Genomic DNA, 72,089 nt, shown 5'->3' on the forward strand with positions numbered 1-72,089 from the left:
AATTATAATGATAAAATAATAAAAGTAATGAGAAATTAGAAGATAAATAATAAATAATCACTTAATATAATAAAATGTTGTATATTTTTCTAAATATTTTAAACAACTTTGTATTTAAACTCCAGAATGTTAATATATCAAGTGCATTTAACACTAACATCTTTTAAACAAATAGACTCGGGAGCTAACGAGTTTAGTCAGGAAATTTTCAGTCCAGCTAGCTCGTGAATTCTTCGAGCTCGACTCACGAATCATTTATCAACCCGAGCTCGACCTGGCTCACGAGCCGACTTACCCCATGCACTTGCACCCCTAGCTGAGACTCATCGCTGGTAAGGTGGCTATCTTCTTATTAAAGAGCTTAACAAGGCAATAGAATTAAGAAAAGCCCCTATATAAAATTATAAATGCCTACTCTAACTATTTTATTTGCAATTGTAGAATAAAGTTGCGATGGGAAGAGGCAAACTTGACTTGAAAGAAACTACAACGAATATCCTCTCAAAGCTAGAAATCATAAAGGAATCATTTGGGCGCTCGCAATACACAATTATAATATAGTTTCAGGGATTCATGAAACTAACAATTACAGGTACTTTAGAAGATGCTTCAGGTCTATTACAAGCTTTTCTTCAAAGGAACCACTTGGAATTCTGAATGGTTGGAATTGGAACAAGACCGAAATCTTTTTCAAAGAGACAAATTCAACTGTCACGACCCAACCCGACCGGAACGAATCCCTTCGTGTTGGGTCGCGATGGATTAATCCAGGATGTAGCTTTGGAATTTGCTTTCAGACTTTCTTCCAATAAATAGACATATAGAAAACATAGAGCTGCTAAAACGTCCAAATATACAGAAATTCATCTAAAATTTTCTTCTTCTTTTCTTCAAAATAATCATGTACAATACAGTGCATGGCTACAGACAGAAAAAATAGAATAGAAAAGTCATGGCTGTACAAAAATCAAAAGTACAAAATACCTAATCTCAGATCAGACACTGAACGGCTAGTCCAAGACCTCCTTCCCTTTCCAAGAACTTGAAAATCACGCAGATAACAAAAATGAGCTAACAGCTCAACAAGACTACACCAGCCAATCAAAATCTCCAAAAACTCACATCCAAAATACATCAGAAAGTAGTCGTACAGACTTCAGATAATTTTACAGAAAATCGTATAATCAGACATGATACAGATATTTGATTACCATAATATTCAAATCACTAATACAGAAGAATTCATTTCGTATAACAGAATATTCAAATCAGATTTCAAAACTGAATTATCTTCAAATCACAGAACAGCCAGAATCGTACAAATCATAAAGCACATTGTCAAAACAGATCAGATCACATATCACATATCAGATCAGATTCCCGGACCCTGACAGAATCTCAACAGATTCTGGCCTCTTATGCCTCCCTTTCCTAACACAGAGAGAATCTCAACGGATTCGGGCCCCTTATGCCTTCCTTGTGCTTACAGCACCAGAACATATTAGAGATATAGAATTATCAAATCAGAACTTGTTTTCAGATTCTCAGACCCTAACAGAATCTCAAGGATTCTGTGCCCTTATAACTCCCTTGATAGCATACAAACACATCAAATCATCACATTTAGAAATCAGATTTCGTCAGAAAAATTGTCAGCGGCAAAACGGCAGTATACGGAAATTCCACAGAATTCACAATTTCAGAAATTTATCAAATTACCACAGATAGCAGAAAACATTATTTCAAGACTTTCATTGTACTGAAGCAAATATTTTCAACATCAAGATAATTCGCTATTCGATAAAAATTCTGCATAATTCAAAATACCCGATGAAAATCTTCCAGAAATACTAAAAACATGAAAAAACATCATCTTAGAAACATACCAAAAGTTACGCGGTAAAACATTTATCAGTATGAAATGAAACCAGATATTCGCTAACGGAAACAAAATTCTGAACAGAAAAATCGTCAAAATCCACATTTCTGAAAATTGAGAAAGGCGGAATGTGTCTTACCTCGAGTTGATCAATGTTTCCAACTACGACGACGGACGAAAACGGATTGAAGTCGCCCAAAATCCACTTTTCTTCCTTTTTCCTTCGTTTTTCTCTCTCCTCATATTTTTTTCTCTCTTCAAATTGACCATTTGGATATATACAAACATGGATCGTACGGGAAGATTCCTATTCGTCCCGGGATGATTTCTCCTCTGGACAAAATTCGTTCAAACGAATTTGTTATAGTACCTGGACGACTTGCTCTCTGGACAAATTTTGTACGGACGAATTTGACTTCGTCCTAGGACGAACCTTCTCTGCCCGCAAATTTTGAACTGATCGTCCCGGACGATCTCATCTTCGTCCGGACGAACCTGGAAGGAAAATCGGGTTTCACACCAACGACACCAAAATCAATATAATATGAACTCAAATGAATCAAAATCAATTGGATAACCAAATGATTGTTGAATATGACATGCTTATAGTCGGATTGAGCGGCTCGACAAGATGAATTAATCCAACGAGTCCAAGATTGCTGAATTTTGACATCATTAAGGCACACAAATGCTTAATCAATAATCTACGATCGAAGGAATCGCTATTGGTCATCCATTATAACACTCCAAACTTGATATTGATATTCTCCGTATTTACAAGTCATATCACTCCTAAAAATTATAAATAAGTTCTCATTCTTTATATAAGGGGGGAGGAGAAAAAAAGGAAGGAAGGAGGGAAGAAATTTGAGAGCTTTTTTGCCGACGACCACTGCCGGAGTTTCTCCCGACTACCATCAAAGTTCTTTCCAACCGCCGTCGAGGTTCTTCTCGACCACAGTCGGAGTTCTTCTCAACCACCACCGAAGTTATTCCTAATCGCCAAGTTATTCCTGACCGCCACCGAAGTTCTTCTTAACCACCAATCGTGGTCGAACTTCCGCCCATTCTCTGACTATCACCGACTTTCCACTTGTTTGATGACTACCACTGGATTGCTTTCCAACAATCAATCATCGCCAGATCTTTGCACCAAGAATACCCATTTGAATATCGACAAAAGAATATAATATATTATATTCTCCCAGTAGCTGGGATAATGGATGTATTTCTATTCAAATTACTAGTGAAGCCATTTCAGCTAGGCAAAGCCCCGTGGTTTTTTCTTTCTCAGGATTTTCCATGTAAAAATGTTGGCGTCTCTTGTGAATTACATACAACTTTTTTCTATCTGTTTGTATGTTGGATTTTTGTTTAGAGTTACGACATTACATATACATCTCTCTACTACCATGAATATTCCATGATGCAACTAGGATATATATATATATATATATATGTGTGTGTGTGTGTGATGTGAATTCCTTATAACTATTTATTATTTAATTTTGAAGCCGTAATTATTACTTGTAGTGTTTGGCCAAGCATGATGGCGTGCTAATATGTTCGAAGGAAATATTCCATTATTATTAGGTGGACAAATAAAGACATGATAGATAACAAGCTTACATGAATCAATATTTGTTTAATATATTTATTTAATATGTTACTTATTATCTTATGAAAATCATAAAAAACCAGATTCAACATATAGCATAAAAATTGTGCTAAAAATAAGGATTAGAAGCTATGACCATCTTAAATATTCATTCATTTATATAACACTTATTTATTTTAACTATTTTTCTTTTATATAATTGAACAAGCTTATACAAAATTTTAAAAGCTTATTCATTTAAGTTTGTAAACATATCTATTTATTGTTTAAAAAATAGCTCATTAAGAACACAATAAAATTATCTTTAATGATGGTTAAATTTTTTATTTAATGATTTATTCTATATTAATGTATTAATTTTGATATATTTTTTATACTTTAAAAATTATGTATATTAATAGATGTACGTATATTATATAAATAGCTAGATTGATAAATTTAAATAATTTATTATTAATATTAATCTTCACCAAAAAATATAAATAAAATCAAATTAATTATGCTAATTTTTATTAAAATCTAAAATTTACATAATTGTAACAACAATTACACAAGTTTAATAAGGAGAAATATCTGTGGTAGGTGCCATCTAATTTAATTAACAAATATTTTCAAAATTATTGTCTCGGTCGGCACTCAAATTGAATTTTTTTAATTCCTTAAGCTGTGACTTCCTATTCATTTATAAAACTTTTAGGAAACTTAGGGGGAATAGTAAATTTGATATAGAAAAAATAATTTTTAAAACGGCTATATTAAATAATTTTTAAACAATAATAAATAGTAGATAAATAAAAATAATGATAAAAGTATGAAAAATTAAATAATAACAAAATTGTCTCAAAACCTAAATATAAAAGTAATTTATGAGAATTTCTGTCACATAATATTGATAATAATTTCTAAAAAAATTTGCTTACGACACCTCATAATTTCAAGTAATCACGAAACCAACACTTAAGCCTGGTTTCTAATTAATCAATTTGCAGATTTCAATACCTATCGATCAACTTAAAATTTATTCCAATTGAAAGGGACCATTAAGGAAAACTAAGATCTATCTATCTCTAGAAGATTATTATAGGTAATTAATAATTTATCAATCCATGACTTTTATCAATTGTGCATTCATACACAATCACATATTCATAATATCTAAGAGATTATAATTTTATAACCAGTGAACTAAGTCAAAGTAATTAACTTCAAAATATATAATACAATTAAAATAATTTGTACTGATTTAATTAATATAACTTCTCATTAGTCCAAGAAAGCTTTAGACCATATTCAATAAAAATCGCATGACTAAAATGTTTTTTAATAGAAAATATAACATAAGAGGGCCTTTATTGTGCTTTCGCTTGCCTACCAATACTTATTATCCTCTCAAACATTGGAACTTTTATTACGTCCTCTAACCAGACTAGCTCTACGTTCGGTCAGAGGATTGTTACTCGATTTTTGCTCGACATTTGGTCGGTATTGCTATCTCATTAGTCCAAGAAAGCTTTAGACCATATTCAATAAAAATCGCATGACTAAAATGTTTTTTAATAGAAAATATAACATAAGAGGGCCTTTATTGTGCTTTCGCTTGCCTACCAATACTTATTATCCTCTCAAACATTGGAACTTTTATTACGTCCTCTAACCAGACGTAGCTCTACGTTCGGTCAGAGGATTGTTACTCGATTTTTGCTCGACATTTGATCGGTATTGCTAGGTATTATTTGATAATAACGAGGAAGACCGCTCTGTGAAAATCAATATCGAGTAATACCGAGTAATACCGAGTAATCCCAAAAAATACCGAGTTTTTTCTAAAAAAAACTCATTATTTTTTGGGATTACTCGGTATTGGTCGGTATTACTCGGTATTTTGACTTCACATAATAGTATTTCTCGTTATTGTTGGTATTGCTCGGTATTTGCTCGGTATTTCCCGTTTTGTGCCTGCGATCTTAATGCCGGCCGAACGTAGCTCTACATACGTTCACCGGACGTAATAAATACGCCAAACATTGGCAGCTGCATAAGAACATAATAATGGAGAATATTATGAATAATTAATATTTAATTTTAGACGTATAAGAATGCAATTAATTTCAAGATACAATACCTTTCCAATATATTATTAATTATTAGTATAATGTAGTAATCAACTAGACTTCATTTGAGACAATTTTTTTATTGCTTTTCAAAACAGTTTTTAAGTACAAAACAGATGTTTTACTGCTTACTAAAATAACTTTTTTGTACAAAAAATTTACACTAAAAAAATACTTTAAAAAATAATAAAAAAACTATCCAAACAAAACCTTAGACTAGCTTAAGTATGCGTTTGATCAATTTCATACTCTTTATTTACAAATTGGCTGAATCAATTGATATCAAACCTAAAATTCAAAAGCTCGAACTGATCAAACTACTTTTTAAATCAGATCACATTTTATTTAGATCAATTCGATTCTATTCAAATACAATTAATTTCTCTCCTAATTTCTTCGTGCATGAAGGAAGGATTTACAATTAATTTATTTCCCCTAATTTCATTAAACTGTGTTCTTATACTATTCACTTTTTGCTAATCTCAGACTCTCTACTGTAGTAACAAGTACAGAATCAATTGCAACAGAGAGGAACAAATAAATGTTCAGGATAAACTAGCCACAGGTCGATGGAGACCTGGCTTTAGGAAAATCAAACAGCAATGGGGATGGCATAAATAACAAATACATCATTCCAAAATGCTTAAGATACCTAAATTGTCATATATTATAACAAATACCAGAACTAAACATGATTAATCAACATTAATAGATTTTAAACATAGATAATTGTGGAAGTAAACCTCTTAAAAATATACACTAAGCATAATGATGCAGAGGGGCAGCTTATAAATGGTTCAATGATTTGAATATGAGCAATACAAAAATAAAAGACACATCGATAAATAAGGAGACGAAACGAACACAAATGGAGCCGAAATTCAGTAATCCGGATGCAAGTACTTGGGATAAGATCTAGGCTTCGTTTGAGACAGCTTTTTAACTGCTTCTTAAAGCAGCTTTCTAGTACAAAAATTTTAATTTTTCTACTAAAAATCTGCTTTAAGAATCAATAAGAAAGCCGTCTCAAACGAAGCTCTAGTTGGACATTAGCATATTTCATTATTTATCAAAAGAGCTATGATAAGTAACAAGGTCAGCCAAACAAGCCAACTTCAGCCTAGACTTGATATCTATACATTTTGTATTAGTCAAGTTGCATAAGTTCTCTCTAAAAAAATTGTGTTAGTAGAAGTATTAAGAGAGAATGATTGCCCCAACACACGCACCCTTCTTTCTACTTCCACCACTATTTTTTTTCCTTTGGACTTTCCTTTCATGATAAGCTCGCTCTCAATCCATTCTGACTCGCTCCAGAGCCAACCCATTCTCGTAATCACACTCAGAATACTATTGAGTCTCTTGACCTCCTGTACAAGCCCACCTGCTCACCCTCTTTATTAGAGATGCATTCTAACTCCACCTAAATGACTCAAAATTATGTCACTAATTCTCTATGCAATAAAAGAAAAGATGAGACCAAATGAGTAATAAATAAGGGACTCATAAGTTATCTTTTGGTGATGTTAGAGACATTAAAGCTGTAAAAGACTTTAGAAATGAAACCATTGTGAGACATACAAAAGCGGCAGAAAGATGTAGCCATCAATAAGGTGAATAAATATGAATAGTATTTATGGGTTTTATGTTTTAATCTTCTTTCTATTTTATTTAATCTCGCTGATTGGAGTTAGGCCTCACCCAATTCCCAACATAACCATGCTTAGATTCCAAAATCCCTAGCATCTCTACTTAGGATCGCTCGCCCTCTCCTGATCTTACTGGCGCACCCTGTCATCCCTTTCAACAGCTCCACTTAAGCTGAATGGCTCACATTGCTAATTTTGGTTTGATTGAGTTATCATTGAAGAGTTGATGATCTTTTTGATCCTGCTAAATCGAAGACCTCACATTATCGATCTTCGGTCCAATCGAGTTTTCAAAATTGTCCCTCCATTAATTTTCCTTGGTTTGTCATATCGTCTCTCCTTCCTCCATTGATCTTTGGTTCAATTACAAAGAGAGATCTCTTCCTCTCCAATAAGTGTGTCAAGATAAAACTTATTGATAGGTTTTGGCTATCATCAAGAGAAGACTGATGCAATCATTACCGAATTCAATGTCATGGGGATGCTTAAGATGGTCTTTCGATTATCAAAGAATAACATAATACCTCCGGCAAGATGAAATAAATATGGTCTACAAGCACGTCATTGACTTGTAAAATAGATTAACAATGACATTGATGATTATATGGAAAAATTCATCTAAATGTAATTTTGCCTCAGAATAACATCTAGGTGTGGCATAAAGAAAAATTATTAAATTTAACCTATATGGCACATTCTAAAAACAAGTAGGATATAATAATGGTCACTTAACAATCTTAGGTTTGCAGCAATTGGTTTTTCAATGTTTTGACTTAATAAGAATGTCAAAGATGAATAACTCAGCGCATATAAATAACAAGAGAAATAAATTCAAGTGAGCCACTATAACCAATCCACCATGTAGGCCAACCTATCTATAGTACATAAATAATTAAATTTTATAAAATTATCATTCACTTTCAATAGAGTAGCTCTAGTGGTTGGATTAGCTCCTATGGCAAATAAGATTAGAGAGAGTCTTCTTAGATGGTTTGGCACATAAAATATTGGTCTTTTGATGACCTGGTTAGGAGAGTAGAAATATTAGATTTTGCCTATATCAAGAAAGATTGAGGTAGACCTAAAAAGATTTGGTTAGAAAATATTAGAAATGATATTTTTTTTATTAGATTCAAATGGGATTTTCACACTTTACTGGATGCAATAGAGAAAAATGATTAATGCAGCCGACCACATGTTGTGGGATAAAGGCTTGATATTGTTATAGTTGTTGAATAGACTCACCAAAGCATCCCGTAAAACATGCTAAGTATTTTCAACACTTGAACCTGTTTTTAGAAATACACCAATATGTGAAAACAGCCCTACAAATGTTCAGGATGTTCATAAATATCACATGGTAACTTTCAATCAGGTTAATGCATCAATGTTTACGTCAAATTCATCAATATGTGCAAAGCATAACAACTATTGAACTTCAACTCAAATGCATATAATGTTGACCAAGCTGACTAGACACATATGCTAATAACTTAAATTAAACCATATTGATTCTTGGATAATTTAAGAGTCCTTGTGAATCACTATGACGCAGGTCATCTTGTCTAAAACGCAAGGTCATACGACCCGCAATATGGGTCATCTTCTCTATGAGCTAAATTCATACTACTGTTCCTCAGAAGTCATTCCACATTCAAAATAACAAAACCTATGCAAATTGTCTTAAAACTAAGGTTATAAGTCTAGATCTATTATGCATTTTTAACAAAAATAGAAGTCCTAATACTCTTACCAAAGTTCATAATAACAAATCAAAATAAAATTTCTATTTGGGCTTTACAGTGGTAAGCTTTACCCCAACTAATTCAACAAACACAAAGCTATCAAAAACATCAAATTAAACTAAACAAGTCACCTAATTTATAGGGGAAAATCATAAGACCCACAATTGGGCTTTCCTAATCATCGATGGAGTGGAGTAAGCCACATCTTGATTAATTTGAGAGGCACAAAACTAACAAACTCATTAAATCAAATATTCACCTTACAATGAATGTAGGCCAACCTAAATCTAAACTAAAGCCAACTTCCATGCTACAAGCCCACTAATCTAAATAATAATAATAAATAAATAAACAAATAACAAGCCCATCAAACAAAATATCACATGCACCAAAATTTTGACATATCTTATATACATTTCTTCAAGTCAGGCTAAAACTTATGAATACTGAATGTTCATGTCATGTCTCTAAGCTCTTATCAATTATATTTAGTACCTCTGAATTGCAAGCAGTCGTGTTTTGTGCCTCTAAACTATTTAATGAAACTAGTCAGACCAAACCTCTACCAATAAATGTGTTGACGTCAACCTCACAAGAATGTCTTTGGCATATACATATATTTTTCATCCTAGCTTGCTTAGAATGCTTGAGAGGAGATTACCATGAGAGTTAATCAGGCTCCCTACACATTAAGGCTTAAAACTCTTTAACATTGCTATAGAACTAATGGCATTATTGGCATACTTTGGGTGACAAAGTCCTAGAATCTTGATCAAGTCTATATCCATCCCATCATTCCTCATTAATTCAACTCAAACAAAAACATTAAGTCTAAGCCTAAAATTTGAGCCTAAGCAACATTATTAATCAAGATTGCTCTTTCATGAGCAGGAAAAATAATTAATTATGAGGGCTTCCAACCATAAAATTCTCTCCCCATTGGATGTAATCCCTCATCAAAATTAGTTGGACTAGCATAAATCAAACTAGCTTGTCTAATTAAACCAAATAGGCCTACTTACTTGTAAGTTAAGGGACCCATTATTGGGTTTTCTTTGTCCACAAGGATCTAAGCTCATTTTGACTTTTTTGGGTCGATATAAAACCAACAAACCCATTTATCAAACACTGGGCCTTCTAACGAATACCTTTGAGCTTTTGTAATCATCTCAAGTACCTATGAATTGCAAGCAATCATGATTTGTGCCATTGAACTATTTATTGAACCTAGTAAAAGTGTAGAATCAACCCTCCACATTATATGGGTTGACACAATCTCAAAAGCACATCTTCAGTACACTATATATTTACACCTCAATACATTTGAGATACCTGAGAGGTAATGTTTGATTGTTGATCAGGCTCCACCGATGATGGCTCATAACCCTCTAACATATCTAGATTGGGTTCCATTAGTATGTCTAGTACGATAAAATTATTGGATCTTGATCAAATCTACCTCCATCCCACCAATCGTTCCTAATAAATTCAATTCAGACATAAACATTCAATTCAAGCTTATATTTTGGGCTCAAGCAACCTTCTTAATCGAGATTATGCTCCCAAGAGTAGGAGGGGACAATGGGAGCTTATGTCAAGCTTAGGCCAATATCTAAATAAGCAATTTTTTTTTTTAGAAAAATGTAGTAAAACAAAACCTAATCTAGCTAAAGAAAAATTACATACTAGTTCCTTACCTTACAAATCCAAGAGGCTCGAATGGATGGTGCTAGGGGTGTAAATGAGTCGAGCCGGATCGAACTCGACTCGCTAACGAGCTCATGAGTCAAGCATATCTAGCCACAAGCTCAAATATTAAATGAGCTCGAGTTTGACTAAACTCGGTTCATCAACTCGCAAGCCGGTTTAAATAAATTAAATATTAAATATTTTTCTAGTGCAATAAATATTTAAAAGTGTTATTTAAATTTTAAATATTCAATAATAATATTTAAAAGTATTGTATGATACTAAAAAAAAATGTCCAAGCGCATTAACTTTGTTATGCTTATTACCCAAAAAAACTTGTTGTCAGCTTTTTCAAGGAAAAAAAAAAAGTTGTATCAGCTTCCTTTTTCTTCTTGAAAACTGATATACAATATATTCAGCAAAGCATGCTCTAGCTGCGATTAGTGAGTTCGTTCGACTCCACCGCGGTTCGTGAGCTTGTTTGGCAAAGCAAAAATCTGGCTGTTGTGTATTGAGTCGAGCTCACGAGCCTGAGTACATACGCTTGAGCTAAGTTTGAGCTCGTTTCATGAGGTCGACTCGAGCTCCAGTTCAAGTTGTTAATTTCAGTGATGAGTCAAGCTCGAGCTTGCTGAGACTCGAACTTGGCGCAACTCATTTACACCCCTAGACAATGCCCAAAGGTCTCAATCCCAAATCTAAATAAACCATAACACAACATTAAGGGGAAAAAAAAGTTAAAATAAAATTAATCTACATTTAGGATAACTACTCCCAAATCACCCCTCTCATACACATTGAGGAAGCCTCGATGGAAGGGATTGGCTTATCCAAATAAATCACAATAATTTTAATATTATAATCCTAGCAAAGGCGTTAAAATGGTGCGGGAGAAGCAAAACAAAATTTTAAGACATTCAGCAATTACATAAACATGTAATCAAGCAATTAAAATATGTTAATAAGAACCCCACTGAAAAGTGAAGTGCTCAGGAAATATGGCCGAAAATGAAAATTAAACCTCACAGTTATGCAGTAAAATTCAAACAGTCTGCATTACTTAGATGGCATACCATCCTATAGAATGGCTCTAATTCGAACTATCCAATTCTATGTTGCTGAATATATATAATCTCAAAAACAAAAGCTCTTCTGTGCTTTACACAGCAGACAAACTACAAGTTTTACCCAGCAATCTGGACTGACAAGCTATGTCAAGAAATCAATTCATATAATCTAGCAATAAATTTCAAACATGAAGGAACTTTTGTGGTGATATATATTTGTACCATTATTATTGAAAGGAATTCAAAATCATTCTTTCATAGAAGGCTTAGTTATTGCAAGTAAACATTGTTTGTGATCAATGGAGTCAGTCAGGATGTGAACCCTCTGCCAAGAGAATTTTTATTGCGTCCTCCCACCTGACGTAGAGATACGTCCTCCCAGAGCTAAATTCACGCTAAAAAACGAGAAATACCGAGCAAATACCGAGCAATACCAAACAATAACGAGGAATATCATCATGTGAAGACCAATACCGAGTTATACCGAGCAATACCGAGCAATACAAAAAAATACCTAGTTTTTCCTAGAAAGAACTCGGTATTTTTTTGTATTGCTCGGTACAGCTCGGTATAACTCGGTATTGGTCTTCACATGATGATATTCCTCGTTATTATCAAATAATACCTAGCAATACCGAGCAAAAACCGAGTTTTTTAGCGGTGGGAGGAAGTATCTCTACGTCAGGTGGGAGGACGCAATAAAAATTCCTGCCAAGAAGGTGTATGAAACTGTAGAAACAAAAATGTTTTTGGAGGTGTAGAGTACGTAACTGCAGAAAAAAAAATTAACAGGATTGTAGACGAGATCAATGGAACTGAAGATGGAAAAAAAATTCCAAAATCAGTACAGACGGTGAAAAACAAGAATGCGAACATTCTGGCAAAAATACTTCAGAAGAGGCTACCTGGGCATGTAAAGATTTTCATCGTTCTACATTACTTAAAATTGTAGGTGTTATAGACGCAGCAAAAGAAAAAAAAAGGATAAATTTTGTATGATTCCACATTGAGCGGCATTGAATAACAAATTTTTAAAACAGGAAAAAAAAAACAGAAGGTGAACGGCTATAGAAGCAGTGTCATTAAGTTAGATGTGATATTTTTCATATCACTTCCTTAGTACTAATGAATGTGCAATGCAAGATTTCCTCTTGAACCATATAAAACAGAAGCAATCAATTATTGATTAGCTGCATCCACATTTCTAGTTCAATTAGCCAATCCATCAAAATGAGATATTGAAAAGTCACTACAACAGTTGAGTTTAACATACCTGCAAAAATTATGAAAATAAGCAGAAGATTTTGGCATCCATACTGAGACAAGAATGCGTGGGCAGCACTTGAGAAGATAGACTACCATTTAACTAAAAAAATTGCTAAATCCTCCATCGGCAGGAAATATTCCGATATTCCATCTTCAGATTTTATACACTTCATTCAGCATTTCCACTACATCACTATATCCATATAAAAAAGCATAAGATACAAAACTGCCGCCTTCCCTTCCTACACCTTACTAATCTCAAAAGCTAAGAGAGAGAGATTTGAATTCTTCCTCTTAGACAAAGGGAAGATCATGCAGATTACTCAGAAGATCCTCCGTAGCTTCCAGGTCAATATCAAAGTTAGTAATGCCTTCCCCCTCTGAAGCAGGAGCCACAGTGCCGCTTCCCACACCCCCAGTCTCCAGCCCTTCGGCCTCTGAATCAGTTTCTCCGAAAAGATCAATCTTTTTCTCATAATTACCTACTCTCTTCTTCGCAACCACCTTCTTATTTCTCATCGGCAAGCCTCTCTTATTAGGCTTCACGATACTACCCATCCTCCCACTATTCCCCGCATCAGCATTAGGATTTCCCATGGCAACATTAACCGGCACAGCATTCAAAGGTTTCTCCTTATTCCCCTCCTTTTGGTCCCCCCATCTCGGGCTCACCGGATAGAACGGCTTCCACCCCTCTCCGAACTGCGGCACATTAAAGTTAGGAAAGCCACTCCCAGGAAACCCTACTGGAAAAAAACCCCACGAGCAATAATACATGTCAGTCCCCGGCACAATAGGCGGCGCCGCCGCCATTTCGGCGGAATGAAAAGGCCGCATGCAAATCCGGCACCGAAGCGTACGATCAATGTAAACGCGATCGTACTCAAACACGTGGAAGCAAGAAGGGCATGAAGTCCAGAACGAACGATCCGGCGGCTGAGCGGCAGCCACCGGGGGGCTGTTTGATCCGAGCTGGGAATCGAAAAGGGATTTCTTAGCGGGGTCGGAAAGAAAGGCGTAAGCGTCGAATACGATGCGTAGAGCTGAGTCAGCATAGAGAAACTTGTTGAGATTAGGGCTCAGTAAAAGAGCAAGATGGCGGAAGCTGCGCTTGATGTCGAGTCGATTGTCCCCGGAAGCGGAAGAGGAAGAAGAAGGGTGAGGGAGTTGGAGAATGGAGTACCAGTCCGGTTGGTTGTTGACGCGTCTCTGTGAGGCGAGAAGTACATCAACGACGGCGAGGATCTGGTCGACGCCTTCGAGGAGAGGATCAGACTCAAGAGCTCGCTCAGCGAAGCGCTTGCTTCCGACAAGATCACGCGATAGTAGGAGTTTGTCGGCGATTTCTAGCAGACGCTGAGCTTCAACTCGGCCGCCATAACCGGCGTCCATGGCTTTCGGGTCCTTGCGCCGGATTTGGGGGAAAAAAATGGAGGAGAGGAAGTGGAGGAACGGGTGTGAGACAACGCCTGAAATAGGGTAGGGTTTTGTTATTATTTACATTTGCTTGTGGATGGTTCATTGTCTTTTAGTGGATGTTGAGGGGTAGATTCGGGTTTTGTTATGGGGTGAATATACCGGCATGCCACGTGGCTGCTCGTTGTGAAGACCGGAGTGTTCAATTGCACCGAAGATTGCACCCAAAAATGACCCCAGCACACGGAGAAAAGGATGATAAAATATGTCTTATGATTCGTGCAATTATGACGATGAAGTGAGTTGGCGTGTGTAAAAAAATCTCGCACATGTATATTGTATAGGCAATCAGGTAAAACTTAGCGCTGTGCTTCGAGAAAAAATGTGTAGTCGATTATAGGCCGTTTTTTTTTTTTTTTGGGAAAAATGGGGGCAAAGTCTTTATATTAATCACCAAAGGTTGCAATTAAAGAACTTACATGTAAAAGAAAAGAAAACTATACCACCCCAAAAGAAAAGAAAAGCTTGCAGATAAAACAGACTTAGGAAAATTGATTTACATCAAAAGGCATCAAAGCCTCAATCAAAACAGCCAAAACCCGAAGCCCACATAGACACTGGTTGCCTACACAACGAATAGAAAGACCATCACAGTGTCCAAAAAACGCATCCTGGTTGCCGAATGACTGTCCAAGGATGCATATAAGATGTAAATCAGACACATCATTGTCCAAATCTGCAAGCCACCCTTCGAAGCCACAGTGAGTCGAGACTGAAAGAAAAACCACCAGTCCACCAGAAAATGATAAGCAGCAGAAAGGTGCCAAAATCCACATAATGATCCTCCCAGAAAAATCGGAATGAAGAGGAATAGGATCCAAAATCTTCAAAAGTAGTAAAAACCAATCAGGCTTAATGAAAAACGTCAGCCAAACAGACGGACAAAGCAATCCGTCAACCCAGTAAATCCTTAAACTTATCTTTGAGCCTATCATAATGTCTCCAGCTCCTGGCTTTAGCAGCAATAGCCAATTTAATAACTCTCTTGAGCTCATCAGGACTTCTCCAGGCATCAGAAAATCTCCTATTGTTTCTTTCTCTCCACAAGTGATACACCAAAACCGCCACAGTGAGATAACAAAAATTTTTATCAGCTCTAGAGTAATTGCGGTAGCTTTCAAAAAAATCATAAATTTGTATCAGATTCGACCTCAAATAAAATTTAACCATATCAGGAAAAAGAGCAATGAGTAGTGAGAAGGAGTAATCACATTCGAAATAGACATGTGAATGAGTTTCTAAATTGCCAAGACATAAAGAGCAATTTGGATTTGCAGGAATACCCCTAATATTCAAAATGTCAGCCATTTTAAGTTTCTGTTTGATCGCCATCTACGAGTAAGAGGCATACCGTAAAGCAAAGCCTTTATGCCAAATATATTTAAATCAGTTGACATCTTCAAGATTAAAATGAAAATATTCAGAAAAGACCTTGTTAGAAGGCTTAGCAGCAGAGACCGAATCCCAGGTTAACACAGGCCCATTTTCAACAATCACAGAATTACAAATACTGGCCTTAACATGTCCCGGAATGAAATCAGGTAAATTCCAACCATAATCTGAAATAAAATTCCCCACCGACAGGTTAGAATTCCAATTGAAGTCTAGCATTTCAGCAACCGCTTTTTTGTTACACCAGGGATCCCAAAGAAAAGAAAGCTTGCAGTTTTGATGCACCAAAAGGGAGACAGCATGTTTAATAAGAGCAACAATATTGCTAAAAAGTTTCCAAAACTTAGATGCAGAGGCTGGAGGAGTTTTCCAAGGAGAGTCAAACTTCACTCTATACCAGTTGCCAATTAATGTCTCTTGATTATACATTCTAAAAATAAAGGAACAAGCCATATTATGATATAGAGAGTCAAAGGACGGTAAGTCAAGCCCCCCTTTCTTTTTAGGTAAAGTAACCGAATGCCAGGAGATAAGATGCATTTTCTTCTCCAGGATATTGCCAAAAAAGAGAAACTTGGAGCAAATTCTAGAAAGGAATTTACAACAAGCTTTAGGTAGAATAGCTCCACGGATCCAATACGCAATAGTGCTGGCAATAGAGAATTTGAGATATTGAACTCTACCTGCAAAAGAAAGAAATTTGACTTTCCAACCCTCAAGAAGAGTAGAAATTCTACTGAGGAGGGGTTGGAAGTGAGATAAATTGAGTCTTTTAGTGGAAATAGGGATCCCTAAATAAGTGAGATTACAATGAACTTGAGAGATCCCAAGGACACCCAAAATTTGCTGAGCAATAAGAGAGTTCTTGGAAAAGAGAATGCTGCTTTTAGACGGATTGATAATCAGCCCAGAAGCCATAGAAAAATTCTCAAGCACATCATTAAGATATCTGGCATTCTCCACATTAGCTAAACCAAACACCAACAGATCATCAGCATACATGAGATGGCTAATATTAAAATTGAGATATCTTAAACCCAAGAAAGGGTTGTTCTCCATGTAATCCAAACTAGCAGATAGCCCATCCATAACAATGCAGAAAAGAAGGGGAGAAAGAGGACAACCTTGCCTCAAACCAGACGAAGATTTGAAAAACCCCTCTAACGAGCATTCAGACATATGGAGAAATGTACATCAGAAATGCAAGCATTGATCCAGGAAATGAAAACTTCAGGGAAACCTTTCTGTCTAAGCCTACCAATCAGGAAAGAGCGGGAGACAGAGTCGAAAGCCTTCTTAATATCAAATTTAGCACAGAAAAAATTATTGGAATCTTTAAACTCCCTCAACAACTCAGAAGCAAGGATAATGTTATCAGTAGAACATAGATTGGCAATAAAACCGGATTGGCTCTCATGAATGATGTGTGGCATGATATCTTTCATCCTGTTAGCTAAAATCTTTGCCACAATCTTATAAAAAACATTACATAAGGAGATGGGTCGGAAGTCAGAAATAGAGTTGGAGTGAGTACCCTTAGGAATAAGAGTGATAGCAGTAGCCTTTGCACCTCTAGGGAGAAGCCCAGTGGAGAAGAAATATTTCACAGCTTTGCAAAGTAGGAAACCAGATAAATGCCAAGTTTTCTGATAAAAGCCAAAGGAGAAGCCATCAGGTCCCGGTGCAGAGGAAGGAACCCCTCAAAAACCACCCCTTTAATTTCCGCATTAGTAACTGGAGACACAAGGCCCGTCAAAAAATGAGAAGGCACAGAATTGCCCACAGGAATATTATGAGAGTTTTCTAGAATAGGAGTTGGAGCATTGAAGAGAGCCTTAAAGTGATTAATGAGAGCTTTAGCGATGCAACTATGAGATGAAAGCAACCCAGAAGGAGTGGAGAGCTCCTTGATAACATTCCTGTTTTTCCTCGAATTAATCCTTGCATAGAGAAAACCAAGGTCATCCTCACCTTGAGCAAGCCAATAGGCTTTAGCTCGTTGAGAAACCCAAGAGTGCCAAGCAGACTGAAGTAATGCCAAATTGTCACTAGTAACCTTAAGATGTGAGTTAAGTGCCAAGTTCAAGGGATCCCTTTGAAGATTGGAGAGACAGGTAGCATAAGAATTCTTGAGCTCAAGGATACTGTTTGAGAGGAAATTAGAGGAATTCCAATTCTATCTACGAATGTGCTTTTTAAGAAATCCCAGGCAATCTAAAAAAATAGTAATCGGACTAGCAGTCAAAGGTCTATCAAAAGCTCTTTGGGTTATCTCCCAAAAATCATCAAAGTTGGTCCAGAAGTCCTTGAACATGAACCTATAAACAGATTTTTGGAGAGGAGCAGCATTGAGAATTATAATATAAATTTTATATATATATGATTTTTAGCGATTCAAAATTCAGACCAAGATAAAAAATTATGAATATATAATATAAGTTATAATTTAAGTAAAAAAAAATACTTAAAGTAAATTATCAATTGCTTCATGTCCCAATGGATCAGGTGATACTTTCTAAGCTAGAGGTTTGGTTTCAATCCCCACATTGTGTCCCTTTTTATGCTTTTAAAAAGGCTATGCAATACCATTTTGGGTTCTTTATACTGTAATGGGCTTTTATTGGTAGATGGGCCGGTGGGGGCCTGTGCCTCTATGACCTCCATTATAGCACTGCCTATGCTTATGGTATTGGTGACTAAAATTTAGCTTCTTATTTGAAGCTCAAATAGCAATAGATCAATTTTCAATATATGTATATTATCTTTAAATAGCTCGTGGGATCAACAAATACTATATTTTAAAAGAAAAATCTCTTAATATTTTTAAAAGATGATAAAATATTTTTTATTTAATACTTAAATTCATAGTATATGACAATTCATTCTACAATATTATATACTAATTTAATTATTATGTTTTTTAATAATCATTAAATGATTAAAATAAATTTTGAATGTTAAAAAAAAGTAAATGCTTTAATAATAATAAGTTCGCATGATTTTTTTTTAATTTGTATTTTTAAAATGCAACCTATACCGATCAAACGACGAAGAAGACTGAGGGGGTGGCTTCAGCGTGGCGGAGGATAGGTCAGGCGATTAATCTTCGGTTTCGTTCACCAGCTCTTCCGATCATTTGGGGTTAGGACATCATGGGGATTGCGGTGGCGGAGGCAGTGAAGGCGGCGGCGAGAGCGTCTTCGTCCCCGCAAGCGAATCAACAGCGGCTTCCTGGGCAAGCAGAGCAAGTAAGGGTGAAGCGGGAGACCATTCAAGCGGTACTGGATCAGTGCCAGAGAGCGTTGAAACTTCTCGAGGAGCCCGAATTGATCGTTGATGCGGAGACTGATGTTAACGTCTGCACCGAGGGGAAGGAGAAGCCGCCTTTGTCATTCTCCGCAGCTGATTCTGATGCCGATGTTGTGAGGATTTTTTTTTTTTTTTTTTTTTTTTTTTTTTTTTGTTCTTTACCTTTTATAATTGCAGTTTATGATGTCTTAGGAATAACTTTAAACAGAAGTTAATATGGTGATATCAGTCAATTGTTTCATATTTGGGTTTTAGTTATGTTGGCTGAAGCAGGCACGACAGTCGTAATTTCTAAGAAAAGTAGAGTGTTTTGTGCGGTGATTAGGATTTTGAGCACTTATTTGTAGGTTTAGATCTGTATTTGTGCAATTATTGATGCGTGCTTATCACTTCTCAATTGAGAAGTTTCATCCTGAAATTATGGAACGCTTATGCTATACAAACATCTCAGTTGGTATTTTGACTTAAAATGTGTTTGTAAAATCAATTCACTAAATTTTTTAATATAATATGGTTATAAAACTAATTGAAAATCTAGAAACTAATCGATTGCATGCATGTGAACCTGATAGATTTCTGTTATGATTACAAGGCGATTCAATTGAATGTTAGTATTGGCAGTAGTGAAATAGTCAAGATAGATATTGTATGATGTTTAATATGAGGTTTATGAAAATCTTAGATAGCAAAATTTGGCGTAGATGATGAAAAAAAAAATTCAAAATTGAAGTTTCTATTTTTTATGGTAAAATTAATTCTAAAGTTTTTATTTACTAGATAACAAATAAGAATAATTTCTTTTAATGACAAATAATGTTCGAAGAATATGCGTTTGCAAAATTAAAATTGGATGGACAAGCTAAAATATACCGGATGAGTATGGAAAAAATGAGAAAGAAAGGGATGGGTTTTGTGGGGATGTCTTCCATTTGGACTGAAAAGAAGGAACTTCTAATAGGGAATTACTTGCATTTCTCTAATTGTGTTTATTTGCTTGATGAGATTTCATTAAAGCAAACGAAAAGCGCTCCGCGGCCTCCGGAAACCAGCTTTTCCTTTGCTTTCCTTCTCTTTCTCTCTCCTCAGATATTTTGTTTTATAAAAATGATTTTCTCTCTCATCAAATCAAGCTGATTTCCTTTTAAAACAAGTCTGATCGGCCCGGCCGATCGCCACATCGTCCAGGACGATATGAACAAAATTCAATCGTCCAGGACGATATCTCAAGACGATAATTAATTTCTTGGACGATTTGCTCCTGACTTATGCCATGCTCTGATCGTCCCAGGACGATCCAAAATCGGCCTGGACGATCCACTCCAGAAAATCAGCTGTATTCACTGCACTGATCGTCCTGGACGATCTCAATATCGTCCCGGACGATCTTGGGAGGAAAATCAGATCCAGAAAGGAAAAATCAAAGGAACGAACTCTCACATTACCTCCATGACCATGACACCGAGGACCCAGACGATGTCTTTTCAGAGGGAAACACCCAAGGAGAAGAGCACTAGAGTAGTTCCGAATAGCAATTTAAAGAGCCTCACAGAAACAGAGGTACAAGACAGGAGGGCAAAGGGGTTATGTTATAGGTGCGATGAGAAATTTACATTAGGACATATGTGTAAAAATCAAGCCTTGCAGGTTCTATTGGTGTGTGATGAGGAGGTGGACGAAGCAGAGGACGAAGAGGAAGAGGAGCATGTACACTTAGAGGTGGTGGAAGTTTCATTTAACTCTGTGGTGGGATTCACTCTAAATCACACTATGAAGGTGAGAGGACATATAGGAGTTTCCAGACAGTGGGGCTACCCACAATTTCATATCAAACCAGGTGGTGGATAAATTGGGGCTGGAGCTGTTAGACACGGGATATTTCTAAGTGATGATGGGCACATAAAATGTAGAGAAAAGCAGAGGGATATGTCAGAGTATGGTGGTGGAGCTACTAGGGACTCACATTAAGGAGGATTTTCTTCCCTTGCAATTGAGGAGCATTGATTTGATTATGGGAATGAAGTGGCTATAAACTTTGGGGGAAACTAAGGTAAACTAGAAGGCATTAGCTATGGATATCCGGGTGAAGGGGAGAAAAGTGGTAATTAAGGGAGGCCCCAGCTTATCTAAAGCCATGGTTTCTTTGAAAATCCTTGTTCGTGCCCTACACGGGGAAGACAAGGGATTTTTGGTAGAGCTCCAGAGTTTGGAGGGAGGTGAGACAAAGGATGTAGAGGAAATTCCAGTCATGGTTCAACCACTTCCCCAGCAGTACGGAGAAGTATTTTAGCTTCCCCAAGGATTGTCACCCCCTCGGGAGCATGAGCACTCTATTGTTCTGAAGGAAGGAGTCTCCCCTATCAGTATTCGACCTTACCACTACCCTCAAGTCCAGAAGGATGAGATTGAAAGATTTACTCAGGAGATGCTTGAAGCTAGAATCATCAAGCCTAGTGTGAGCCCTTTCTTTAACCTTGTATTATTGATGAAAAAGAATGATGAGAGATGGAAATTCTGTGTAGACTATCATATTCTGAATAAGGAAACTATACCAAATAATTTTTCCATACCAATTATTGATGAGCTTTTAGATGTGTTGCACATATCTATGATATTCTCCAAGATCGATTTGAAATTCGTATACCGTCAGATCAAAATGCGGCCAGGAGACAACCACAAAATAACTTTTCAGACACATGAGGGACACTATGAGTTCTTGGTAATGCCTTTTGGCCTCAAGGTTTAATTGGCCTCAAGGTATAACACGTCCTACTCCATTCAAGTTGTTATACGAACTAGATCCACCTCACTTGATTTATTATGGATAAGGTAGCACATCGGTGGCTTTGGTAGAACAATACTTTGAGGACAAAGACATGATTTTAGGGGAACTGAAAGGGCATTTGTTGAGAACTCAACAAATTATGAAGAAGAAGACAAATGCACACAGGAGGGACATTCAATTTGAGGTAAGAGATAGGGTTTACTTAAAACTTCATCCCTACATACAAAAAACTCTGATACAGAGACAAAATAAGAAAGCATCACCCCGATACTTTGGTCCATACGAGGTAGCGGAACGCATCGGAGTTGTGGCATATCGCCTACAGCTACCACCATCGTCAGCCATCCACCTAGTGTTTCATGTGTCTCGACTGCGACGGGTGATAGGAGAGCATATTCCATCTTCTCACTTCCCCCGACCTTTACATGGCATAGAGGTGTTATTGGAACCCTTTGAGGTCAAAGAAGTGCGACACGGAGTACATGGAAGCAAATAAGTGTTGATTAGGTGGAACAACCTCTCGGAGCACGAGGCCAAGTGGGAGTCCTACTAGATTATTCAGCAACAATCATGCCACCTTGAGGATAAGGTGGTACTTTTGGGGGGAAATATTGATGCATCGGCAACCCTTGGGGTGGCTAAACCTGGTCAGATTTCGGCTCCTGTTGTGTGACCCAGTAAAGCATTAATTCATTATGTGAGAAGAGGAATTAAGGAAGGGATTAATTAGAAAATTTTTTCTAATTGAAATTCAAATTGGAGAGAGAAATATATTAGGAAAGAAGGGCTGGTTTTGAGGGAATTAATTAGGAAATATTTCCTAATTAAAGAGGATAGATTTGAGGGTATATTTGGGGAGGGTTAATTAGGATATGTTTTCTAATTAAATATGACATATTTGAGGGCTGATTTAAGGGCTATTTTGGTATTTGTTGTTTATTGTTTGCTATAAGTAGCAGCATTTATGTTATGTTGTGGTATGCAGAATTTTGTTTGGAGTCTTGTTGTCGACTGTTTTGTGAGAGATCCTAGCAATGTCTAGGGTTTGGAAGAGAAGATCCTCCTCTTGAAAGAGGATCATTGTATCTTGTTTGTTCTTATTTTCTTGTTATCAATAAAAATCTGTTGTTTGCTGAATTTATTGGGGTTTGTTGGTTGTTTTTGATACCAAGGTGTATCAGTACTATGCCATACATATTGTTGAAGCATGAAGATGAGAGCTAAATAATTTTTTTTTAATCAAGCCTTTAGTTAGCTATCTTTGAATTTGTGATGTACTAGTGTTGAAATTGCAAATAATTATGCTAGATGCTATTTTAGTAGGCTGCTTTAATAATTGCTGCCATGTAACCTCGTTAAAGAAGATCCATGCGCTCAGACGAGAGGACGCTGTTATCTTTTTGCCTTACGGCTTAAGGCAGTGAGTTAAATTGTAAATTTTAAGGATGAAGAGAGATCCAGGAAGATTTGGCTAGAAATCCAATGTCGTAGTAGAGGGCATGAATGATGATGGACATAGAATTAATAGCTTCAATGATTTTGTTATCTCTATAGATATTATAAACTAATATAGCTTAGTTATATTTTTTAAAGATAATTTGTGTTAGAATGCTTTTAGCATGGAATATAGTGAAACTTGAAAATTCATTATTTTATTCAACGTTGTTTATTATAATGATATAATATGTTTCTCTTAATTAATATAATAGAGGATGAGTTTGCAAGCTAGAAGCTAAACAAGTTAAGAACTGACATTAAATTGCACTGACCTTTGAGCAACCTCCAAGCAGGTTTGCTTATGGCTACTTAAACTATGGCCTAAGTGCTTGAAAAAAGAAATATTAGGTTATGACTATTTCTTCCTTTTTCTACCCCTCACTTCTATTCATGTCAACCCTAGGGCGGCGCCCATGCCATGTGCTTTGGGAAGCTACTCCTTGAGAGTACCTAACTTATTATGACTAATTTGGTTAAGCATGTTCAACTATGCCCTTATAAATTGTTGAGTCAAGGGAATGGGGGTTGAAGAACCATATTGCCTACTTATAATACTTAAGATAATTATCAATGATAATGATGATATAATGTTTAAACAGTCGATATTTCTGCCTGATGGTATGGCTACAGTGTACTTACACAGTTTTCGTTGCAGCTATGTGAAATGGTCAAATGTAGAGTTGAATCGCAGAGCTTCCTTGAAAAACTTGGGAGCATGTACGTTTCAGTTTCTCAGAGTGAATTTGGTATGGAATTACTGTTATTTTTTTTAAATCTGCAACTTTGTCATGAAATCAGTAGTTGCATATTCATTGCTTTTGTTTGCCATTTTATATATTTATTTATGTTTTCATTACAGAGTTATTTTTGGTTCATAATTAATATTGATTATAATGCTGTTATTATGGATGATATCTGGTGCTTTCTAGATGATACCAAAGTCTGGGAAATGGTTAGTACAGAAGACTTATGGGACCATAAGCAATTTGGTGCAGAGAGCAAAGAAGACCTCGATGGTTATGTTCTTGTTAACCAGGAAGACATAGTGGAGGGGATCACAAGTTTCATGGCTGCGTATATACTATCGCTTAAAGAAGCCAAAGTATGTCAATATATATATATATATATATATATATATATATATTTGTTTGATTTAGACGTTTGACTGATGCTTTCTAAAATTTGATAAAGAAAAAAAAAATTGCTTTCACACTATAGCAGCTTGTATATATCTTTTTAACATTGCTTCTTTTTGTAGGAATTAACTCCTAATCAACTTCAAAAAGGTGGGTTGTTTATCTATTTCAGCTAATTCTATTCTCTGATTTTAATTGCATGCAATGAGGTTACTGAAAATTCTGACGCAGTGCTTCTATTTTTTTTGGCTCGTGCAGCACTTAACAAGACGTTCTCGGTGAAGAAGAAGAAAAGCAAGCTTATGAAGGCATGGGAAGGAAGCCAAGTTATCTATAATGTTACATCTTGGGGTGCAACTGCTGTTGGGTAAGCGGTTCTACTCTTTCCTTCAAACTGATTAGAAATTTGCAAAATTTATATTATTCACTCAATACAATTAAATGCTAAAAACCATCTGCTATGTTTGAAATCATTTTATGATTTGTCTCATTTATTTGAGGTTTTGCGGAAGCATATTTCTACTTCTCTAAGCTTAATAGTTTGCTGAATTTTTCTGATAGTTGCTGTTTGGCTACTAGTAAGGCTTAGTGCATCTTGAGAGAGTAAAATCAGAATACCGTTTTGCATGATAACTGGTTAAATATTGCTAAATTCTTATAAATTATTTGGCTATTTGTTTCATGATTTAAAGTTTGGTTGAGGGATATTTATTTGTTTATTGGTTTCATGATTTAAAGTTTGTGAGAGAAATCTTTAAATTTGTTAAATCCTGTGAATGATGGGATTTAATAAATTCTGAATTTAATTTATAACAGGGCTGAAATAGAATTTGTCAGAATTGATCAAGTATGTTTCTATTTCAGTTTGATTACATCAAGAATCAGCTTTCAGTTCATATCTTAATGCTTTTGTCTGTTCTTACTAGACATTTGCAAGAGGATGTACCTCGGTGTATGCTTTTTGCTTATAATACTCTTCTTGTTGGTAAAATTAGAGAGGGAGTTGATGAAAAACTTGAATGATAAAAGTCAACCTTAGAATCTAAAAACTTTCGTTTGAATAGTTCTAAATCTGAATACATTCAGTGTAATTTTAGAATTGATAAATCTAGTGGTGGAATTGTTACATTGTGTGATCAAGTCATTAAAAAGTGTGCACATTTTAGATATATTGGATCTATTATTTAAAGAGACGGTGAAGTAGATGTGGATATTATTAGTAAAATTCAAGTTTGATGATTGAAGTATAGGAATGCCTCGAGCCTATTGTGTGATAGAAAAGTGCCCCTCAAGACCTCAAACTTAAGGGAATATTTTATAAGATGGTGGTGAGACCTGCAATGCTTTATGGCACAGAATGTTGGACATTAAAAGAGAAACATAAAATTAAGTCAAGTGTTGCAAACATGAGGATGCTCAGGTAGATGAGTGGCTTTACACTTAGAGATAAAATGCGAAATGAGTGTATACGTGAAAAGATTGGAGTTTTTTCTTTTTAGTTGCATGATATCATTCTACATGGTATCATCACCTTAAATTATGTTTCTTCATTTGCATAAGGAGGCTCTTGCTCTATGGTTGGGCGACTTTACTCCCAACCATAGAGTGATTATTATTTTTTGAAAATTATGATTAAATTTACTCTCTTTTTTTTACAATGTTGAATATAATTAGTTATTCTTGCTTTTTTTATTTTTCATGTTACCAGAATATACCAAAACCCAGCGATCATAAAGGCCGCCTCCGTGGCCCTTTTGTCTTCCTGTCGTGTCATATCTAAGTTCTTTTGAAACACTGAAGCTGCTTTATGGAATGGCAATGGATGATTATATTGGATCAGATCTTCTGATTGAAAGGCTTATAGATAGCTTGGAATTGCACAGATTATTATTGGAAGATCATTTTTTAATTATTTGAAAGTCCACTTTCATGTAAATGTCAGTATCGACAATGGATTGTTTGACGTTCTTTGTGGACCCATGCTGTGTATATTGGCTTACCTTATCTGCTTCCAGATATTTGTGAACTTTAAGATATTTCCCATTCATTTAAGGACTGTTTTATGTGCATTTTTTTGTTATGATTTGTTTAGCCAAATCTAATACATCTATTCTCCTAATCTTCCTAATCTGATCATTAGAAGGCCATCATTTTATATGACCGACTCACTAATCTTATTTTCCATTGGAGCTACTCCAACCTTTTCACGTATATTCTAACTGTGAGATGTTTCTTGATTTAATTAAAACTTAAATGCCATGAAATAAAAAAAAAACCAATATATTATTTTTTAAAGATGTTTTTAAATCAAAATAGTCAAATATGAATAAAATTGACATAATATCATATTATTAATTTATTTTTATAAAAAGAAAAATATTATTATAATTTAAGTTCAAATAAATATTAACCACAAACTTTAAGCTCCACTTTAATTTTAAAAAGATCTTAATCAATATTATTAGTAGTAAGTAAGAAGTTGGACCTTCCATATAACATTAAAACTAACATTCAATCATAGTCATTATATCAATAATGCATAACATGCATGAAAAATTGAAAACTACATTAAAAACCATTATTGAAAAACATTACCTTCAAAATTTGCCAAAAAAAAATCATAAAATATAGATGAATAGTTTCATTCATTTAATTGAAGTTTTAGACTTCATTTGGAACAATTTTTTTATTAAAAAACAGCTTTAAAAAACAGTAAAGAAAATCGTTCCAAACGAACCCTTATAAGATAATGGGTGCAAAGATAACAGTCATCAAAAGAGACGATGCTTCTATTAATGTCAAACAAATAACGGTAGTTATTACATGTAGTATCAGAAATACCAACCTTATATAGATAAGTCTGAACTGAACCTTGAACCTATTCAAAACTACAGCCTTTACTGGTACAAATATAATTGAAATCCTCCTGTCAAAACTTCTCATCATCTTATCTACAACCTTGGAAATCTGAAGCAGCCACTGAGCTTAGCTTGGATGAATAGTCCCTTCGTCATTTTTCTTCCTAGATACTCGATTGAGCCTTGAGCAGACCTGGATGGATCCTTCAGTGTCATTCTTAACTTAAAATAACCTTCCCATATGATAAACTCTACAAAAAAACAATTTTTTCCATCTATACACCTCTCCAGCTCCCCTCCATCAATCAAAAATGAAGGTCATTCTACAATAGAAGCTTTGAATGAGACTTCAGAATTTGATGCTGAATAGCGCAGCAAGGTCACCCATTCAGTATTAAATGTTCATGTAATTCAACAATTCTAGTAATAGAAATTTGAATCCTTATGAGTTGATGCATCCTTGCAGAGAACTGAACGCACTTCCATGATTGACCTTGGAGGCTCCAAATCCTTTGTTTGCAGTGCGTTTCCAAGCAGTTGTTGCATCTGTGATGCAAATGTGTCGTCCAAAATCTGCAACATCAACATGAGTTTTTTACTAACTCAAACAGATAAGACGCCTGGGCATCAGTCAGCCTCAGCCAAAAAAAGTAATCCAGAACATAACTGAAACTGTTTTGCTTTTACAATCAAAATTAAGATTAAAAAATTGCTAAAGATTTTGGAATTAACATAAGAAGTTTAGATAGGTTTAATTGGAAAAAGCTTTGGAACTGAAAATGTAATACTCCTTTCAACAAGGATCAAATCAGAAAAAGAAAAACAAGGATACATTGACCAAGAATAACCTATGATGATAAAGCAAAAGAGTACAAGAAAAGCCTACATTTGAGAGGTGAATATGATTGAGTTTGGAATACTTGAAGTTAACAATTAAAGCCTAACGATCTTGACAAAAAAAACGAGAACAATCCACAAATTCAATGAAAAAATCATAAAACAGTAGTTTTAATTACAATAATCAAACTAACGAAAGAAAAATAGCAAGGTACAATTGATCCTCTATTCAAGAGGAGATCTATCTCTGCCAAATCTCTAGATGCCGCTAGAGCCCAAAAACCTAAGAGATCTCAAATTTCAGCCAAATTCAAGATGCCCTAACCCTAGGAAAACAAATTATTTAACGCATACAATCCAAAAGGAAATCTCTAAATAGTCCCTCCATTCAAATTTCTCACCAAAATCCCTCAAAAATCCTTCCTAAACAGCTCTTTTGGACTTTGCCGCTTGAACGACGCTTAACAGAGGCGGAACCCTGTATGGACCGGCTGGACCAGTCCAATGGACCAATCTAATAGATTGGCATCGAAAACTAAGACAAATAATGGGTTGCTTTAGCCAATATTGCTCACGGTGCACATTAAACTTGCTAGGCTTAGAGCTAAAGATTGTTCACCAACATACTTTTTACACTTTGCGTTTGTTTGGTTACATATAAAAAAGAATTAGAAAGAGGAAAAACGTGAACCACTACAATTTCCTCGAAGGGAAGTGGCAAATATAATTCTTAGCCTTCGACTTTGGGATCATATTAATTGAGCCACACTTCCAAAAGTCATTAAATGTGATACCTCTAATTTTTTTAGAATCATAGTCACTTAAATATGCACACACATACATTAATATATACTTTCAAATCATATAACTCTAAATTATACTATGAATTAAAATTATATACATATTATTAATACATAATACATATTTATTAATTAACGCTAAAATAATACAAATTAAAACATACGATATATATATAGCTTATTGATTTCATAGGATTGTATCTAATTTAGAATACACAGATTATATAAATTATTAGCAAGTAAAAGTTATTTTGAAATATAATATATAAAGTAATTATCATAAGTAAAATTTTATGTATAAGTGTTATATTAACAAATAATTAAATTAGAATATATTATCTTTGCATATTATTACAATATATTTTATCTTATAACTGCTATTTATTTATAAACTTACATATTTTGCATGTTTTGGATCTATAATATACAAGAGTTATGAATTTCCTCCAGAGTTTTGAATGATAAAAGAATATCATGAAAACCTAAAGGTAAATTTTATAAAACAACAATTAAGCCGACGATGTTGTGTGGATCTAAATATTGAGCAATAAAAAAGCCATTCATCTCTAAATTTTGTGTAACATAATAGAGAATGATGAGAAGGACATGTGAAAATTAAAATGAAAAAAGATAAATTAAGGGATAAATAGATTAAAAAAATGATTGGAGTAAAATCTATTAAAGAAAATCCAAAATACTTGCATTTACTGCTAATTAAAAAAGTTCTCAGTTGGATCTATTCTGATTTAAGATTTGGTAAAGTACACTAGGCAAGCCAATATGACAAAATGTAGGGCCATATGGAAGGAAATCCAGACAGTGACAATATGAGACATACTTACAGCGACAGTTACTCTAGCACTTTTGTACCAAGATCTGTTCTCTTTCCGATCTTCTAAGAAATTTAGGACATCCTAAAACCATTTAAAACGATTATTAACCATCAATAGAAGTGAATTCAACATAGCAGTAGAACTATGTGATTTACCTGCCCCATCCTATCCCAGAAGCATCTGCATAATGATACAAAGACATGGACTTCCAAAATAGTATGAAGATGATTTATTGTTTCTATGAGTTGATCCTTCAGAGGTTGCATTCTGTTCCTGATGTCAGATTCAACCATAACGTCTCTTGTATCCTGAATAATCTTCTTCAATTTTGTTGTGCTTTGTGCACGACTCTGTAAAGTACATGTTCATAAAATTTTATTAGAAGCACGGCTCATTATGAATCTGTCATGTATTCACTTAAGAAATATGAAGACATCAAAAAGCAGGCATTCATATTTGTATATTTGTGAGTAATATGCAGCAGATACAAATATGCATACAATTTGTCTTTCTGCCTCCATTTATTCCACCTACATTGACTTGAATTAGATGCATGGTTAATCATCAATATTAAGCATGTCATTCCAATGCTTAATGTTGATTCTGTGCAAATCCTTTTGCAAATTTCAATACAATTTTCAATTGGTCTACAAATTTTTTTACTAATCCTCAGACATTCCATTCCTATCTTATTGGTACATCTACCTTGTGCATGCCCAAACCAACTAAATCTACTTTTTACTGATGTATCTTCAATAAAATCTCTACTCCCAATGGCCCTCTAATATCTTCACTAATCAATCTAATATTCCTAATTTTCCATACATTCTCCTTAATATTCAAAGTTTCTATCAAATTTTATTTATCTATCACTGATCTTTTTACACTCAAAATCACACATCATAGTTGACTTATTCAATTTTATACAATTTAACAAGTATACATGATGCCGACCCCAGATAGCCACATAGTGGGATAAAGGCTTGTTGTTCCTGTACCAAGTATACATGCTATTCTCTAAGAAGCTTCTAATAAATTAATCACTCTGCCAAAAAAGAAATATCCTCTGCCACATACTCATTCTTCTTTAAAATAAATCAAAAATTGTTCAACCTATCACACCTAAGTATCACTTTATATTCTTGAAGACACCACCAAGGCCTAATAATATGCTTATCCAAAGTAAGAGAAAGAAATAGAATTGCCTGCAAGAATAGCCAAGAGCATAATTACTATCAATAAAATGAGAAAAAAAAAAAAAAGCAAAATCAAATCTCATTGCTTCCAAATAAAACAGAAGAACAAATTTTATGGTACATTTAAACTTGTATATACCAAATATCAACAATGCAATAAAATGGAGTGATTAAAGTTTATGCTAATTAATACTTTGCAGACATACTTACATTCTCCACAAGCTTTTCAATGACTGCTTGCATGTAGTTTCTAAACTTTGATCTAAGAGACACCATAACTTCATTGAGGTGCTCGCCAACAGATGTATTTCCACCATCAGGCATGTAAGATGCCCAAGATTTAAACTGAACTTCCACCTTCGGTAGCAAAACATCAAGCAACCTTTTCATGGTATTCAACAGAACTCCAAGCTGATCGAAAAATTAAAATATGAGTGAAGACTTGAGTATTGGAAAGATAACAAACAACAGGAAAGCTCACTTCATCGGGGACGGTGTAGGGGCCCGCATTGCTGCGTGAAGCCAGCTTCTGTACATATTTGATGCCAAATTTCTTAGGTGCCAAGGCATCCTTCAAGGGAGTCAAAACATCGCCATATTGCCTCTCTAAAGCCTCAATAACAGCTTTCTCAACATCTGCAATTGCCTTTTAATTGGTCCAGGCAAAAGGGGAAACTGATCCATAAGTGGACATATTAAAAGCTACGTAGAATGCACAACAAATCACATACAAAACACACATTATCTTTTTTTTTTTTTTTACACATACATTTTCAAGAACTGCAGTGTATTCTGGCCAACGACAGATGATAACTTCGTACTCGTTGAGGGTTTCTCTCAGTAGATCATACATGCCATCGACAAATGGAGTTGTCATATGTTGCGTTCTAACACCAGACCACTTCACCTACCCAATAGTTGAATAGGAACATGCAAAACGTATTAGAAAACAGAAGTATTATTTTAAACATTTAAAAATATATATATCACGAGGTAAACAAGAGAAACAAAATAGTGAAAAATAAGGTAAATCTTAGATTAAAACTATATGAGCATTAGTGTCATAAAAAAGGAACTAGGAAATATCTTAATAATGTAATAACTTCACACCAACAAAGACACAACATGTTCTAATTATTACTTCCCTTATCAAAGTTCTAAGTTCCTTATGTGAGCACCATATGTCCATAATCATAAACTTTAAAACACCTCAAAATATTTGCAAACATGCGAATCCAAGCAGTAGTACAGTGTATAATAAAAAGCCCTAAGAACAAGAATGTCCTAATCAAAGACTCCAGCATTTTTTTTTAATTGGCATTCATGATTTACACAGTATTACAACCTACTCATTTTTGTCATTTTACGTGCACCCTGATTTGCGTGTTGTTGCCTCACAATTTTTGAGTTTTTGCTCATGTAATAACCCATACAATATTATAGTCATTTCTAGGTATTTTCGATATTTCGGTCACAACGACGAAGTCCTTTTTAAAACGGGCGGTGTTCAGGTAACGTGTTTAGGTAACGTCACGCAACATTTAGCTCGTAGTCTATCAATTTTGATCACATTCAATGGCACAGGCAATATTGCAGCCTTTTGTATATGATTTTGATGTTCTGGACACAACAACGAAGTTTGTTTTGCAAATGGGTGATGCTCTGGTAATGTCACGCAACATTTTGTTCATAGTTCATCGATTTTAATCACCTTCAATGGCATGGGCAATATTACAGTCTTTTTTATATGACTCCGACGTTTCAAACACAATGGCGAAGTTCGTTTTACGAATGGGCGGTGCTCGGGCAATGGCGCATATCGTTTTGTCCATAGTTCGTCAATTTTGATCGCCTTCAACCAATTCAACTGTGAGGGTCTCCCCTTTGGTAAATATGATGTTTTAATCACATCGACACAGCCCGTTTGACGATTGGAGGTCATTTGAGTAGTTTTTCCTAGCGTTGCACTTGCCAACGGTCATGTTCGTCATCATTTTCAATTGAGTTACGCATGAATGACTCTTCCATAGCAAATCCAGTGTCCTGAGCACATCAGTGCGATCTATTTCATGATTGGATAAAATTTTGAGCCAATTTGATGGTGATAGAGGTGTCCTGATGCTCTGATAAGTGGCATATCTATTAGTCACATTTCTCGATATACTCGCTAAATCGTAAAATACATATAGAGGTCAATAAGGTAGCACAACTAGCAATTTATATTTCATCTTAATTTCAAAACACAATGCGATAAACAAAGGAACAGCCAGCTTGCAAGAAATATATAAGAAATAAGTTTTCCGCATGCTACTTATGTGTGCATAGCTTCCAAGAAATATACAGGGAATAAGTTTTCCAAGTGTTGCTTGTTTGTGCGTGTGTGTATGATTGTTAAGGAAAGCATAGAAGAAAAAAACAACCAGCTAGATAATAGAATCATCGTTTTAGGATCATATTATCAATAGCCAGTTCCATTTAAGAGTTTAATTAAAAAAAAAAAAAACAGAGAGAGCTTTGAGATTCTTTCAAACACAAAGACCAGATATATCCCACCTCCTATGCTTTTGTCAAGGCTCAAAAAATAAAAGTATATGAGCATCTTTAAAAACTATATAAAGGAGAAAAAAAAACACAAAAAATAGAAAAGTACCTTGTCTAGCTTGCAAGAATCCAGCAATTGTAGGCGTTTATCTTGAATCCAGAATATAATGTAGAGGTGAAAGAGTTCTTTTGCATCAACACCATCCTTAACATGACTGCAAAAATTTACATAAAAATTAAAGAACAACAAGCAGAAGGGAGGGAAAAAAAAAAAGCAAATGTGTAAAAGACCATGCAAAAACAGCAAGTTAGCATTATTACGACATATTCCAGTTAATGAGATCCTTCTGAAAATCAGCCGTAGCAATTACAAGTTCAGCCACATGTGGTGTAGGACCACTTGGAGGAAATGCAATAAGAAATTCACGCAATCGTTTAGAAAGCTCCACGCTGTAAATTGATGCTGATATATTGCTAAGGTCTACAAAACTGTGTAGAAGCAAAAATGGAATCAATTTAGGTTTGGATGGATGCAAATTTATGATATAATTTCCAAGTAAAAAAAGTAAAACAGTACTCTAAACAGAGTGGATCTGATTATCTGGTTACGATGGAAAGAGCATTGGAAGCATCCAGATTAATAAGAATAAAGTTTGTTACAACAAGCACGAATAAAAGAAACGAATTAGTAATAATGGTAAGAACCTCCAACATGAGCAATCGGGAAAATAAATTGCTTCTCTATGTAATAAACTAGTTTAATAGCACATGCACCAAAGCATCTTGATAAGCAAAAAAAAAAAAAAAAAAAAAAAAAAAAAGAAAAAAATGCAAATTAATTTGTATTTCATGATTAATTATTTTTAATCTTTTTTTATTTATTTTTACTTCAAAAATAGAAGTTTAAATTGAATTAGTAGGTATATATATTTTTATTATATTATAAATATCAATAATACATAAGGTTGTCTTTATATATATATTGATTACTCGCTTTGATCTATTTATATTTTAAGAAACTCGCTTTTCTGATATGCTTATATTTATCAAGAGAGCTAATTAATACTGTAAGGAAATCCTTGGTCTTTCTTAGTTGTTTATCACGAGTTCTCAACTTAAATAAAAATTATCCATCATACAGCCCCTACAATGTTTATAGATATTAAGAACTAAAAATATTCATGAAAGCCCCCAATCAAAATGTGTTTTTAATACAAAAGCACACCGATCATATTGTTTAAGAATTACTAACTTTGGTAAATTATATTTTAAGGAAATTATTTGCCTTCAAGAGAGCTAGTTAATATTGCAAGGAAATTTCTTGATTTTTCTTAAGTGTTTATCTTATGTTATTAACTTCTAATAAAGTCATCAATCAAACTTCTATTGTAAAGCTTATAGATATTTATTTATTACCTCTAAAAAGATGTTAACTCTGAATTGATATCAAATATATAGCCCATACAATGATACCAAGCAAATGATGACAAGCTAACACAAAATAGCTAAAAATGCAGGTTAACGATGTGCTTGTAATGATATCTTTTGCAATGCCATTTTAAATTCTGAAGTGGTTAGACGGGAAAATATTAATAAGATGTAGCGATTACGATTACTGACATGCATAAAAGGGATCCTGAAAAATAAATAAAACCAGGGCATCTATATATATTGTTGGAGCTTGAAGAAGAAAACTACAAACCTAGGGAGCACATGTTGATCATGGATCTCAATATCTGTAAATATTTCATTCCTTATGTTTAAGCATAAAGTTTTCATCTTTTCATAGGCAGTAGTTAGAGTCAGAGCTTCCATGGTAGTTCCCCCATTAGTGCTAGCAGTGCCATTTCCAATAAACTCATCAGTTTCCGCTAGGTGCCTCCTCGATCTCTTCTTTGCAGCAACCTGCACAAGTACTACCATTGTGAGAAATATTCTATTTACAGAAGGACGAACAAAAGTGCAGAATAATCCAAACAAGTTTTAAGTTTTAACAGATTAGTGCCGTGAAACACTTTACCTGAAAATAGCTGCATAATTTTAATTGTGCCTCTGGCGACAATATATCATGCAAAAGCTTGTAAAGATTTACAGCAGGCACCAAAGCTGCAGCTGCTGTGCCAGTAGAAGGCCGGAAAACTTCCACTAATCCAGAAGGCGATGACTCGTCTAGTGACTTGTAATTTTCAAAAACCGTGGCTAAAATTACCTCAATTTGCTCCTCAACTTCTCCAAGAATACGGTTCTGATTCATCCCATGCCAACAGAAAGCCTTAGCAATATTCATTAAAAAATCAAACAAAACAAAGGAAATTATTTTCACTAAAAAGCACATTGAAAGAAAAAAAAAATAAAACATGATAAAGAACACTCGGCACACCTTTATGTAATATCATGAGATTCAACACTTGAAATATGGACCTCTAAAAAAGAATTGGAATAAAAGAAGTAATGAAAATTATTTATTATTTTCTGTAGCCTGAAGCACTTATTTTCAAATGCAATACCCTGGTAGATGAAATTGAGAATTACAAGGAAAATAAGACTAAACAGGTTGCATGAGCTGCCCAAGCAAGAGAAAACACCATAAAGTTGCTTTAATCTTCTGAGAAGACAACAGGTAGAAATGAGATGCACCTCTTGATGACTCAAAGCTTTTGTAACGCCATTCTTCAACAGTACAGGTGCAAGAAGATCATGCACCAAGGTCAGACAGTCTGCCGTAGGAGTTGCTACATCCATTATGTACGACAGATATCTGGCAGATAATTTGGAAATTCCAATGGTTAATACTAAAAACGGTGAAACCAGTGAAAGAACAACACTGAGAACTTCTACAATACCTTAATCTTGTGTATGCATCTGAAACACCATAATAGGAAGCAAACTCTGTAAGTAACCATTTCCATGGTCCATGCAAAAGTAGATTGCGTTGCTGAAACCGTTCGGCTTTCATTGCAACTTCCAAAACGATGTCATATGCCACCGTCTCTGCAACAGAACCACACTGCAATCCAATAGATTTTAAAACAAAGAATCAGATGTGTGAAGTGAACACAACACAGACAATCCGAAGCCAGAAGGTGTTCCTCAAAAGATCCCATTTTATTGGCATGAATGACTTCCATAACATATACCTTCAGAGAACTACTTTCATCTGCAGTGGTCAAGTAATTTACATAAAGCTGTATGCGTCCGACAAGTTCATGCTCTGGTTCTCTAAAAATAGACCACCACCGAACTTTGTTGCTCTAAAGAATCACAAGTTACGTCGGTAATAATCCAGTATCAAATTTACAAAGAGCAAAAAAATATCAGCTTCATACCACGTCCTCTGCAATGATAGCCAATTGAACAACAACCCTTCCAAGATTCTTCCCTTTAGAATCATGAACTTCAACAATCAGATCATCCCCCATACTGTCAGGGAAGCTGAAAACCATATTAAAATGTTAGCTATTCAATTAGAATCTTAATTCTTGTAAGCCACCTCATAAATTATACATACAAAACATGTGTTTCACCAGAACCAACTTGCATTCGAACCCTGTCCTCATCAGCTAAGCTTTTCAATCTCAAAAGGCAAGAATATGATTCTGCTATAAAATAGAAAACATTTAGCATGATTATGCAAACAAAACAAAAAAATGCAGTCAATAATGACGAGGACATTGACAGACGCTACCGACATGTTTATCGACGACGGAATCGCAGATCGACGGCCACGATTCAGCGCCTCTACTTTTGATTCAGATGTCATGATGTATTATTTAGTTATTTACTATTTTCCGTTTTTGCCCCTGTGGGGAGTTGTTTTGTTATTGTAGCCCAGAGGGCAATTTCATACTTTTTCTTTTTCATGAGTGGAGACCTATATATAGTGGTCTCATATGATGTATTGGGTTAATGAATATTTTGAATGAAATCTTGTTTCTAGAGAGGAGAACGAGAGCCCAAGGTGAGGGCAAAAGCAATACCCACCAGTCATTGGAAGAGTCCGTGACTCGTGGTCTATCCCCCATCATCCCGCTCTTCTTCCTCTCCCCAACCCGCCGGCCCTAGCCTCCCTCTTGACCGCCGGCCACCCCACCTCCACTACCCGTCCCCAAGCCATTCAACCGCCGGACTCCTCCCCCATCCCCCACTTGTTCCAATTTTGAAAATTCAAAATTTGAATTTCAAAACTTTCCAATTTTGGAAATTCCTAATTAGGGAAGTATTTAAATCCATGTCATGATGAAATTCAAATTCAAACGGATTTCATCATAATCTTTCCTAAACCTTATGTGTCGATTTGGAAACTATTCAATTGCTCCCACACCAATTCCCCCCCCTCTAGAAGCCGCCGGCCTCACCATGGATGGAGCCCCATTCATGCCACCAATTGATGCATTGATGAACATAAATTATGAAACTCAATTCTCTCAAAACTGAATTAATCTCAAGTTTTTAAAATAACTCCTCCCCTCTCTTTAGTACCCGTCGGCCCCTCTTGATGGCCCATTGAATGCCCATTAATTCCCATCATATCTATTTGAAATTTGAAATCAATTTCAAATTAATTCTCCTAATTTACTCCAAATTCTGAAGTTAATTTTCAGATTTGAGTAATCTCTTTCACTCCTCCTAACTAATTCCCTCACCAAGTCACCCGCCCCTCTCTCTCTACCTTAGCTAGAGCTGTCAACATTTGATCCGACCGACGAAAACCCGACCCGAACCCGACCGAAAATTTCGGGTTTGGGTCAACCCGAACCGGGTCGATCGGTTTAGAGATTTCGACCCGTTTATAAACACGGGTCGGGTTTGGGTTGACCCGCGGGTTGACCGCCAACCCGTTTTAACCTAACCAGCGGACATGACCCGCTGCTGCTGCTGCCAGACGCGACCTCAGCGTCGCCCGAACACACGCGACCGCGCCCGAGTGAGCGACGCCGCGCACTGCGCCCCGTTTCAAGCGAGCGACTACCTCCACTAACACCTGCGCGGATCTACGCTACCGGCAGACGAGCGACCAGCGACAACATGCTCATTACCTTCCGCGCGCGACACGCCGCCGCACGTCGCGCGTTCCGGGTCGGGTCGGGTTAGCATTTCTGACCCGTTTACCTAACCGGGTCGGGTTAGGGTCGACCCGTTTGAACCCGGGTCAGTTTCGGGTTCGACCCGAACCCGACCCGTGACCCGAAATTGACACCCCTAACCTTAGCCACCCCTCTCCATACTCCCTCCCTTGGAATTTTGGATGCTCATCACACTTGACGTCAAGAGAAGACGACGACACTCTTCCCCCACCACTTCAAGAATGCATGGCGGATCCCAAACTTGAATGGGGACTCGTGTTCGACGCCGACGGTAATATCAACATTCTACGATCTCCATTCTTCGACATGGGTTTTGAACACGACGACAACATTGGAGATTACTTCAATCGAATTCTCCCTGTCCTTGCGCACGTCATCGACGGTCAATTTTCCGACTACGATTGGATCATCGTCGGCCACCGACCACCCTCATCTCCACCGGCTACCGCTCCACCAACGAAGTTCTTCGGCGCCATCCTCCTAGTGTTAATATCTTTCTTCGTATGGTTCATCTTTCTCCGCTAAAAGCCTACAAGTAGTTGAGTGAGAAGGCCCTTGAGGTGAACCTCTCGTTGTTAAATGTTGGATCATGCTATGTGTACTTTGCATTTAATATTGCCTTGAACTTTGAAAGAATTGTTTTGGTTATTCCCTATTGCACGTCTTTTGCCTAAGCAAGTTGAATATTTCAAATTCTTAATTCTCTTTTACGTGCTAGAAATAAATTTATATGAGCAAAGCTTTAATCAACTATCTTTCTAATTTCTAAACGTAACTCCTAGTAGTTTCACATCAAATAATTATGTACCTGTCGCAACTTCATAGGAAGAAGCACTGCGGAGAGAACTCATTCCAGTTTTTAGAAGTGCAGAAACCTGCTTGATGTATTGAGTGCTAGCTTGCATATATGCTAGGCTTTGCTTGGAAAAAGAACTATCAGCAGGTAGATGAGGTATGACTCGAACTTTTCGAAGTGACTCCCATCCTGATGATACAGTCGACTGAAAATTTAACATGCGATAACGGAAAGTTTCCAGTTTCACTGTTGGACTCCTCAATGACATATAATTGCAGCCGGAAGGCCTGTCCAGAGTCATTCTGACCTTTCGGGCTTCAACATAAAAGAACAGCATGTAGACCAAAGTTGTAAGAAAAATGAATTATATAGAAACATGTTGATGAAAATTATCAAACAAAAAACATGAGTAAGTTTAGTACAGGAAATACATATCAGCGAAATTTTGGCACTAGAAACCAATTACATACCTTGAACTTTCATCTTTCCAATAATTTTTTTCGGCTTTACTGCAGCTCCTTCAAGAAGTTCTGAAGAACGCTTTTCCAGGAGTTCTTCCTCTGATTGCAACAATATATGCTGCAAACTACATGATTTTGGGAAGAGAGAAATTAGCTATGAAGTTTCAAAAGAAAATTTCAATAAATATCTAGAGCTTTGAACAAGTAGGAATCTGTCAAAAATAAAATATATATATGGTGTACTGTATCATAAAATGGACCATTTGCAATAAAATAGTTCCATTAAAGGCTTTAAAGTTGATAATGTACAACTCTTAATTTGTGAAAACCGTATCGAGAACAATACCATGTCATACAGCCAACTACAAAAAACAGAATAAATCAACCAGATGTCAGTCAGCACACTCCATAAACCAACCTAGCTCTTTAGCTACCACCCATCAACTCATCAGTGAAAGTGTTAACTAGGATAAGTTTCTCAAGGGGAAAAATAATGTTTGCTGGCCACTTCCCTTATTTTTCATATTTCTTTTGTACTGATCCAAGATTCAGACAAAGGTCCAAATTTTCAACCTTGTTTTGTGTACAGCAGATTATTATTTTGAAAAATTTATTGTTTAAAGTATTGTGAAAGCTCAATTTGTTTTAGTTTAAGAAAATTTGAGGTTAGTATGACTTGATTGATTGATAAAAAGTAGATATTAATGTTGAAAAATGTATAGAAAAAGTAAACCATAATTTAAAAAAAAAAAAGATAAACCAAAAAAGTAAAGAAATTAGTTAAATGAATTATTTTTTTTAAATCGAATACAGTCAAATAATTCACTCTCCCTTCTTAAAATATACAACAACAACGACAACAAGACTTTATCCCACTATGTGGGGTCAGCTATATGAATCATTTTTCTCCATTGTCTACTGTTAAGAGTCAAATTCTCATCTAAATCTAATAAAGAAAGGTCATTTCAAATATTTTCTAATCAAGTCTTTTTAGGTCTACCTCTACCTTTCTAAACATAAGTCAAATCTAATACATCTACTTTTCTAACCAGGTCATCGGAAGGCTATCGTTTTATGTGAACAAACCATCTAACGCGACTCTCTCTAATCTTATTTTCTACTAGACCTACTCCAACTTTTTCACGTATATGCTCATTTCGTATCATGTCTTTAAGAGTAAAGCCATGATATCCACCTGAGCATCCTCATCTCTGCAACACTTAACTTAATATTATGCTTCTCTTTTAATGGTCAAGACTCTGCACCATAAAGCATTGCAGGTCCCACTACCATCTTATAGAATTTTCCCTTAAGTTTAAGAGGGACTTTTCTATCACACAAGTCCGATGCATTCCTCCACTTCAACCATCCAACTTGAATTCTACTAATAATATCCCCATCTATTTCACCATCACTCCGAACAATTGATCCAAGATATATAAAACGTGTACTCTTATTAATGACTTGATCACCCAAAATTACAATCTCTCCCACTAAATATATTACTATTAAAATTACACTCCATATATTCAGATTTAGAAAAACTCAAACTAAAGCCTTTAGACTAAGGTTAACCTCCATAATTCAAGTTTAACTTCAACTCCCTCTCTAGTCTTATCAACAAGAAGAATATCATCAACAAAAAGCACACCAAGGTACAACCTCTTGCAAATATCTAGTGAGAACATACAAGAGTAAAGCAAAAAGATATGCGCTTAAGGCTGATCCTTAATGTAATCTAACTGAAATAGGAAAATACTCAGTCAAATCACCATGTGTTTGAACACAAATAATAGCTCCTGCATACATATCCTTAATGAATTAAATAAAAGTATTATTAACCCATTTCTTATGTAGAACTCTCCATAACACTTCTCTTGAAACTTTATCATACGCTTTCTCTAAATCAATAAAAATCATATGTAGATCCTTCGTATTCTCTATATACTTCTCCATCAAACCTCTCAATAAATGAATAGCTTCCATAATAGACCTACCTGGCATGAATCCAAATTTATTTTGAGAAACATCAGTATCACACCGTAATCTATGCTCCATAACTCTCTCCCATAATTTTAAAGTATGATACATTAACTTAATTCCTCTATAATTCACACAATCATGTTCACACCTTTACACTTAAAAATAGTAATCAACATACTCATTCTCCACTCATCTGACATCTTTTTAGTCTTCAAAATAATATTAAAAGGTTTAGTAAGCCATGAAATTCCTTCATCTCATAAGCAATTTCCACACATCTATTGAAATATCATCAGCTCCAATAGCTTTTCCACACTTCATTTTATTTAAAGCCTCTTTAACTTCAGTTCTACTAATACGACGATAAAAATAAAAATCTTTATTTTCATTTAGGGTGCTAATGTCACTAAAGTCAATCTCATTCTCATAATCTTCATTGAAAAGTTTAGCAAAATATCTCATCCACCTTTGTTGAATATCCTCTTCTAATAAAAGCACTTTTTGATCTTCATCCTTTATACACTTCACTTGAACTAAATCCTTACTATGTCTTTGTTTAGCTAACTTATACATATATCTTTCGTACTCCTTAGTATCTAATCTATTATATAAATTATTAAAAGCTAAAAATTTTCATAGCAAATTGCTTCCTTAGACTCCTTGCAGATCTCTTTAAATCTTTTCCAATTATCAAAATTTTTACAACTAAACCTATTTTTATAACAAATCTTCTTATTTTTTATCTTTTTTTGCACATTTTAATTTCACCACCAATTATTTTTACTATAAGTAATTTTTCTCTTTGATACTACAAACACATCTTTTGCAATATTCTTAATATCACTAGCTACTTTTTTTCACATAATATTAACTTCTTCATGCACAAATAATATTTTTAGATCTAGAATCTTACTTTCAAAAATATTTTTATTAATATTCTTGAAATGCCTCCATCTAATCCTAGAACAACAATTTACCTTATTTTTTATCTTCTGCCCATTTATCTTAAAGTCCAAAACTAATAAACGATGTTGGGTACATAAACTTTCACTTTGAATTACTTTACAATCTTTGCAATCTAAATGATATATTTTTCTTATAAGAAAATAATCAATTTGAGTTTTACTATATCCATTCTTATAAGTGATGAGATATTTATCTCTTTTCTTAAATAAGGTATTAGCAAATAAAAAATCATAAGCTAAAGAAAAATCTAATGTGGTCTTACTCCTCGCTCCAAAGCCATAGCCATTATGAATGCTTTTAAAATCATTTACCTATCTACTAATATATCTGTTTAAATCTCCTCCAATAAAAATTATTTCTTCAAGATGTATCTTTTGTATTAATTCTTCTAAGTCATTCCAAAATTTTAATTTTGAACACATATTCAAGCCTACTTGAGGAGCATAAACGCTTATAATATTAATAATTTTAGCATAAATAACAATCTTTAAAGCTATAATTCTATCTCAAATTCTGTCAATTTTTACAACATTATCCTTCAAACTCTTATCTATAATCACACCTATACCATTTTTAGTACGACTCCTACCATAATACCATAGTTTAAATATTAAGCTATCAATCTCCTTAATCTTCTCTCTAACCAATTAAGTTTCTAGAATGCATAGAATATTTATCTTCCTATGGATCATAATATCTATTAATTCCATTAATTTGTCTGTAAGGAAATCTATATTTTAAGTTCCTATCATAATTTTAGTTTCATGGACTACCTATTTTGCCCACATCCGTCTATGAAGTGGGAACCCTTGCCTATTTAACACTGCATCCAGGCACCGGTGCAGCAGCCCTTGCTCACTTGTCGCTATATTTAGGTCATACAATGCCTCACTTTTAGGCAACGCCCTAACATTAATACAATATATTAAAGGATTCATGTCATGATTATTCGACAAAATATACGCTATCTATCAGACTACCTAACGTAGCCTCCACTTCTCTCATCCAGGACTTGGGACTTGACAACGACGGTATTTCTTCTTAAAATATAATTAAATTTATTTGTTTATCCCTTTATCTTTCTCTTATAAGCACAAAGATTGACTTAGGGTATTTCAAGAAATTGGAAATGTATATTGCAAGGAATTTAGGTTGTTTTCAGTGCATTTGACTATTTTCGAAAGGCTTGAGAAGCTATAAAGATTGATGGTCCCAAGAACAACCTTTTCAATTTACCACATTAAAAGAACTAAGCAATTGTTCACTCTACAAATTAGCATCTGTAAATTCAGATAAAAGCAGATAGATATAAGTTAAGTATCAAGTGTTAAGAAGGTATTTGATAGGAAGTTGATGCAATTTTCACAAAAATTAGCGGATGAAACACAAAAAACTAGAAAGAAGAATGCCCAAAACAATTTTTATTGAAAGAACTATAGAAAAATGCAATATACAATTGAATCTTCAATTGGAGAAGAAGATCCAACTCCCAAATCCCTAGCCACTGGCTAGAGCCCAAATAACCCAAGAATAAACTAAATTCAACAAACTCTAAAAGATTATCCTGAAATCACTCTATTGTTAGACTTTAGGCTCCCATAATTCCCGCACAAATCAACCCCCTTTCCCTAAATAATTACAATTCAAATTAGATTTATTTCTCTAATTAATTCCCTCCCAATTGTAATTAAAATTTTTCGAAACAGTCCCCCCTTAATTCCTCCTCATTTTCCCTATATAATTCTCTTTTAGATTTTGAATTCAAATTAGATCTCTTGCCCTAAATAATTACCTCTCAATTGTAATTAAAACATTTCTAAACAATTCTTCTTTGATTAAGAACCTTCCTAAACAACTCTCTCTTGATTAGGAAACTTCATAATTCCCTCCCAATCAAATCGGTAGGTCCATTAATATCCAAAAAAAAAATGAATGAAAAAAATGGTAGAGTGTTTCAGTTAGATCATTCATACACAACTATAACAGTTTAGGTAACAAAACCCAAAAAAATAAGCAAATATAAGGCAAAAAAGCTTTTAACCAAACTGATAGACTAGAGGAGCTACGAAGATTGATGGTCATAAGAACATCCTAGGAGATTCCAATTTACCACATTAAAAGAATTAGACAAAAGACCAGAAGAAAAGAGAGAAAAAAGTCCACTAAACAAATTAGCATCTTCTATTTGAGATAAAAAGTAAATAAAGACTCTGAATTAAGGATCAAGCATTAATAATATGCAAAAAAATAAGAATGAAAAAGATGGTGGGAGTATTTCAGTAGATCATCCAAGCGCAGCAACTAGAACTGCTTAGATAAAAAAACAACTGGAAGAATTTCAAAAATGGGTAATATGCAGATGATGTCACTAAAAGCAAACAATAACACTGGACTAAAAAAAAGTTATTTTTCCTAAATTTCTCAGCATCCTCACACATCTAATTGCATTTCCTAACTTAATACTCACATTGTTAAGTACAAGTTTCATTGTCACTTTGGGTTTCTTTGGTTCAATGTTAACTACATGTCCATGTCAGTAGATATCAATACCATTCGTAGAATATTGTGTTTTATTTCTAAGTTCTTGTATTTAAATATGCCAAAATATTTAGAATTGTTAAGAGAGAAATATTGAGACATCCAGAAATCTGTGACAGACGCCAGTTTAGCTGATAAAAGTCAGTCATTGAATATGGGCCATATGGCCATTACATCCATTTACAAATTTGTTATTTAGAGATGTCAGCCAACCAAACAATTAACATAACTTAACAATATGACAACACTTGGATGTAAGTGAAACAAACAACCCCTTAATTATTTTAAGACAAAAAGCTGCCACGATGAATAATATAACTCACTTAAACCCATTTCGCAAAAGAGAACATTCATTTTCCAAGAAAATTGGAGCTTCCATGCAACCACGTGCCCATGAATGAAGGCACAGACGAACACAAGCATCATATGCAATTACAGAATGCCAGGGCCCTTGTCCACTGAAACAGCATAGCAAGAAAATAAAATTAACGCAATAAACTATATTCTAAAGACCTGTAAAAACTACAAATGAACGTCAGAATAAGCACATACCATGCATGAAATGTGGGGACTTTCAACGGCAAAATCTTCGAAGGTGTCGACGCCTCAATACCAACTGAACTAGAGCTGTGAAGCAAAACAATTGGAACAAAGCACATGAGCAGTTTTTCTTGTTGGGCAATTCCCTGAACACATTGCAATACGGTTAAAACTGTAAAGACCTGAGGTTGGTTTTTTTGCTTCCTGAATTTGCCTGTGAATTAATACCAACTTTACCAGAATAATCATTAAAACCTGTCTTGCATGGAGTATCACATGCCATCGAACTGCTTACAGAATCAACAGGTTGTTTGATTTCATCATGAGAAAACGGTGGTGCACTTGGGACATCAGCAGGACGCCCCTGCATGCAAGATTTAACAATAATTATTGAACTTCCGATGAAGCAGTGAACATTATTTGTTTCCCATATATAAAGATTTAACATATATATAAAGCCAGAGCACTAGCATGAACATTATTTGTTTCCCATTTTATCCTTAACATGTGTGATAAAGTCAAAGGCTTATAGTGCAACTTTGTTTTCCAATTTTACCCTTGGTAAAGTCTTATTATTTATTACTTTTTTGGTTTATGATACCTCTTCACATCAAAGGATATTATTCACATCAATAAGCATATATATATAAAGCCAGAGCACTAGCATGAACGTTATTTGTTTCCCATTTTAGCCATAACATGTGTGATAAAGTCAAAGGCTTATAGTGCAACTTTGTTTTCCAATTTTACCCTTGGTAAAGTCCTATTATTTATTTCTTTTTTGTTTTATGATACCTCTTCACATCAAAGGATATTATTCACATCAATATGTATATATATAAAGCCAGAGCATTAGCATGAACGTTATTTGTTTCCCATTTTATCCTTAGCATGTGTGATAAAGTCAAAGGCTTATAGTGCAACTTTGTTTTCCAATTTTATCCTTGGTAAAGTCCTATTATTTATTTCTTTTTTTGTTTTATGATACCTCTTCACTATCCCACAAACCCTAGCCGTATCAAAGATCGAAGCTTCAAACAAGTGTGCTTACAGGCGGCATCTCCGACAAAAAAGCCATCAAGCACATCCTCTCCCATGCCCTCATCAACCTTGCTGGCCACCATCCCCATGCACACAACCTCTTTTCCTTTACAAACACTTGTTATATATTTCATTTCATCCTCAATGGCAATCCAACATCTCTGTCATCGTGGAAATTAACATTAATAACGTCAAACATCCACTTTATTCCAGTAAATATGTTGCCAGAGTAATTTCTTGATCCTAACAACTTTTTTTAAAATCCAATTTAAAAAAACTTTGATCTTTCAAAAGATTATATACACACAGACATGCACACACCCACATAAACTTAGCTTTATAAAGATTAAGATTGTAGAAAAGTAGAAAAAATGTAAAAAACTACTTCAAACTTTTCTTGTTGTTTTTTATACAATGAATAGAGGTATATATAGACTCTTCCAACAGCCTTATAATGAAAATAAATCAAAATTAATTATAAAAAAAGGGGGGGTGGAATACTTTAAGAGGGGCCGACGGCTAAAATGAGCACATGGATTGCAATCCTAGGGCCATGAAGAGATTGATCCAATGATTCGAACCCTTAATTTGTATGCACAAAGATCCCTACTAAGATTAGTTGACATGAGTAGGTTGAGGCCATGCATAGAATTGTGGTGGGAACCTTTGCATGCAAGGAGGGTGTAGGCCCCATGGTCTCCAGCAAGGATACTAATATATTACTTCACCTAAGCGTAAATAAAAATCCTTTTTTTTACACAAATACAATCTGACAATTTATCTGTATACACTTCTTTGCATGTCTTTCCTATGTACCCCCAAATGACTAATAAGTTTGACAATGCCTCATTTTTGCACTTAAACTTGACATGTCACCATTGAGATAATAAATGGGACCATTAGTTTGTAGAGTACATTTTTTTTACCTTGCTCTGAAAATTTATTCACCAACTCTGCAGCTCTTTCATATGGATCAGTTGTCATAGGATGGTGTAAAGATAAATTTTACACTTTAGTTAATTAGTTTCAATTCAAAACAATTGATTATGAGAATTTGATTTTGACTTTCTTATATATTAATAATGGCATCCTACTCTGTCACCATTATTTCTCTGACATACCAGAAATTGGTCATCACTAGGAGCATAACAGCAATCCTTAAATGTATAGTTTTTTCATCTCTTGAACTTTTTTGTAATTCCGTTTTGGTTAACCCTTAAATATGTTATTTTTTTTATTGCTCTTAGTCTTTTTTAATATGGTATGCTTGAAGCTAAGAATTGTTGCGGGCTAGAATATACAAGGAGATAGAGTTAGAATTTTTTGTCTCAACATTGTGCAAATATCCAGCACATAAACAGGAAATTCAAAAACACGAGATTTTTTACGTGAAAAACCCTGAAAAAGGGAAAAACCGCGAGGTCAAGCTTAGTTGAAATGATTACACTAGTATTTGAATAGATTACAAAGCTTATTCCGTCCTTTAATTCAAAGACGGTGAAATTACAATAATAGGAAGAGTTAGGTGGAAGTCTAGTGTCAATTGGTGGTCGGGCGTAAGTCCCGAGTCGATCGGTGGCCTACAAAAGTACGGCGACGGTCGATGCCCGGGCAGAAGTCCAGCTTTGGTAGGTGGCCGGGCGGAAGTCCAGGTCGAGGGCCGGGAGAAAGTCCGGCAACCATCGGTGACCGTGCAGAAGTCTGGTGACGGTTGGTGGCCAGGTAGAAGTCCAACGATGGTTGGTGGCTGAGCAGAAGTCCAACGACGATTGGTGGCCGGACAGAAGTCCAACGACGATTGGTGGCCCGACGATGGTCAAGGAGGAGTTTGGTGGTAAGAGAGATCTCATATTTCTCTTTCTTCTTCCTCTTCTTTTTGCCTCCCCCTTTTTATGAAAAATGAGGGGGGTCTATTTAGTTTTTGGGAGTGACCATAGTTTAAAATTGTCCAATAAGAGGCTTGCCTCTGCGCAATTTTGTTCAAAACCGCCTCATAGCCTACGCAATTACGGTGCTTGATGAGGCGTACGCCTCAATTGCGCAATTGTGCAATTTATGGTGAGGCATACGCCTCATAAACGGGTCCCACTTACTTAACATTAAAATGAAATACCCTCTTCTCCCCTTCTACCGGTCCCGTAAGCTCCCGAACCCGGCTTCTCTCCCGATCCCGCAAGCTCCCGAAGCCGCCCGCACGTCTCCGCCGCCGCTCACCGGTGAGATCCTTGTTTTCGGCCGCCCCTCTACATCCCTTCTTGAAGAGTTTTTAAAGTCTTTTTAAAAGTTTAGGGCATGATTTTTCAACTTATAGGAAGGCTGGGGTTTAAAATTTTTTTGAATTTTTTTTATTTTATTTTGCTTTTTTCCTTTAGGAAAGATGGTTAAGGGCAAGGAAATGTGTAATACGTCATTGCGGAGGGACCCTTCTTGAAAAGATAGTGTACAAGTTGACATAGGCGGCGGAGAGAAGACTTATGTTTATTTGAAATGCAATTTTTGTGAAAAAGTGGTGAATTGAGGAGTTACCCGTATGAAGTAACACTTATCATGCTCTCATAAAAAGTTCATTTACAACCACTCATGGGTCTTAGCCTTGATGTGAAAGTTTTCAAAAAAGGAAATCATTCCCTGCAATAACTAGGTATGTTATTACATTTGTGCCCTTCAAATCATTATCAATTCCTAATCCAAGTTATTCTACAGGTTTGTCACATCTTATTTGATACTGCAGAGCCTGTTGGATGTGAGACAACCTCTGGAAGCAATGTTTACATCAACAGAATGGCTTAACTCTACGTGGGGGAAGAAAACTGAAGGGAAGAAAATAAGAAAGATAATTCTAAATGATAAATTTTGGGCTACTGTGATCTATTGAGCACGAGACCCTTAGTGCAAGTTCTACGTTTAGTGGATGCCGAGAAGAAACCAGTCATGGGTTTTATTTATAATGCTATGTATGAGGCCAAGGAGTTGATTGCACATAACTTGGGAGGAGAGGATGCAAGTTATGGAGAGATTTGGGATATCATTGATGATCGGTGGGAGGTACAGTTACACCGTCATCTACATGCAGCGGCATATTATCTCAATCCTCAATTTCAATATTCAGAGAGGAAATCTTCAAACCCGGAGGTGAAGCTTGATCTGTATCATTGCATGGAACGACTAATACCGGAGCAGACAGATAGGGAGCTTGCAGATTTACAACTTGTTCTATTTCAGAATAAAGTGGATTTTTTTTGTCTGCATGCGGCAAAATCAACTATTGTCAAACGGTTTCCAGGTATACTTATTTTGGTAAATGCAAAACACTTTATTAAGTTCTGATTATCATTTTCTTCTTGTAAACAATTGAATGGTGGATCCAATTTGGTGATTCCACCCCTGAGTTACAGAGTTTTGCTGTTAGAATTTTGGGCCTCACTTGTTCTTATTCTGGGTGTGAGCGAAACTGGAGTACATATAGTCAAGTGCAAACAAATAGAAGAAATCGGATATCAACACTCATAATGAACTCTCTTGTATATATTATGCACAATAAGAGATTAAGAGATAGGAGGTTGAGGAATAAGGGATTGAAGGATGATGAGGACCCGTTGGTGTGTGATGATGTGTCATCTGATAATGAGTGGTTCATAGATGATGAGACAGATTTGTCATCATCAGACTTACAGCTAGAGGATCTAAGTTTGGATGTCTTTAGAAGCGAAGCAGATCAAGTGGGCACATCCACTAGTATCACACCATACACATCCACTAGCTCTGCAGCACAACAATCAAATAAAGGTATTCCACAACTTCTTATATGGTATTGCATTATACTTATATCAAGTGAGCAATTACCATGATAATGATCATTCTTATTGAACAGTGAAGATAAAAGTGAGTCATATTGAAGATGATGATGATATGACATTCATAAATACAATTGGAGAAGAATATTCTCTTGAAGACTCATTTAGTGATGGGATATGATTGGATTTTATATGTTCCTTCTTAATTGTACTTTGGGAGTTCCGATAGACTATAATTTTATAGTTTTGTACTTTGGAACATGCTTTTATTGCATCTCTTTTCTTAATTTCCACTAATTCTACTTGTCATTTAGATGTTTTTATTGTATGATAGAATCTTACTATTATTTACCTGTTAAAACTCTTAAATTCTCATTTACGCAATTCTGCGTCCGTAAGGCTTACGCCTCGAGGCTTACGCCTCGCCTCACGGACGAAAATCGTCTCGAGGCTTATTTACGCAATTTTAAACCTTGGGAGTGACATGGCTAATAAATAAGAAAAAGATCAAGGGCATGTTAGGAGTACTTTGGATGGATGGCCGACATTGATTCCCTTAATCATACACAGTATATTGAGCATTTGAGTGTGTTAATGATGTCGGAATTCAGAGATCTTGGGCTCCTTAGATTCATCTCGTCAAGCCGCTCGATTCTAATATAAGCATGTCACATTTGAAAATCATTTAGTTGTCCAAATTATGCATTGAGCCTTATAAACGTGCTTCTAGCCCTTAATTTGGACCTGTTTGTGCTCGGATCGAATCAAATTTGGTGTCGTTGGGTTCATCTTTTCGAGATGTTCAATTCGACTATAAGTTTGATGAAATCGGAGTTTGGATGATCCAGGAAATAATTTCAAAAGTTCTCAATTCAAATTTGCCTCGAGATTCACGCTCGATCAAGATAAATTTTTGATGATATATCAAGAATACTTTGTGGAATTAGCAAACTAAATACTACTTTTTTCTTTCAGCTTTATGCAAGTAAATGTTGATATTCAACATATAGTTTTCAATTTCGCTTTCATTAATTTTGAAAATAAAAATTCCTTCATCTCTGTGCATTGCACAGGGCATTCTACTGGAAGAGACCTATTTCTACTAAATACAAGTCATGCTCATTCACAAAACATATGTCGTCAAAGAATCTACAAGCAACTATATGAGCAATTTAGTTAGCACTCAGATTGGTGGGTTGAAAACAACACTTTCGAGATACTTAGCCAATATTTACATACTGATCGGTCATGTAATGATGAGAAAGTATCATAAACTGTGAACCATGCAATATTTGACAATAAAGCATTTTGACAACCTATAGGCCGATATGAACCTTTCGTGATCAATTAACCATTTTGAAAACAAAATAACAAAATAGATGCACCACGAAAAACAAATATGATCTGAAACATTCCAGGATGTTTGCATGGAGAACAATTTAAACCAAACTGTGAGCAACCTGTATAGTAATAACAAATTAGCTGAGGATGTAGATGTGGATAAATCTAACCAAAACAGAGGAATCTAAAGCAATCCTAATAAATTAAATTATGCTGATCCAGGTTCAGTAAACTGACAAAAACATAATCAATCGGTATCTAAGCTTTAGGATGGTCGTATACTCTATAACTACTTGGTAAATAAACGCAAAAAATTCACCAAATAGTACATCAAGATCAATTATTTGGCCACAAAAACAATTTAGATAAAAAAAACACAAAGAAATGATTTTCCTAACTATAATTTTGATTGGCACAGCTGCTTTAATCAATATCAACTTATTTCATTCAAAATTGTTTTTTAGCTTTGACTTTTTTGTTCCTCTGTGAGACTGTGAGAACTTATATGATAGACTTCAATGAAACAAATATCTGCATTTAACAATTTTCAAAACAAATTGCACTTAAGAATTGCTTCGTTTGATTAGGGAAATACCAAAAGCAGCAAACTTTTGTCAGAGGTTAAAGAATAAATACGCAGTAACATCAAAGGTAGACAAGTGTGCCGTGTAAGGTATTCAAATATTTGATTGCCTTCCTGTTTGAACATCAGTAAATCATTTATAAAAACAAACAACAAAAATATTCGTAGATGTGCACTGCATTACATAGAAATTGTGCCATTTCGAAGGATACTCAAGAACAATTTGTAACTGGTAAGTTCCATGGTAATTTATCAACGGGAAGAAAAACGGCATAATGGTGACCACAAAAAATTTCCCCTTGATGACACTAATTAGGTTTCTAATCCATCTATGCCTTTGCAAATTTTATCTTCAATACTTTAGTTAGCAATTCAAAACATATATTTAGGATTTTGTCCACAAGATCAATCACGTTCTTCAAATCATCCCTTGGACCATAAGATTGATATACAGAAAAAATCAAAAATTAAGTCAATTACCTTGGCAGCTGAAGCTGATGTATTGTTTTGAAAACGACCCTTACTTAAGTAGCTTTCTTCAGTGTACCTTCCTCTTGCATTCTCGCTAACACCAGTAAATTCCCCTCTTCCCACCAGCCCACTAAAGCCCGAGCTTCCCTCTTCGCCCTCCACTGTGTAGCCACTCAAGCTCCCCTGCTTCCACTGCTGCCTCGCCGGTTGCCGCACACCTTCCACCGATGAGCTGAAGTCCGAATAACCATCACTATAGTAAGGATGCTGCCGAACAATTCCGCTGCGTCCATTAGGAATCCTCCCATGACCAATACCATTTTGAGGTGGAGAAGACTCCGGTGAATACTTGCCACCATAGATATCTTCTTCAGTGCCCGATGAAACGTCCATATCCGATCCTAATTCGCTGTATTCATCTACTGGCATGGTGCGAGATAGAGGTACTGCAGTGCGGGGCAGATGGCCGCTGCGGAATTTTTCCGGCGGCGGAATTCCAAGCCCCCGACCGCCATTTCGAAGGCCGTGAAGGGGATCGGTCCTCTGCTGCTTGTTAGAGTGATAAAGACACATAAGTCGTCATCTTTTTTTCCAAGTATCTCATGAAATAAAAAGAAAAAATAAAGGCAATAAAAGAACAAAGAAAAGAAGCAGACTACAACCTCCCGGACCCATCGAAGTGCGTTGGGTTCAAGTTCTTCAGTAAACATCACGCTCGCCTTGAATTCCAATCATAAACCTCGAACAGAAACCCTAACGCAAAATCTGCAGCCCAGTTCGAAGTAATAGAGAATAAACAAGCAAAGCAAGACTCCAGGACAGGAAAGAACAATGCACCATCAAATAACTCGCTTTCTGTACATCGGAAAACAAATACAAGAGAAAATGAGATTCCTTGCGTAGGAAAACAGCAAAATTTCAAGGTAAATTGCCCAAGAAAATTACGAATGTGAAGTGCTTAACAAGGCCGACGGCTCGACGAAGAGAATATTAGGAGGATGGAAAACAGCCAAAAGATATAACGATTGTGTAGCTCGCTCCCTCTCTGTCTCCCTTGTTCTGCCCTAATCCTTCGAATTTACTTGGATTAATGCGATTTTTTCGCTAATCTCGAAGTTTTGCAGAAAGGAGGAAGAAAGAGAGGGGGGTAGAAGAGGGAGGACTGGAGTAAAGACGGGTGCTTTATTATTTTTCAACGTAAAGGTGCCGTTGGAAGAGGCTACGGGAAGATGACGCGTCAGACGGAGTCTGACCGTGAGTTAACGTTCGAACGTTAGTGGAAGGCGGTGGGAACGGGAAGCTCGCTCACACAAAAGAACAAGAGTGCACATGGGATTGAGGAAATATGAATTACTCCAAGTTTACAGAATGACGAAAATGCCCTTCAAGTCTTCTCATATTTGCCCATGCCAGGCCCATCAGCATTTGTACTACGAGAGATTATTATGTGCGGAATTTAGACGGTCAAATTTATGAGATTATATAGCAAATATAAGATGAATACCCTAAAATTATATAAAAATATATGTATTTACTATGCACTCTCATAAATCCGAACAATCTAGACTCCCCACATAATAATCTCTTTTGCACTAGAGTGAACTTAAGCAATGGCATGATCATCAATAACTTTTTTTTTTTCATCAATAACTATTTATTTTTTATTTTTTAGGCATTTAGGTTAATTAAGATAAACTTAAAGACATCACGTACTCATAACTATGTAATTTTTCTAAAACGATTAAGAGGTTATTATAAGATTTTAAGATCATAAGAAATAAGAACATTGTTAAAAACTAGTTTGGGAGAATAAAGATATGTTTGAGATGATGGAGTTATTTTATAAAGCTTGTTGTAAAGTTGTGATGATAATAACTTAGCTATTTGGTTGCAAATAAGTAAATTTTTCAATATAAATTTTTTAAAAAAATTTATGTAAAAAGCAGTAATAAAGTAATAGGAAAAAATTTATGGTTGTTATATGAAAAACAAAGGGCGAAAACTATCACAAACACCCTCTAAGATATGGCTTCATTTGGGATGGCTTTTTACTGCTTCTTAAAACACATTTCTGTACAAAAAAAAATTATTTTTTTACTAAAAATTATTTTAAGAAGCAGTAAGAAATGCATCCCAAATGATGCTTAAATTTGATAAAAAAAAATTTATAACTTTTAGAGCAAAGCTGCAAATAAATAACTTTTCAATATATTTTTTTAAAAATTTTGTGAAAAAGCAATAAGAAAGTAATAGGCAAAAAAATTATGGTGGTTATATGAAAAACAAAGGAGGGAGAAAACTATCACAAACACGCTCTAAGATATGGCTTCATTTGAGATGGCTTATTTACTGCTTCTTAGAACACCTTTTTACAACAAAATTTTAATTTTTGTACTAAAAGTTGCTTTAAGAATTAGCAATAAAGCTGATCCAAAGGAAGCCTAAATTAGATAAAAAAAAAGTATTACTTTTAGAGCAAAGTTGCTTGAGTTTTTCTTGTTTTCAAAAAATATAACTAAGTTAATTAATTTTAATCCTATTTCAAGATTATTGAATTCAATTCAATTAATTCAAACTTTTTGAATTCTAAATTAAGATAATATTCCATTATTAAGTGTTTGAATATTTGGAGTGATGCATAAAATATTTAGCATCTTAGCATTGAATAAAAATTCGACTATATAAAGGCAAATTAAAAGCGGCTAACACAAAATATGAGAATTTTTTTTATGAAATTTGGAGAAGGGGGAAAATTATTGGCTCTGATCCAAAAATGATTCTACTTACATTAAAGATATATTATGATGATGTTTATTTTTGTGTAACTTGATAAAGCATTAATACAATATAACATATATGGAATTAATGCAATAGATTTCTTATAAAAAGAAAAAATGAATCTATTTTTTTGTTGTCTAAGGATGATGCCAACTCAATTATCCTCTTTACATAATGGGGGATCATACATATTGGGAAGACTAATGTTGGATGTTAGTAGTTTATGAAAATAAGGCAATAACATGTCTTGAATGACCATCGATTGGGAATGCCGAATGTAAGAAGACAATCGGTGACCTGTTCAATTGTTCTTCTTATGGGAGACGATCGAAATCGGCAACCGATAAGGCATATATCAGCATTGGTAATTAATAAATATCAAATATTAGCTTGCATTAAACATTGGTTATAAATGAATGTCAAATATTGATTGATTATTAGTGTTTTTTTTTTTTTTAGTTATTATCCTTATAGTAGGTGATTGACAGGAAAATAGATTGGGTCAAACATCAATGCTAGAGATATGTGTGAGATAGGTAAGCATTGAAGACATGTCAATTGGAAACGTCGAACATCATGCGGCAATCAAGTATATACTTAACAAAATACCATCAAACGAGGTACACGAGCACATGACATTAGTGGATAACGAACTTGGGACATTATCAATTGTCTTAAAGTGGAAATATGCAATTAATAAGGCGGGCATCGAATATCAATAATTAGCATACATTGTGAAATTGTCGGGCATTGAATAACAATAAAAAAATAGTGGTCATTGATTAGTTCGACCTTTCTCCTTATAGTAAGAAAGGCCAACAATTAAAAAAATAGGCATCAGATATTGGATGGCGATAAAATCAAACAATGTTAGGCATCAAATGATAGTTGCTTAATGATGTAGAACATTAGATAGTATTTGGTGATCAATGTGGTCGTTCTATATATTTGAGATGAAACTAGTAACTACGTATATGATTGTTAGACTTTGGTAGCTGGTAGTTGTTAGAAGTATGTCCATCATATAAATCACATAATGATTGATGGAAATGTTAGAGGTCATGCAACATCTGATAGTAAAATTCAATTCTTCTACTTATATGAGGGTAGATTGAATGATTGTGAAGGATGATGTCAAATGTTGGTAATTGATGATCAAGTTTAGGCGAATGTGATAGTGTGATATGATTTGTCCAATGTTAGACATCTTGTTGGCCAATAGTGGGTGTCATTGTTGGCAAGTAATGGATGCCATTGTTAGTTGGTGGTAGTCTGGTTGGCAACAATGTAGGTCAATGAAAAATGTAGAAGTTAGATGACGGTGATAGTTAGTGTTGGCTGATGAGTCGCATCGATATTGGTCAATAGATATTGTTGGATGTTAATGATCAAAACTTTGCTCTACAAGTTCATGAATTATATACACCGAAGTCTTTTTTTGGGGCCTTCTAAATATGTAAAAATAAATTTTATATAATTTCTTAAGGTGGAATCTTAATCATCTATTTTGAGAATCAGGAAACTCCAAAATAAACAGTCAAAGTTGGTACTACCTAATTGACTTCTTAATAATTTAGGCTTCATTTGGGACGGCTTTTTTATTGCTTTCTAAAACGGAGTTTTAATACAAAAATAAAAAATTTTGTACTAAAACTCCGTTTTAGAAAGCAGTAAAAAAGCCGTCCCAAACGAAGCCTTAATCTTTTTTGGATATATTATTATGTTAATGAAATAATAATTGAATGATCACATCTTGTCATATTTGTCTCGGGAATATGTCCATTTTAACTATATGCACACAAAAATTTTAAATTATTTGGTCCCTCATGGTTTAATAAAGTTTTCAATTATACTCTTTTTTTTTTTTTTTTTTTTGCTTGGACTTTAAATCTAGATGCATTTTATGTCATTGGATTTGTCTCCTTGAGACATTTGTTTTATATAAAAGTTTGCTAAAATTGAGTTTAAATGAGTACAGAGTCAATTATACAAAAAAAAAAATCAAATTTAAATAATTAGGCCATTTAAGATTTAACTTTTTTTTATAATATACCATTCTCGATCACATTAGCTTTTTGATATCATATCTCCAATTTTGCTAATCAAAATTTATGAGCTAAAAAAGTATATATTTTTTAAAAATCTTGAGATGTGAAATCATAATTTAAAATATATATGCAACCACTCTTTAGATCTCAACAGTCTTCTCAACCAAGTTATAAACCAAATAATTCCTTTTTAGTTATAATTTCACTAATTAATTATGATGTTAAACACAGTTCACCTTGGTCTGTTAGTTGGAAGCTTAGGCTACCAACTAAGAGGTCTTGCATTCGAGTCTTGTATATGCAATGTGTGTATGAGCCTGTCTTAATTGGTCTAAATGTCTCAAAAAAAAAAAATTTAAGATGTTAAGTTTGGGCACACTTAGAATAGATGATCTCCTAAAAAGTTATACTAAAAGATAAAATTTGTGTGTTAAACTTAGATTTTATTTGAAATAGCTTTCTTACTATTTTTTAAAATAGTTTTTTAGTATATCCAATAAAATCACAACACTTGTACTGTACAGGTGGATATTCTTTTCTATTTCTTATTTAGATTTTTCTTGCCAGCGCGACTGACCAGACCCAGAACAAATCCTGTTCAAATTTTAGGGCTGAGCATTGACGCTCTTTTTTTTAAAAAATGAAATACCGCGAAAACATCATATTTTTTTGGATTTTACCTAAAAAAAATGCTTCATAGCTGCTGAGAAAGAATCGATGAAGTTGAAGATGAAGGCTGGTCTGGAGGAGGTCAAGGCGATAAAGATGAAGATTTGTTTGAAGGATGAGAAGTCGATGAAGATGAAGATGAAGACCGATCTGGATAAGAAAAAAGCTGATGAGATGAAGATTGGCTAGGAGTAGGAGAAGCCGATGAAGATGAATAATGGTTTGATGAAAAAGTCGATGAAGAAACGAGGAATAATAGTTTTTTTCTGTATACTTAGTGAATATGTAATTTTGAAGTGTTATTTATATATTGATAGCTTTTTCTGTACACTTATGGAAGATGAATATGCTTTGTTTTATTGATATTTTTTTCTATTGCAAGTGACTATGTACCACTGCATTCATTCTTAAATAAAGTTTACTGTGTGCCAGTCATATTGATTTAGATGTAAGAAACTAGGGGTGTCAATTTCGGGTCACGGGTCGGGTTCGGGTCGAACCTGAACTGACTCGGACGGGTCGACCCTAACCCGACCCGGGTAGAGAAACGGGTCGAAAATCCGAACCCGGACCCGACTCGGCGGGTTGCCGGGTTGACCCGACACGGAACGCGGGGTGTGCGGGTGCGCCGGCGAGAGCGGTGCGCGCGAAGCGGGTGCGGGCGAACTGGCGAACAGGCGCGCGGCGGGCAAAAATATATGTCCAACCTTTGAAATCGCTGTCTACTTAGGGTGATTCGAATAGAGCCAGAAGTAATTAGTAGGGTAGAGCCGTAGAGGCATAGAAAATGAGCAGTTTTGTGTCCTGACTCTAATAAAATCGCAACACTTGTACTGTACACGTGGATATTCTTTTCTATTCCTTATTTAATTTTTTTCTTGCCAGAGCGATTGACCAGACCCAGAACAAATCCTGTTCAAATTTTAGGGCTGAGCATTGACGCTCTTTTTTTAAATGAAATACCACGAAAACATCATATTTTTTAGGATTTTACCTCAAAAAATGTTTCATAGTTGCTGAGAAAGTAAAACAAGGGAAAATCGATGAAGAAGAAGATGAAGGTTGGTCTGGCGGAGATCAAGGCGATGAAGATGAAGATTTGTTTGGAGGAGGAGAAGCCGATGAAGATGAAGATTGGTGTGGATAAGAAAAAGCTGATGAGATGAAGATTGGCTAGGAGTAGGAGAAGCCGATGAAGATGAAGACTGGTTTGGAGAAAAAGTCGATAAAGAAACGAGGAATAATAGTTTTTTTTCTATGCACTTAGTGAATATGTAATTTTGAAGTATTATTTGTATATTGATAGTTTTTTCTGTATATTTATGGAAGATGAAGATGCTTTGTTTTATTGATATTTTTTTCTATTGCAAGTGACTATGTACCACTGCATTCATTCTTAAATAAAGTTTATTGTGTACCAATCATATTGATTTAGATGTAAGAAACAATCATATTGATTTAGATGTAAGAAATCTGATTAAGAAATTCATAATTATTTAGTATTACTTATTGAAAAATAAAGAAAAGCTCATTTTCCGCTTTCGTTTATGTGATGTTTTATTTATTTTGATATTGTGTACTGCTGGGTACCATTGTGTACCGCTTTATAAACTTTTCTAACATATGCGTATTTGAGATTCTATGTGGGTTTCAGCCATAATTTTTCCCTTAATATCAATTTAATGTTTATACCGATGTTTTAGTACAATTGCTCGGTATCATTGGATACCAAAACTCGGTACTGCTCGGTACTGAAACTCAGTACCGCTCGGAACTGGTCAGTTCCACTTCGCAGCGCTTGGTACCAAAACTTAATACCGCTCGGTTCTATATATATATATATATAAAACGGGTTTCGGGTTGCCGGCCGGCTCAACCCGAACCCGACCCGGTTCGGGTTCGGGTTGATCCAAACCCAAAATTTTTGGGTCGGGTTCGGGTCGGGTTTTCGGGTCGGGTCAAATGTTGACAGCTCTATAAGAAACAATTATATTGATTTAGATGTAAGAAATATGATTAAGAAATTCGTAGTTATTTAGTATTACTTATTGAAGAATAAAGAAAAGCTCATTTTCCGCTTTCGTTTATGTGATGTTTTATTTATTTTGATATTGTGTACTGCTGGGTACTGCTGTGTACCGCTTTATAAACTTTTCTAACATATGAGTATTAGAGATTCTATGTGGGTTTTGACCATAATTTTTCCCTTAATATCAATTCAATGTTTATACCGATGTCTCAGTACAGTTGCTCGGTATCACTAGATACCAAAACTCGGTACTGCTCGATACCGAAACTCGGTACTGGTCAGTTCCTCTTCGCAGCACATGGTACCAAATCTCAATACCGCTCGGTTCCTCTCCACAGTGCTCGGTACTGGTCGGTTCCTCTCCGCAGCGCTTGATACTGAAACTCAATACCATTCGGTACTGTTCGGTTCCTCTCCACAATGCTCTATACTATGATCGGAACTTGTTGGTATCAATGTGAGTTCTATTCCTTATTCAATTATGATTATGTTTTTAACTAGCTTGAACCGAGCGGTACCAAATGCCCATTCTGTGTACAAAGAAGAGATACCGGGAAGCAAGGGCATGTAAACAAATTGAGAAAACTTTAAAGTTTCTATAATACATACTTGTGAAAAAAAACTGAAAAAGCTTTAAAATGAACAAAAATATCACTGAAAATTTTACGTAGTTGTTTTTCATATAAACACTGTGCTTTTACTATCGCAAATCACGAAGTACAAAAGATTTACAAACTTTGAAAACAAACGTGACTTCAAAATTACTCTTACAATAAAAATTTATTTCGGGGACGCTGCCTCGAAAACTCCCGCAGGTCGAGTATTTGTTATAAACAAGTAGTATAAACATAATAGATGCTACAGCAACTTCCTCTTCTTCGTTATCTTCTTCCTGTTTCCTTGCTTACGTAGAGTTTGTGCAGTTACCTTCTTAAGTTGGATCAAGTGAGATAAACACATGATAATTTTCTTGGCTTTGCTTGGGATGCCCAAGAAAGAACATTGACATCGGCTGCAAGAGCTTGTGCTCGAAGTCGCAGGCTTCTTCCTACAAGGTACTTCTTCTACAATGCTCAACCACTCGCTTGACTTCTTTGAGAGAGTAGGTGGACTATCAAACCAACATTACTCTGCAATCTTCCCTGCATTTAAACGTAATGCAATGCTAAAATTTTACTGTGAAATGGATCACGACTTATCAAAACTGAAGACGATTCCACTTAGATTTTGTTTGAGAATATTTTTTATTATTTTTAAAAATAATTTTTTAGTATAAATTTTTTTGAATTAGAAATTTTTTTATTAAAAAAATTATTTTAGAAAGTAGCAACAAAGTCGTTCCAAATCAAATATTTGGGAGGGCTTTTTTATTGTTTCTTAAAGCAGAATTTTAATAAAAAATTTTAATTTTTGTAGTGAAATTTAGTTTTAAGAAGTAATAAAAAAGTCATCCCAATGATGACTTTTTTAATGCTTCTTAAAATAACTTTCTATATAAAAATTTTAATTAATTATGAAAAAGCTTATCTTCTAAAAAATAATTTTCTTGAACTAATCGACAAAAGATACGATCTTGCTGACGTTTTTTTTTTTTGTATAAGATAAAAGCATTTTTTTGTATAAGATAAAAGTAATTTATAATGGCTACCAAATGTTTGAAAAGATGCTCTAAGCTGGCCTACAATTAAACTTAATTAGTAATTTATTACTTATTAATGAATCGGTCAATATCAGTCTATATCTATAGATATGGATAATTATTGAAGCACCTATCGACTAAGCCGCTACGATTTATGAGCCCCATCAGCATCAGCCTGGCAGGAAAGCCACACTATCGGGAGAGCTTATCACCATCAACTTAGAAATTTCACCTTCCTTATTATTATAGATAGGTCACCGAAAATCATCTTGATCTGATACGAATCTCGAAGTATATCCAAGTTGAAAATTTCTAAAATTAAATTTGGGACAATCTAAATTCTGATCTTAGCAAACTTATAGTCAAATTGAATATCTCAAAGTGATGAACCCAATGACACCGAACTTGGTCTGATCCATGCCCAAATGGGTACAAACCAAGGGACCAAACCGTATTGAAAAGGTTCAAAGTTCAAAGCATTAATTAGATGGCAAAATGATTTCTAAATATTGCATGCTTATAGTTGAATCGAGCGGCACAACGAGAATGATCCAACAAGCTCAAGAATGCTTAATTTTGACATCACTGAGGCATATAAATGCTTGAAAAACACTCCATTATAGAAGAAATCAGTAGGGCCGTCCGATGGAGCACTACAAACTCACCCTTTATCTTCTCTATATTTACAAGATGTGTCATTCACAAAAATCAATAAATGACCCCACTCTCTACACGAGGGGAGAGAGCTTGGACCTTTGCAAGCCTCAACTTTTGACTAAAGATTATAGAGAGTTCTAAGGCTTCAAGAATCTTAGAGTTCCACCGTCGGACATCCGCCCTACCACTGTCCTTCGACCATAGCTCGACTACGGTTCCTCTGACCACCATCGCCTATCAATTACAGTCCGATTATGATTCCTCAGATCACAGTCGCCGACTGACTACGATCCCATCATTCACTGTTGCCCGCCAACTATGGTCCCTCCTACTACATTCACCCTCTAATTATTATCCATCCGACCTTCGTCACCCGCCTACTACGATCCCTCCGACCACCATCGCCCGCCAATTATGGTCTATCTGACCACCATCTCGAACTGAGTATGGTCCCTTGAACAACATGCATATCACATACCAATCATCCATCATATAACGTTCTACAAAAAAAAAAAAAAGAAGAAGAATAACTAATTAACCTCTTGGTTTATATAAATTTTTAATTCGTGAGGTGATTAAGATTTATTAGCTTTTATAGCTTCACTAAAGCTGCTTTAATCAAGCACTGGTGTATCTAATTAAGGAATTCGAATTTGGTGGCACATGGTGCTGATCTGGGCTTGCACTTTCATGAGTGCCGTTAGTTTTTGGCGAGTACACTTCTTATAAGATTTGCTTCTACTTTGTTTAAATCGGAGGGAATAGGCATCAATTCATGTGATGGAAATCTTCAATTTTTTAAGAGGAGAATTTAGAGTTGAATAATTCATGAAATAGTAAAAGAATTCATACAAGTCCTTAAGGAATCATCAACTCACTAAAAATATATCATTTGAAGAAAAACCGATGAACTAATGATTAAGTTATTACAAAAAGAATACAAGAGAAGCATCAAAACAAGCAAAACAAAAGGCAGCCAAGAGAACCAAGTAGACACCTAAAAGTTGGACCACATAATGAAAACATGATCAATAAGACATCAGCAAACATCCAGTCAGCAGAAGCAGCAACATCAACCTGTCAACCAACAACCTACACAAAAGGAGAAACATGAAGAAAACAAACAGCATAAAAGAAAGAAATCCAAGGCAACCCGACAGCCACCACCCCATGCAAAGAGCCACCACAACACCAACCAACAAGAACCAATCAGCCAAACTCCAAACATGACAAAAAACATAACTAACGTGTTATGCAGTCCCACTAACCAAATGACTAGGGGTGTCAATTCGGGTCAACGGGTCGGGTTCGGGTCGAACCCGGAACTGTTCGGGTCAACCCGACCCGTTTTTAAAAACGGGTCAGGTTTCTGGACCCGAACCGACCCGATTCGGGTCCGGGTCAACCCGACCCGACACGAATGACCCGGGATTGACCCAAAATTGCTAATTTTTGGGTATAAAATCTGGTCAATCTCGGGTTTTCGGGTCAAAATCTGGTCAAAAACTGGTCAATCTCGGGTTTTCGGGTCAAAAATGATTTTTTCGTGTCACTTTCGGGTCAATTTCGGGTTGGCGGGTCAACCCGAACCCGACCCGATTTTTAAAACGGGTTGATTTCATGAACCCGAACCCGACCCGTTTCGGGTTTGGGTTGACCCGAACCCGGATTTTTCCGAGTCGGGTTCGGGTCGTGTTTCGTGTCGTGTGAAAATTGACACCCCTACAAATGACCACCACAACATCCAAAGAGAAAAAGGCCAACAACATCGGAATTGTAGATGAGGTTGTTGACATGTGTTGTGGCTAGTTCTAGGGTTCCATCAGAATGACCATCCTAATAAATTGTGGCTAATTCTAGGGTTTCATTGAAATGGCAACCCTAGCAATCAAGAAGGAAGAAAATTGGATCAATTGTTGTCACTCAATTTTATCTAAATTAAATTTAACCTTTTTAAAGGTCCATCTCATCAAATTGAGCTGTATTAAATAGTGAGGCTGATTACAAAAAGCCAAAAATATTATCATAAAAAGTTCACCTGCAATAATTTTAGTTCAAATATATGACAAAATTTTGAATAATATCAAACTGCTTCAAATTTTATGTGTTATGAAACTAAATTGTATTAGAGGAAACTCTTAAAAGAATTATCCACCATTGTATATTTTTCTTATTTAAGTTTCTATACTGAAAAAGGGAAATAGAATTGGAGTTAATTACATTATTGTATATTAGAGGAAACTCTTAAAAAGCATTATATACCATCAAAAAACATCATTGTTATCTTGTTATCTTTTGATATTGGGAAGGCAATTTGAATAAAAGTTAATATTAGTGTATACTTCCTTTATTCCTCTTCATATGTTATGAAAATGAGTTGAAATTTTTTTTTCTTATATATATATAATATTGTCTAGCTCTCAACATCAAATACTCCTCTCTCTACAAACGAACTCTGAAAATTTATTGAGACTAAAATGAAGCACAACTAAAAAGTCTATGATTTTTTGTCATTGGCTCGTGTATAGTCTTACAATATAAGAAATTTAAAGTGAAAAAAATGATGAGAAATAAATAGGCTGGAAGAGAAATAAATAGGCTTGTCTCATGGCTCAAGATTTTTTTTAAAATGCAAAATATATTTAATACCTCTTGAATAAAGATTTCTAAAACCCAACCAAAGGATAAAGATGATATTAAGAATTATGGCAGCAATGATAGTGATGTTGATGAATTTAATAAATAATAAGTTGCATGTTACAATATTCATGATAGTGATGAGGGTTTATCGACTTATCACTATACAAAAATCTCACACAAATACATATAAGTTGAAAATATTTTAATAAAAGCATATGAAGCGAAAAAGCTACAAGGTATGATCTAGTTGAAATAATTCTACAAATACTAGTTATAGATCATAATGAAAGTCATACACCCACAATTAGAGTAGACATTAATATTGTATAGTAGATTTGTACTATAGAAGCAGGACGTGCCTAGAGATGTTAGAAATGTCATTAAAATATACTTGTTAGTTGTTTGCTCAAGCATTCTTCTTATAAAAGGGAGAGCTATGAGCAAAAAGACAAGTGTTGGTCTAAGTAAAAATAACGAAAGGGTTAGTGTCAATGACGATCTTTGACCTTATTTAAGATAAAGGTCATCGATGTTGGCATTGATAGAGGGCGTCAATTTTGATGTAATGGTAGGCATCAATCTACTTGGCAAAGATGAGTGCAGACCTTATTAGCGATGATGGGGTTTGTCCATATTGATAACAATGGGTGATAGTGTTAGTATTGACGATTCGCATCGACCTTGACAACAATGTTAAGCATTGAGTGCATGGTGTCAATGGTGAGAGTAAGCTTTGTTGGCAACAAAAGATGTCATTTTTTGGTGGTGATGGTGGATGCCGACCTCGCTAGAGATGAGATATGTATCAATGTTGGTGATGATAGCAGACGTCAATGATGGTCTAAATAATAGACATCGACTTTGTTGATTGAACAAGGCATAAAGTGGTTGGTGATGACGTGTGTCAATGTTGACGTTGATGATGGATGCTGATCTTATTGAAGATGTCAAGCATCTATATTGTTGTCAATGATAATCATTGATGTTGGTGTTGTTGTTGAGTGTTGACATTAGTGATAATGATGACGGGCAACTATGTCAATATTAATGTATGGTGTTGACATTAGTGTTGATGACATACATCTTTCTTTTTGTCACTTATAAGCATTAATAACGGTGTTAATTACAAGCGTCAATCTTGATGGCAATGTCAAACATTTGTTGCTCAGTACTGTGCTCGGTATAGCCCGCTTGGTATTGCTCGGTATGCTCGATATTGCTCGGTATTTTCACCGGATGGAATAATTTTTCTAGAACATGACACTTCTGCTGTCATTGGTTTCATCAGATCTAAACATTCATTTTAACTATGAATTTGCAAAATAAACTTTAACTCATGGGCCTGTTAACAAGCCAAATTTGAAGTAGTTTGTTTCACTCACTCCGTTACCTGATGGTGTATGGAGAAGAATAAATGAAGCTGTCAAGCTTTGAATAATATGGCGGTGGAGATATCTATAATTAGATGCAGATGCTTATAAAGAATGAAGTCGATACTTTTTTTTTTTTTCATTCATTTGTCCACCGTCGTCATGTGCGATGCCTTATTTGTGAAGCTACTCCAGAGATTATTATATCAATACTATTTAGATTCTTTGTTAATATGTTTATCATCTGATTCTTTGTTTTAGGAGATTTGTTTTCTCTTTCTTTCCTTTAAGATTTTGTTTGGAAAGAAGTTCTATTGCTTCTTAAAGTAACTTTTTAGTGTAAAAATTAAAATTTTTTTAATTAAAAAGCTGTTTTAAGAAGCAGTAAGAAAGTCATCCCACATGAAGCCTTAGTGAGATTACGTGTACTAAAATTTGAAGAAAACTACTTTCTGATTAGAGAATTTTTTTTTTTTAAATCAGAAAGATGGTTTAAGAAACAGTATAAAAACCGTTCCAAATGAAACTTTAGCTTGTTCAAATTTGGATCATTACAGTGCAAAATATATGCTATTATTTGAATTATATCGTATATATTTTATTTTATTTTTATTTTTTATTTTGTGTTTGATGCTTTTATTTTTATATTGTGTATTTAATCATGCAGTATGTTCTCTCCTCATAGTCATAGATGCTTCAACCGAACGTTAGGTACTCTTACAAATGACAATCTAATATGAAATATGATTATCATAAATTTTACTTGGCGAGAATTTTTTATACTCATGAGGTGTTTAAATTTGTGTGAGATTATGTATTTGTTGGGATGCATTGTATAAAATTGATTGTGAAGTTGATGTAGAGAATAAATTTCGTAACTATGATTACATAAAACATCTTCTACCATATAACATTTTGAAAAACAATAAGAAAATAACAAGCAAAATTTAAAATGCTTAGGATGAAGTTGAGTCAAATTGATTAGATAGGATAAAATTGATGCGAAAAGACTATACAGAACACAGGGTTATATGTAAGAGGAAATATGATCAATAGCATCTCATATGACATGCAATACATACAGATAAATAAAAAGTGTTGGAAGAGCTAATTCTGCATATTTAGTAAAAATTGACTTATTTCCTAACAGGACACAAATACATGACCCCTTTTCATTACCATCTTTTCACTCAGTGGCGGAACCACATGAAACAAAAAAAAAATTTTATAGGAGTAAAAAAAAAAATTTGCCCCTCCGAAAAAATTTTTTTTGCCTCCCTAAAAAACTCTTTTGTGCTAATTTGCCCTAAAATATCTATATATTTATTTACATTTAGTTCTAATATTCACTTTCATGCTTTTTATGACAGTTTAATAACACTTTTTTCTTTATTTTTATAGCTTATTTAAAAAAAAAAACTTTTCGTAATATATAGATTACAACCAGGGGCGTGGGAACATTACAACCAGGGGCGGATCCCTCATTTAATCAATCCTAAGCATATTTGCCCATCCCCCACAAAAAAATTTTTTTTTGCCCACCTTGAAAAAAGAAGCTGGATCCGCCCCTGATTGTAAAACTAAATTTCAAAATGATCTAAACATGGCAATACATTAAAATAGGAGTTCCAAATATTCTTTAAAACTTGCTTAAACTTTTTCTTTAATCTTAATCCTCGATGTACTTTATTTGAGTCATATTCAAATTTTGTCCGAACATAATATTCAAATCCTAATCTTGCATAAATCATAAATCTTAAATAATAAATAATATTAGGTGGCAGGAACCTTGTTTGAATCTTTTCCTTATAATCATTCAAGGAATTGATTCATTTGAATTGATTTATCATGCTAACAAACATCCTAACCAATCATTTATATGGAGAGACAATACGCTAATCGCATACCATTAATGCGCAAATGTTTGATTGCATTCATTTATTTGACATAAAATCTATGCACTTGGATTCTTATAATTTTTTATTGGTTGTTTTTGGTTGGGGGAATTCAAATTGCACATGAGTTGCTTCGTCAAAATACACTTGTTCAAGAATGCAGTATTTTTTTTTTGTAATGGCCTTAATTAATCTGTTAGTCATATGTTCTTTGAATGTAATTTCACGTCTAATATTCTTACCAAAATCTTGTCGAGGTTTGCCTCCTTCCTTCTGAAACTGAATTTACTTCAATTTCTCTGTTATATTTTTGATATGAGCTGAATTTTGCAAGTTGTTAAGAGCTTATTGTATCTATCTATTTGTTGTGTGATCTATTATATTTGCATGAAAAAAATGAGAGTTATTTGGGAAATGTCATTGAGTCTCATTCCACAATATGTATCAAAATTTCAAGGGCTATCGATCACAAAGTATTGAAATATAGCAAAGTTTCATATTTGGGTTGCGTGATACTTTATGCATTTTGAGTCCAGATTTTAGAAGTTATTGCTTTTTTTTTTTAATTCTTTCTATTATGTTTTTTAGTATTGTATAATTTTTAGTTGCAATTTTTATGATTTTATCTTCATTTTTTTTTTCTTTTGAGTTATAATTTTGCTTTATGTATATCTATAATTAATGAAAATGAGTTAAAAGAAATAAATATTGATATTTAGGATTTATTTGGAACAACTTTTCGACCGGATAATAAGTTTTATTTGACTAATTTTTTTAATTATTCTTTTAAAAAATGTATTAATAAATTATTTTTTTTTAATTTTTTTTCATAATAACTTTATACTACCACAACAACAATGACAAGCCTTTATCCCACTATGTGTGGTTAGTTATGTAAATCTTTTTTCTCCACTGTGTTTGTTAAAAGTTAAATTTTCATTTAAATTTAATAAAGAAAGTTTATTTCTAATATTTTATAACAAAGTCTTTTTAGGTCTATCTCGACCTTTCTTATAATTAGTGGTGTCAATTTCGGGTTACGGGTCGGGTTTGGATCGAATTCGAAACTCACTAGGCACTATTCGGGTCATCCCGAACCTGACCCATTTTTGCAAACGGGTCAATTTTTCTGACCAAAATCGACCCACTTCGGGTCCGGATCAACCCGAAACAACCCGAAGGACAAAGCAAACAAAAAATTGCTAGTTTTCGGGTCAAAAAAGGGTCAATCTCTGATTTTCAGGTAAAAAACCGGTCACTATGGGTTTTCAGGTCAAAGCAGGTAAATTTCATATTTCTGGGTCAACCAAACTCCGACCTGGTTTTTGAAACGGGTTGATTTTTTGAACCCAAATCATACCCAATTCGGGATCGGGTTGACCATAACCCGAATTTTTTGGTAGGGTTTGTGTCGGGCTTTCGAGTCGTGCCAAATATTGACACCCACACTTAACATAAGTTAAATCTAATACATCTACTTTTCTAACTGGGTCATCAGAAGGCCGCCATTTTTTTTAATGATTATAAACATAAGTCAAATCTAATACATCTATTTTTCTAACTAGAGCTAAGATTAGAGATTCCATAATAACTTTATAATCATTAAAAAAAAAAAAAACTATAGGTCCAACCCTCTAAAGTCTAAACCAAGGGTTGAACCCCCTTAAGGTCTCAGGGGGCAATTGCCACCCTAAAAAAAAAAAATTATTTGTTACATTATTCTTTAGGTAATTTGTCCTCTCTCCATCTAATTTTTTAGTCTTTATTATAAGAGTTTTTATGCAATTGCCCCCTTAAAAGTTTTAAAATATTATGGTCTTTAGCTAATTGCCAAACAAATAGTAAATATAATTCATCCTTTTATTTATTAATTTGAATTTCAATAAATATCCTTACAACCAAAATTTGTTCTGGGGACGCTGCTATCCCTTGACCCCGCGACCTAATTGGACATGTCGAATCCCACCAGGAGGAGCTGCTCCCTTAGACTCTCGATATATCTGAGAAACTTATGATGATTAATAATATAAATAAACAAGGATCACTATTGACCTATTTTTTATAGTGAAACATCAAGTCAAATTTGAATCAACACCAACATTGATTTATAAATTTGCCCAAGTTGAGGCTGGTTCCGCCGGTGCTCTGAACCGATTCTAAAATAAACTTGCCCTCTGAGAAGTTTTGTCGAAATGGAAGTGGCGTATGCACTATAGAGTTATATATACGATTATAGGAGGGGAACATGGTAGTAGTCGGGAATCTCTTCAGCTCTCTTCCGAGAACTCCGCCGTCTGTTCGTGCTGCTTCGGGCGCCGCCATACTTCACGGCCGACGAGCTCCTCTCGTTGGTGCTCTCTGGGTGCTGAGCCTCGGAGCTCTCACAGCGCTCTCGTACAGAACGGGGTGCATCCAGTCCCAGCGCCGTGTCCCCTTTTTTAGGTACGAAACCCTAATGGCTTCCTTAGTTATTCGTCGGAACTTTACTTCCTCTCCTTGGAAGTTTTATCTATATATCGATTTTAAGATGTTGAAATGCGTAATCGATGATATTTTTTTAGCTGCACGTTTCTGTTTTGATCTTACTTCTTCCCTTATTCTTCTTCTTTTATGGCTGTGGTATTTTTGCATATAATTTAGGTGCTTCTTGTTTTGTTGGTTATGAATATATTTTGAATGATTATCATTACTTTTTTTTGCCTTCCAAATAGTTGATTTGAGCCTGCGAACTCAACACCAAAAACACAGAAAAATAACATAAAAAACATAAGACAAATGCTATATTGATAAATAGGCAATTGTAGATTTCCTAAGTCTCATCGTAGAAGGGGCGAGAAGGAAGGGCTTTGGGCAACATAGGCCCACAGGGCCACAACTGCTGGTAGAATGAGGGGCTGAGAGGGAGAGTGCCTAAGCTCCAAGAAGAAGAGGTTTTTCACATTTTTTATTTCATAACGTGTACCAATGCTCAACATGAGTATTTATAGGCAAAATGACATCTAATAATCTAACAAACCTAAGACACAATAATACTAACATCCTAATTTCCCATTAATTAACCATTAAATTTTATTCCCCAACATTT

The 72,089-nt window shown here is 34.9% G+C and overlaps 4 protein-coding genes across 5 annotated transcripts in view; 2 read left to right on the forward strand and 2 right to left on the reverse strand.

Moving 5' to 3' along the window:
• Nucleotides 1–12,919: 12,919 nt before the first annotated feature.
• On the reverse strand, nt 12,920–14,500 carry LOC110101551. The gene has a single exon (XM_020829485.2). The coding sequence runs from the start codon at nt 14,414–14,416 to the stop codon at nt 13,319–13,321; it is 1,098 nt and encodes a 365-aa protein (XP_020685144.1). The 5' UTR covers nt 14,417–14,500; the 3' UTR covers nt 12,920–13,318.
• Nucleotides 14,501–18,928: 4,428 nt separating this feature from the next.
• Nucleotides 18,929–26,693, forward strand: LOC110101549. The gene is made up of 6 exons (XM_020829482.2): nt 18,929–19,314; nt 24,136–24,226; nt 24,410–24,582; nt 24,739–24,766; nt 24,875–24,983; nt 26,325–26,693. Exons 1-6 carry the CDS (start codon nt 19,045–19,047, stop codon nt 26,404–26,406), a joined length of 753 nt encoding a protein of 250 aa, XP_020685141.1. The 5' UTR covers nt 18,929–19,044; the 3' UTR covers nt 26,407–26,693.
• Nucleotides 26,694–27,380: 687 nt separating this feature from the next.
• LOC110101563 lies at nt 27,381–54,442 on the reverse strand. Of its 2 annotated transcripts, none has more exons than XM_028699046.1 (22): nt 53,942–54,442; nt 53,289–53,825; nt 46,232–46,413; nt 46,062–46,136; nt 45,833–45,967; nt 40,032–40,147; nt 39,574–39,876; nt 37,190–37,280; nt 37,008–37,113; nt 36,819–36,932; nt 36,525–36,688; nt 36,319–36,439; nt 35,702–35,926; nt 35,384–35,586; nt 34,003–34,170; nt 33,791–33,896; nt 31,910–32,047; nt 31,622–31,786; nt 31,351–31,551; nt 30,100–30,294; nt 29,954–30,025; nt 27,381–28,047 (listed from the first exon to the last, which is right to left on the reverse strand). In XM_028699046.1, exons 1-22 carry the CDS (start codon nt 53,987–53,989, stop codon nt 27,895–27,897), a joined length of 3,618 nt encoding a protein of 1,205 aa, XP_028554879.1. In that variant the 5' UTR covers nt 53,990–54,442; the 3' UTR covers nt 27,381–27,894. The 2 variants fall into 2 exon arrangements, with proteins under 2 accessions (XP_028554879.1, XP_020685167.1); XM_020829508.2 differs by having other exon boundaries at nt 37,190–37,277; nt 53,942–54,441.
• A 16,695-nt stretch (nt 54,443–71,137) lies between these two features.
• LOC110101581 (protein CutA 1, chloroplastic) overlaps nt 71,138–72,089 on the forward strand; it is an 18,884-nt gene continuing 17,932 nt past the window's right edge. Inside the window, exon 1 of the mRNA XM_020829544.2 lies at nt 71,138–71,446. Coding sequence (XP_020685203.1) covers nt 71,250–71,446 — 197 coding nt within the window. The 5' untranslated portion in view covers nt 71,138–71,249. The remainder of the gene's footprint in view (nt 71,447–72,089) is intronic.

The sequence above is a fragment of the Dendrobium catenatum genome, unplaced genomic scaffold (genome assembly GCF_001605985.2).
Source record: "Dendrobium catenatum unplaced genomic scaffold, ASM160598v2 fragScaff_scaffold_1209, whole genome shotgun sequence".
Lineage (NCBI taxonomy): Eukaryota > Viridiplantae > Streptophyta > Magnoliopsida > Asparagales > Orchidaceae > Dendrobium > Dendrobium catenatum.

Excerpts from the sequence above, each read along its gene's own strand:
- LOC110101551 (XM_020829485.2), bottom strand. The coding sequence starts at position 14,416 with ATGGACGCCGGTTATGGCGGCCGAGTTGAAGCTCAGCGTCTGCTAGAA.
- LOC110101549 (XM_020829482.2), top strand. The coding sequence starts at position 19,045 with ATGGGGATTGCGGTGGCGGAGGCAGTGAAGGCGGCGGCGAGAGCGTCT. Across the intron at positions 19,315-24,135 it reads CTGATTCTGATGCCGATGTT|CTATGTGAAATGGTCAAATG; the intron begins GTGAGGATTTTT and ends TTTTCGTTGCAG. Across the intron at positions 24,984-26,324 it reads TGGGGTGCAACTGCTGTTGG|AATATACCAAAACCCAGCGA; the intron begins GTAAGCGGTTCT and ends TCATGTTACCAG.
- LOC110101563 (XM_028699046.1), bottom strand. The coding sequence starts at position 53,989 with ATGTTTACTGAAGAACTTGAACCCAACGCACTTCGATGGGTCCGGGAG. Across the intron at positions 45,968-46,061 it reads GTCCCCACATTTCATGCATG|TGGACAAGGGCCCTGGCATT; the intron begins GTATGTGCTTAT and ends ATGCTGTTTCAG. Across the intron at positions 35,927-36,318 it reads AAGCTTTGAGTCATCAAGAG|AACCGTATTCTTGGAGAAGT; the intron begins GTGCATCTCATT and ends GGGATGAATCAG.